Source organism: Lissotriton vulgaris, chromosome 1_1 (genome assembly GCF_964263255.1).
Source record: "Lissotriton vulgaris chromosome 1_1, aLisVul1.2, whole genome shotgun sequence".
NCBI classification, from domain to species: Eukaryota; Metazoa; Chordata; class Amphibia; order Caudata; family Salamandridae; genus Lissotriton; species Lissotriton vulgaris.
The window spans coordinates 210,247,955-210,320,043 of record NC_141685.1 but is presented as its reverse complement, the minus strand read 5'-3'; positions in this window follow the sequence as shown (position 1 = coordinate 210,320,043).

Sequence of the window (72,089 nt, the reverse complement as noted above, 5' to 3'; positions counted from 1 at the left end):
GATGGATGGTCCTCCTGTCTCCGAGGTCTGCAGCAGGCGGATGATGGATGGTTCTCCTGTCTCAGAGGTCTGCAGCAGACGGATGATGGGTGGTTCTCCTGTCTCAGAGGTCTGCAGCAGGCGGTTGATGGGTGGTTCTCCTGTCTCAGAGGTCTGCAGCAGGCGGATGATGGGTGGTCCTCCTGTCTCCGAGGTCTGCAGCAGGCAGATGATGGGTGGTTCTCCTGTCTCAGAGGTCTGCAGCAGGCGGATGATGGGTGGTCCTCCTGTCTCCGAGGTCTGCAGCAGGCGGATGATGGATGGTCCTCCTGTCTCAGAGGTCTGCAGGAGGTGGATGATGGGTGGTCCTCCTGTCTCCGAGGTCTGCAGCAGGCGGATGATGGATGGTCCTCCTGTCTCTGAGGTCTGCAGCAGGCGGATGATGGATGGTTCTCCTGTCTCAGAGGTCTGCAGCAGACGGATGATGGGTGGTTCTCCTGTCTCAGAGGTCTGCAGCAGGCGGATGATGGGTGGTTCTCCTGTCTCAGAGGTCTGCAGCAGGCGGATGATGGGTGGTCCTCCTGTCTCCGAGGTCTGCAGCAGGCGGATGATGGGTGGTCCTCCTGTCTCAGAGGTCTGCAGCAGGCAGATGATGGGTGGTTCTCCTGTCTCCGAGGTCTGCAGCAGGCAGATGATGGGTGGTCCTCCTGTCTCAGAGGTCTGCAGCAAGCGGATGATGGGTGGTTCTCCTGTCTCAGAGGTCTGCAGCAGGTGGAGGATGGGTGTCCTCCTGTCTCAGAGGTCTGCAGCAGGCGGATGATGGGTGGTCCTCCTGTCTCAGAGGTCTGCAGCAGGCAGATGATGGGTGGTTCTCCTGTCTCAGAGGATTGCAGCAGACGGAGGATGGGTGGTCCCCCTGTCTCAGAGGTCTGCAGCAGGCGGATGATGGGTGGTTCTCCTGTCTCAGAGGTCTGCAGCAGGCAGATGATGGGTGGTCCTCCTGTCTCAGAGGTCTGCAGCAGACGGATGATGGGTGGTCCTCCTGTCTCAGAGGTCTGCAGCAGGCGGATGATGGGTGGTACTCCTGTCTCAGAGGTCTGCAGCAGGCGGATGATGGGTGGTCCTCCTGTCTCAGAGGTCTGCAGCAGACGGATGATGGATGGTCCTCCTCTCTCAGAGGTCTGCAGCAGGCGGATGATGGGTGGTCCTCCTGTCTCAGAGTTCTGCAGCAGGCAGATGATGGGTGGTCCTCCTGTCTCAGAGGTCTGCAGCAGGCGGATGATGGGTGGTCCCCCTGTCTCAGAGGTCTGCAGCAGGCGGATGATGGTTGGTCCTCCTGTCTCAGAGGTCTGCAGCAGGTGGATGATGGGTGGTTCTCCTTTCTCAAGAGGTCTGCAGCAGGTGGATGATGGGTGGTCCTCCTGTCTCAGAAGTCTGCAGCAGGCGGATGATGGGTGGTCCTCCTTTCTCAGAGGTCTGCAGCAGGCAGATGATGGGCGGTTCTCCTGTCTCAGAGGTCTGCAGCAGGTGGATGGTGGGTGGACCTCCTGTCTCAGAGGTCTGCAGCAGGCGGATGATGGGTGGTCCTCCTGTCTCAGAGGTCTGCAGCAGACGGATGATGGATGGTCCTCCTCTCTCAGAGGTCTGCAGCAGGCGGATGATGGGTGGTTCTCCTGTCTCAGAGGTCTGCAGCAGGCGGGTGATGGGTGGTCCTCCTGTCTCAGAGGTCTGCAGCAGACGGATGATGGGTGGTTCTCCTGTCTCAGAGGTCTGCAGCAGGTGGATGATGGGTGGTCCTCCTGTCTCAGAAGTCTGCAGCAGGCGGATGATGGGTGGTCCTTCTTTCTCAGAGATCTGCAGCAGGCAGATGATGGGCGGTTCTCCTGTCTCAGAGGTCTGCAGCAGGTGGATGATGGGTGGACCTCCTGCCTCAGAGGTCTGCAGCAGGCGGATGATGGGTGGTCCTCCTGTCTCAGAGGTCTGCAGCAGACGGATGATGGATGGTCCTCCTCTCTCAGAGGTCTGCAGCAGGCGGATGATGGGTGGTTCTCCTGTCTCAGAGCTCTCCCTGGACAGCAGTCCAAGGCCTCACCTTTCTGTGCAGCACAAGCAGAGCTTCCCAATAGTGACAATTGTTCTCGGAGGGTCAAAGTGTACACATCAGGTTTTATGTGAGTAAATTGAACTGTGGGGCCAGTGTGAAAGCTCTCCCACAAGCACCAGCTTCTATAATTATGTGAAGGACAACCCTATAGCACCCTCCTCCCACCCCTCACCCCACCCCTGCTCCTAGTTCTGCTTAATACATCCATATCTATTCCCACATTATGTAAATTAGAAACATCAGCCCTGCTAGTGAACATCTTATATCTGCAGTTATTTGGCACAGGAGGTCCATTAATGTATTAGTTTCATCCTCAATTGTCCAATGGCTGTCCTGCGTTTCTGTTTGTCCGGCGAGGGAGTACGTACTTCACCAGACTCAGTTTTCTTGCCTTATGTACTATCCTGTGTTCTTCATGTCAATTTTATAGTGCCTTGACCTACATCAAGGATCACAACCCTGTACTATCCGAGGCCTAACTAAACCTTCTAGAGTTCGATGGAACATTTTATGACATATTGTGCTTTTGTAAAGGTTTTTATTAAAAATAAAGTATCTTATCACACATTTGCAAAGGCTGCAGTCATTTGGAACAGGATGTCCATCACTGTATCAGTTTTATCCTCCATTGTCCAAGGGCGGTCCTGCGTTTCTGTCCCTCCAGCGAGGGAGTACGTGCTTCAGGACGCTCTGTTTTCTTGTAGGATGTCCTGCTCCAGATTCAAGGACGGGAAGTGATTTCAAAAACTGGAATTGAGTAGGCACAACTGACACTCAACCTGGGATCCTAAAACAGGTGCCCCGGACACAAACAGGAAAAATGCACCCTATTACATAGAATACACTGCCCTGAGGGCAGTCACAAAGTCGTGCCACCCTGGGGACAGCACATTCAAGTGAAAAACTCTGCGGCTGCTTTGAAGCCACTCCATGTTTCACAGTGCAGGCAGAAACCTGCATGCACTTTTAAAAGGGATTAGGGATCCCCTTGCAGGTGGGTGCAGTGAGTGACTGCATCCACCTGAAAGTGGATGTAGGACCCCTTTACCCACTTCCAGAAGGCCGCAATCAGGGGACACACTGACAGGGCGCCACCTTTTAGGTGGTGCACTATCAGTGTACCCCAGACACGCTCTTTGCCTCTGTGCCCGTGGCTATAATATGGCACGGGCCCAGAGGAAAAGGGATTCCCCTATTGCAAATGAGGGATTACCCTCTGGATAAAGTGCTGGTGGTGTATGTGCTGTATGTGCACTAGCACTTACAGTATTGAAGAAGGGGCCGCACAAGCATCTACAACCCCTTCTGTAATAATAACATGCCCTGTGGCAAGTAAAGCAGATGCAAATGCCCATTACACCCCAGGACACTTTGTATAATACGCCCCCTGGTGACCTTTTGGAGTATCTGGAAAACCAACCACAGGAAACAGCCTGATCATGTCAGAGACTGCTTCAGGACTGAGGTCCAGAAGATGCTGGAATTGCAGGTATTGAACCTTCAGATAGCCCCTGGGCTAGTCCAGTAGTCCTTGTACCAAAACCTCATACCAAAGGTGGCAAGAGAGAGATGAGGTTTTGTTTGCACTCCAGAGGCCTCAATGCAGTCACAAGGACTGATGCCCAACCTATTCCAAGAGCAGATGAGCTCATAGATACTTTGGCCTCAGCCACGTATCTTAGTACATTTGACCTGACTGCTGGCTACTGGGAAATCAGACTAGCTGAGGATGCCAAACCAAAGACAGCATTTTCAACCCGTAGTGGGCATTACCAATTTGTAGTGAAGCCCTTTGGTTTGAAGAATGCACCTGCCACATTTCAGAGGTTGTGAACAAAGATTATAGTGCAGTCTATCTAGATGGTATTGCTGTCATTAGCTCCACCTGGGAGGATCACCCAGTCCACCTGAAGAATGTTTTGGAGGCCCTGCAGATAGCAGGTCTCACTATCAAGGTCACTAAGTGCCAGATAGGGCAGGGCCAGGTTGTGTTCCTGGGCCACCTTGTGGGTGGGGGCCAGGTTCAACCACTACAGAGCAAAATCCAGACCATCATGGACTGGGTTGCTCCCCCTTCCCAGACTCAGGTCAGAGCTTTTGTGGGCCTGACTGTGTACTACAGGAGGTTTGTTAAGGAATAAGGGTCCATTGTGACTCCTTTGAATAATCTTACATCCAAAAAGAATGCCTACGAAGGTTCAGTGGACAGTTAGCTGTCAAAAGGCATTTGATGACCTGAAGCAGGCCATGTGCCCTGCACCAAATTGGCAAAGTCCTGATTACTCCAAAACTTTCATTGTGCACGCAGATGCATCTGAGTTAGGGGTAGGGGCTGTGTTATCACAACTTAATGCAGAGGGCCAGGATCAACCAGTAGCTTTTAACAGTAGAAGGTTGAACCCCAGGGAGAAATGTTTGCATCTTTAGAGAGGGAGGCCTTTGCTGTGGTATGGGCCCGGAAGAAGTTGGGGCCATATCTGTTTGCCACTCACTTCATTGTTCAGACAGACCATAAGCCCCTCCTGTGGCTTAAACAGATGAAGATTGAAAACCCCAAACTTTTGAGGTGGTCCATTTCCCTACAGGGGATGGACTTCTCAGTGGAACATAGACCTGGGTGTAACTGTGCCAATGCAGATGGACTCTCCAGATATATCCACTTAGAAAATGAAGACTCAACTCTGCAAGTTTAGTCTCATTTCCCTACGTTTGGGGGGGTTTGTGTAGGAAAGTAGGTTCTGCTTTCATGGTTACCGCCACTTTTTGCTGGTATCATTATGTTTTACTGACTAGTCTGACTCGGATCCGGCTAATTAGGACCCCAGTCTCTGTGCTTTCTCCCTAAATTGGACCATGGTGAGTACTTAGGTAGCCCCCAGATTGGCTACTGGTGTAACCTTGTAAGTCCCTAGTGTATGGCACTAAGATACCCAGGGCATAGGTACACCAGGGGTCCCCCCCCCGGACTGAAGCATGTATTATGCCACCATGGGAGACCAATCAAGTTGTGATTAAAGGCCTGTTTAAGCTGGTGCTGGCACCACTTACAACATATTTTCTTATATCTGAGGTCACTACATTTAAAACCTATAGGTCACTCCTAAGGCAGGCCTTTCATTCCTGACGGCAGGGTGCTCAGTTATCAGTTTGAGGAGGACACTCCTACAATTCCCAGAGTCCATTCTCCAGGCGTTGTGAGTGCATCAGCCATTACAATACATAGAGTGGCCATGCGTCATTACTCAATAGCTAACTCTAAACTGGCTGTAACAAACTCTGGCGTGTTTGGTATAAAAAAAGTTGAAATCCATCTTTGTCCTCACCGCATCCTATGCACCGTGGGCCTGCATCATTGGTGAGCGGCTCGAGAGCCTCTTGCAAATCCTGTGCCTTCAGCCTGTGGGTCCTCTTGAGGGTCTTCTTTAACTCCAGTGGGCTCCCTTGTTTGCTCAGGCCTACTCTGACTTACCTGCTCGTGGTGAGTCCGTGGACCTTGCTGGACCTGACACTGCAACTTTTTTGCCTGCCACCTTTTTAGCTGCTACAAGTCAAAAATTAATTCCCTTTGGGCGAATTGACGTTAATACATAGGTACTTACAGACAAACAGTAAACTTACCAATACCCAAAAGTAACAAGGAAGCAATGAAAAATAATGAAAAACTCAATACACGTGAAAACACTATGGTAAAATTAAATCTTCAGACAATTTATTAACATACATTACATTTGTTAAAAACTGGGAAACACATACAAAACGGAACAAAAATAGATAAAATCAACATTCCAATAAAAAAGGAGCTACAGGAACAAGGACTAAACTCAAATAAAACAATTATTTTGAATTTCCCTTAATTTCTAATTCCAAATTCACTCGTCGATGCTTAAGGAGTGAATTTGGAAATAGTCTCCGTCTCCGTTTAAAAAAAGCTGTTGAATGAAAGGCAATCCTTGTGCTTTCATACCGGCATGATTCCGGCATGCAGACCGGAACTACAACACCCAGCATGCTGTTGTGAAACCCAGGTGGGAGCGGCATGCAGAATGGGAGATTTAAAAAAAGTTCACAATGCGCAGCCACGCACTAACTGCTCAGCCCTATGAGGAAGAGGCATGTTGCCTCGAAACGCGTCAGGGCGCTCTTGAACAATATCTGGTGGAAAAGCTGTTTGCTGCTAATAAAGGTTGTAAACCGAATCCTGGTGGAGTGGCGTCCTCTGTGCACAGGGCAACTTGGAATGATATATATATATATATATATATATATATATATATATATATATATATATATATATATATATATATCCCACCTACTACTAAAAACAAGCATTGGCATAGCCAATAGGTCTCGCCTAGGGGGCCTTGTAAGTGTGTAGCCAGAGCTATTGGCTTTGCCAATGTCTTTAAGCTGTGTCATAGAGCATTGTGGCTGCTGTGCAGCATGACAAAAGTTTATAATAGAAAAGTGTTACGCATTTTTGGTACCTTATATTTAACCAAGAAGACATTATGTAAAACTGAATGACACTATTAAAATAATAATGAATATAAAAATGTCTTCTAGTTGGCAACTTCTTATTGCCTGTTCTAATGCTTGTTTGTTATAGCATTTTCTGTTATGGGAGAGGTTGGGAAATAGTAACTGAATTACAGCACGAGCAGCAGACGGACACTAAGGTAGAATAAGCAGATGCCAGATTCTGAGACTGAGGTGGTGCAGAGGGATGCTGAGGTGGTGCTGAGGTGGTGGTGCGCTGGTGCTGAGGTGATGTTGTGCTGATGCTGAAGTGGTGCTGTGGTAGTATTGAGTGAGAGTTTCTTCCTGAGAACATGGCAGCTTCTTGAGGGCGGGTGGTGTCATGGTGGCTTCCTGAAACAGTCGTCCTTACCTTGGACAGCAGAAGACTTATATCCAGATAACGGGCAAGTATCTATCCCTGAACAAGTTGCAACGCCAAACGTTTGACAGTTTCTGCCATGGATATGGATGTTGACCTGGCGGCTCTTCTTCAGAAACAAATTCTGGAACTGGACCAGTTAAGGACCGGGAATACAGCCCTGCGTTAAGTGATCTACTCTAGTTTTTGCGACTTTCCTGACATCAGTTCTTCTTAAGTTTTCCCGAGGTCCCTCAAGCTGGAAGGATTTTTTGGGTGGCCAGATGGTTTATTTGGCCTTTTGACACAGTCTATTTTCTGCGGACAGATCCAAAGTAAGGGATTTGATTGCTTCTTTGATCGGTGCAGACCTGGCTTAGGCAACTACCCTAGATGTCGCCGAAGATTCTTGCTTGAAAAATGATGCCAATTTTTAAGCAAATTTCAAGAAGATGTTTGAGAGACATGATCGTGAACTTTCTGCACAGGACGCCTTGTGTAAAAAACTTCAGAGAAATTCTGATGTTGGGGACTTCTGTACCTGTTACCTGATGTTGACAAGTGCCAGCAATCAGGGTTTTAAGTGGCCCAGAATTTAAAGGATGAGCTGGTAGACGTTCCATGGCCTTCCTCAGTTCCTGAACTTCTGGATCAAGTTCTCGTAATAGAACACAGGCTAAAACAAGCATTGGCATATCCAATAGGTCTCACCTTTGGGACCTTATAAGTGTTTAGTTGTGCATCACAATATCCTTGGTGCAACATTAACTGTTGCATGGCTAAGCACTTATAAGGTCCTAAATGCTAGGCCTATTGGCTATGCCAATGCTTGTTGAAACTGCCGGTGCTCAGCACTGGTTAGACCTTGGCCACTTAAAACCCTGATTGCTGGCACTTATCAACATGAGGTAACAGATACTGAATGACTGTAAGTGTTCCATTTGAGCACCGATTTTGATTACCCCTTTACAAGAAGTGAACAAGATATTGTAGATAGCCACAAAAATGTTCTAATTTGGACAGCAAGTGTTATTACAATTCTTTGCACTGTGCCTCACTCATTTAAGCTGTATCGTTTATTTCTCGTGATAGCGTTTTCTGTTATCCAGGCCACTATACATAAGATAATTCCTTCTGCGTTATGTCCCATGCACGATTATCAGATATCTATCACTGACATATCACGTCAGCAAGGGCTTTAAGTAGGCCGGATCCTACTGGTGCTCCACCCCAAAAGTTCTAAAAAGCAGGTGCAACGAGGGTCCAAGTTTGCCCTCACCCTCACAGTTCTCAATATGAGAAGCTGACAGTGCCCATCTGAAGGTCTCCCACTGCCTCCCGGTATCAACATAGATAGAAATCAGGCAATGCTCAAAAATGGTAAATGCTCAAAATATCGATTCCAAAATATAGACTAACCTAAATATAGATTCCAAATATAGGATGGGCAAAATATCGAATAGACAGAATATAGACAACAAAAATATCGTTTTGAAGGTAAGTAATGTAATATCGATTTAAAAAATATAGACAGTCAAAATATCGAAGTACATAATATAGTTTATTAAAAATATCGAATTTTTAATAATATCAATTTTTTAAGTGTTTTGTATGTTAGTATATGTGTGAAAAGTGTATAGATTTTTGGAATTTATTTTAAGTAATTAATTTTATGTTATTGAATTTTTGCGTAATTTAATTCTGTAGCGGATTGTGGGTTTATAGGGGAATAGGGTGGGAAGTAATTTAATTATAATTAATTAAATATGTTAATTAATTAATTGGTATTTATTTAGAATACATTGTTAAATAATTTTTAAATGGTAATTATTTAATTCTTAATTGATAATTCATTTTTATTAATTGATTAATTGATAATTATGTGAATTAAATTAATTTATTTTCTGTAGCGGGTTGTGGGTTTATAGGGGAATAGGGTGGGAAGTAATTTAATTATAATTAATTAAATATGTTAATTAATTTATTGGTATTTATTTTGAATAAATTGTTAATTAATTTTTAATTGATAATTAATTCATTCTTAATGGATAATTAATTTGTATTAATTGATTAATTGATAATTATGTGAATTATATTAATTTATTTTCACTAAAGTGGGAATAGTAAAATTTACCCCTATGCTATTGAACGCTTTCCCTACTGTTGCACTCTCTGGAGTGGGAATAGTAATTCTTACCCCTACGCTATCCAACGCTTTCCCTACTGTTGCACTCTCTGGAGTGGGAATAGTAATTTTTACCCCTACACTATCCAACGCTTTCCCTACTGTTGCACTCTCTGGAGTGGGAATAGTAATTTTTACCCCTACGCTATCCAACGCTTTCCCTACTGTTGCCCCCTCTGGAGTTGGAATAGTAATTTTTACCCCTACGCTATCCAACGCTTTCCCTACTGTTGCACTCTCTGGAGTGGGAATAGTAATTTTTACCCCTACGCTATCCTACGGTAATAATATTGTGTTTTTTTATTAATATTATGGAAATATATATATATGTTTTAACAGATATGATTGTATATTTTTTTTATAAGTTAAATTAGTTATTTAATAATTTTAAGGTAATTTAAGTATTTTAAGTATATTTTAGCTATTTATTTTGAATATGTTTTTAATTTTACAATTTTTAAAATAAATTCGATATTTTTACAAAGTATATATATGGGTTCGATATTTTGGTACTTACCTGTTTGTAGATAGGAATTTGATGTTTTGTCTGTCGATATTTTGGAATCTATATTTTGGGTAGTCTTTATTTTGTCGCATTTAGTCAGTGATCCCTCAAAAATACATGCTGATGTAGTGACAGGAGGTTTATTTAACTAGGTACTCATTTCTGTAAATCGGTGAAATAACTGGGGAATAAAAATAAATGCAGAGCGTGCTTCCATAATTATACTCATTCCAATGACATAAAAAATTAGGTTTTTTACAAAGACGCAACATAGTTTCTTCAACTATTAAGAAAATGTCCTACAAAATCTTTTTTTGCTGGTGTAAATGCTGAAACTAACATTGAAGTGGCTAGAGAAAGAAGCACCACAAGCACCAAAATGCCTTTGTCCTAGTAAAGCGAGGGTAGAAGGAGAGAGAAGCAGCGAGGGTGGGATGAGAGGGACACAGAGGGAGTGAGAGGGAGAGAAGCAGCGTGGTTGGAAGGAGAGAGAAGCAGTGCGGGTGGAAGGAGAGAGAAGCATCGCAGGTGGAAGGAGAGAGAAGCAGTGCGGGTGGAAGGAGAGAGAAGAAGCGCGGGTGGAAGGAGAGAGAAGCATCGCAGGTGGAAGGAGAGAAGAATCAGTGTGGGTGGAAGGAGAGAGAAGCAGTGCGGGTGGAATGAGAGAGAAGCATCGCAGGTGGAAGGAGAGAGAAGCAGTGCGGGTGGAAGGAGAGAGAAGCAGCGCGGGTGCAAGGAGAGAGAAGCATTGCGGGTGGAAGGAGAGAGAAGCAGCGCGGGTGCAAGGAGAGAGAAGCATTGCGGGTGGAAGGAGAGAGAAGCAGTGCGGGTGGAAGGAGAGATAAGCAGTGCGGGTGGAAGGAGAGAGAAGCAACCTGGGTGGAGGGAGAGAGAAGCAGAGCGGGTGGAAGGAGAGAGAAGCATCGCAGGTGGAAGGAGAGAGAAGCATCGCAGGTGGAAGGAGAGAAGAAGCAGTGTGGGTAGAAGGAGAGAGAAGCAACGAGGGTGGGATGAGAGGGACACAGAGTTTAGTTTAGTTCAATTTAAAGGAGTTTATAGAGCGCTTGGTAACACCTCCCGGTGTGTCCCCGCGCTGTGGAGAAGGAATGCACCAGCAGAGAAAGACAAATCCAATCACACAGTAAAGAGGCAGGTTTTCAACTTTTTCCTGAACATGATTTCATTACTCTCCAATCTAATATCTGGAGGCAGGAGGTTCCATTGCTTGGCAGCTAAGGTGCGGAATGATCTGCCTCCCATTCTAGCCTTTTTGGGGCAGGTAGTTCTGAGCAGACCCATTCCTTTGGATCTCAGAGATCTGTTAGGTTCATACGCAGACGCCAAATCAGACATTTATGCCGGTGCTCTATGATGAATTATTTTATGGCACCAGAGCATAGCTTTAAAGACAATCCTCATACTGATCGGTAGCCAGTGTAGGACTGCTAGAGAGGGGCGTGAAGGAGCTCGGCGAGGAAGCCTTAGTACCAGGCGAGCTGCCAAATTTTGTAGGACCTGTAGCTTTTTTATGTTTTTCTCTGATGTCCCCATGAGCAGCACGTTTCCGTAGTCAATACGGGACGTTATCAGTGCCTGCGTCATGGTACGCCTGGAACTAATGGGTAACAGGTCAAGGGTCCGGTTGAGGGTTTTCATCACCCCAAAACATTTGCCAACAGTCTTCTTTACGTGGCTGTCAAAAGACAGTTTATTGTCCACCCATATACCTAAATTCTTCGCTTCTCGTGCAGGCGACGGCAGAGGACCCAGGCAGCTGGGCCACCATTCTGTCGTCCATTTGACCTCATTGCCTCCAATAATGAGGACCTCTGTTTTTGTCCCATTAAGTTTCAAACAGTGTTCATTCATCCACATAGCCAGTTTGGACATGCAGGCATTGAAGTTATCAGCTTCCTTAGAGGGGGCTTGGGTCAAAGATATAAGAAGTTGCGTGTCGTCGGCGTAGGAGACAAGCTCCACGCGGAACGACTGCACCACCTCTGCCAGAGGGGCCATGTAGAGATTGAACAGGGTGGGACTCAGGGCAGAGCCCTGAGGAACCCCCTGCTCAAGCAGCACCCTGTCGGAGAGGAAAGTCCCTCTTTGAACTTGGAAGCTCCTGTTAATCAAGAAAGATTTCAGCCACCCCAGTGCCTTGTTGGTAACTCCCGCTTTATTTAGACACTGTAGCAGGATGGAGTGCGCTACAGTGTCAAAAGCGGCACTGAGATCAAGCATGATGAGGGCCATTGTCTTTCCCTCATCTGCTCCCTCACGTAAGGTTTCAGTGGCCCTCAGGAGAGCTGTCTCCGTAGAGAAGCCAGTTCTAAAACCGGACTGAGATTTATGGAAAACATTATGGGTCTCAAGATGTTCCATAAGTTGACTGTTAGCGATTTCCTCAGCTAACTTGGCCACATAAGGTAGCAAGGATATTGGTCGTAGGTTCTCCATTATATCTATGCTGATGTTCGTTTTTTTCTTGATGGGTAATACTATTGCCTGTTTCCATTCCACCGGCAGGCAGAAAGTTGTAAAGGAGGTTTGTAGTAAGTGCCTAAGGTGAGGTTCTAATACAGGAAAGGCTTCAGCTAAAATTTTCGGGGGTGCCGGGTCTCGGGGAGATCCCGATTTAATTTTGTTGCACATTTTGGACAGGATTTCATAAGGGGGAACTGCAAAAGATTTAAGACATACAGGTGTCTTTACAAACTTATCATTTTCAGAGAAGTCCATGGCCGAGTCTATCTGTTTAGAGAAACTTGTATAGATTTTGTTAATTTTTCCTGCAAAATACTGTGCAATGTTATTGCACGTTTCCACAGAATCAGTTTGAGCGGGGGACGTCACATCCACTATGGATATCTCTTTATATATCTGAAACAGTTCCTTGGAGGAATTGCCAGCTTCCATAATACGGGTGTGATAATGTTCTGCTTTGGCCAGACGAACTGATTTATAATATTCTCTCTGTGCTGTTTTATATTGTATTTTGGTGTCTGCACAGAAGTTCTGGCGCCAAACTCTCTCAAGTTTCTTACAGGCCGTTTTCATGGCCTGCAATTCCTGGCCAAACCAAGGAGCAGTTTTCTTAGGCCTCCTGGCATTGGACAGGGTACGGCTGGGGGCTGTGATGTCCAGGGCCTTAGTGACGATATTATTTAAATTATCATTCACTGCCTCACAGTCGACCCCTTTAGGAGGGCCTTCATCATGAACGATTTGATTGAACGAATCTATAGAAAAGTTCTTCCATTTTCTGCGTTTATATCGCAGGGATTGATGATGAAAAAGCTCCGTTCTGTCAAGTTGGACTGTGATGGGAATAATATAATGATCCGACCAGGGTATGGGTATAGGATCATAGGTATGCACTCCCTGCCAGTTTCCAGAGGGAGTGAGAGGGAGAGAAGCAGCGTGGTTGGAAGGAGAGAGAAGCAGTGCGGGTGGAAGGAGAGAGAAGCATCGCAGGTGGAAGGAGAGAGAAGCAGTGCGGGTGGAAGGAGAGAGAAGAAGCGCGGGTGGAAGGAGAGAGAAGCATCGCAGGTGGAAGGAGAGAAGAATCAGTGTGGGTGGAAGGAGAGAGAAGCAGTGCGGGTGGAATGAGAGAGAAGCATCGCAGGTGGAAGGAGAGAGAAGCAGTGCGGGTGGAAGGAGAGAGAAGCAGCGCGGGTGCAAGGAGAGAGAAGCATTGCGGGTGGAAGGAGAGAGAAGCAGTGCAGGTGGAAGGAGAGATAAGCAGTGCGGGTGGAAGGAGAGAGAAGCAACCTGGGTGGAGGGAGAGAGAAGCAGAGCGGGTGGAAGGAGAGAGAAGCAGCGCAGGTGGAAGGAGAGAGAAGCATCGCAGGTGGAAGGAGAGAGAAGCAGCGCTGGTGGAAGGAGAGAGAAGCAGCGCAGGTGGAAGGAGAGAGAAGCAGCGCGGGTGGATGGAGAGAGAAGCAGCACAGGTGGAAGGAGAGAGAAGCATTGAGGGTGGAAGGAGAGAGAAGCAGTGCGAGTGGAAGGGTAGAGACAGTGCGGGTGGAAGGAGAGAGAAACAGTGCGGGTGGAAGGAGAGAGAAGCAGCGTGGGTGGAAGGAGAGAATAGCAACGTGGGTGGAAGGAGAGAGAAGCAGCGCAGGTGGAAGGGGAGGGACACAGAGGTAGCGGGAGGGAGAGAAGAGTGGGCTGGTGGGAGGGGAGGCACTCTGAGGTAGTGGGAGGGAGAGAAGCAGCGCTGATTGAAGCGTCCAGAAGGTGCATTAATAATTCACAGTGCCAGGTGCCCGCTCTGAGCTCATTTTAATAACTCCACCCTCAAAAGGGGAATGCGCGCAGATATAATCTGAGGCTGAGCTGGAGTTAATCTAATAGTACACAGTGATTTATATCTTTCCCATTAATCCAATGGAGAGGGGAAATAAAGCGGAGGGCTGCAGCCGGCGGGTAATCTGAGAGATAGCTCTGCGATGACTGAGCACACTGCACTCACCTGTATAGCATAGAATGCGCATTTGGGGACAAGTGTGAGGGTCGAGGGGAAGCTTTTGAGCACATAGAGCACAACACATACTAACCTGTGGAGCTGTGGTGCGCTGGGAAGGCAAAGAGAAACACCACAAGTCACACAAGGACATGCTCTTCTGAGGGGTGCCAGGAGTCCCAGTTTTGAGGGGGAAGTCCTAGTTTTTCATCATATCTCCCGGTAGATTTAGCTAAATTCAGCCATGTCCCATTTTTGAGAGGGTCGATTGAAGGCAGAGGGAGGGATGTATGACGTTACAATGCATACTTTTACCACGCATACCATTTCAACGCGGTATTTACAACGCATACCGTTACAACGCATAGCGCTTAGAGGTGCTGGATAGTGGTAAGTATAATTTTATATTCCAACTCCAGTCCCCGTGGACACTAGGGAAGGTGTTGGATATAAAATTATACTTATTCCCTATCCTAGAGCGCCCCCCAGCGCAATGCGTTGTAATGGTATGCGTGGTAATGCCTGCGTTGTAATGGTAGTGCGTGGTAAAAACTTCGTTGTAACAGTTGTATACCCAGAGGGAGGCAACCTTTAATGTGCTAATGCATGGTCACAAGCCATTTCACAACTCAATTTAATTAACGCAGAGGAGGCGGGCTGCATGAACCGGTTGATGGGTAACAAATGGCAGAGTAATGAGGCGGCTCTCCTCTCTCCCGTCACCAGACGCACACGCACCGTGTGAATACCTCTTGTTTTTCCTGAATAACGGCTGCAAGCAACCTAGGTCCATTCGGCTGGGAAGGTCAGTGGTGACACAGCATGCCTGGCGAGGGAGGCAGAGCTCTACAGTACAGCGGGACAGGGTTGCCACATTAAACCAAAGAGAAAGCGAAATAGAAAATGTGCACCACAAAGCTGCATATAGGAGATCATTGCTCATCAGGGTGGTGATGGAAGTTACCATGCAGGGCACCAGGAGAAGAAGAAGCAAGCATTGGCCGCGAGCAAAAAGAAAAAGTGTTGCCGTGACCGGGAGTTGTGTGCACGTGCGAGCAAAAATAAAATGTAAAAAACATACGAGTTGTGCGCGCTCCCACAGGGAGAGCGAGAAGAAAGCCAGATGACGCCTCTGCATTGCGCAGGGCCACGAACGTGAAAGTGATCGCGATTGCGATGCACTTAATGACCCGCGACAGAGAAAAGACCGATGGCGGCTGCACGTGTGCACACACGCGTAACCGCCAACTTGAGGCCACCAAAAGCCTGTGGTAGCACTTCCGAAACCCACTTACTAAATGTCTCGCAGAGTAGCGCATGCGCTGGCTCAGGCGAGACCTAAAAAGGAGAATGGAAAAGTGGAAAAGGTTAACCTCTACTCCCCCTCCCCAAGATGTAAGGTGGACTAAACCATTGCTGAGTCTACTGATTCCTCGCCAGGCATGCCTGATGAACTAATTCAACTCGGCTCCATGAGAGGCCTGCTGTCCAGCCCAGAGGAGCGAAGACGCAAGGAAGGCTTGTGTGTATATTGTGCTAGCCCACATTACCTGCTGTAAGACTGTACTGTTTGACCTTCCTGGTCCCAGAGAAATCCAGCTCATGTTTTTATAAGGGTGAAAGGGGTTGGGGAGTCTAAGCTCCCTAAAGTTTTTTGTCCGACCTTTGGGTCTAGTTCACGCTTGTCCTTGTTGAATCTAATTTTTCAAGTCCATCCCAGCCTTATGTCTCTATTCCAGGACTCTTAGATTCCAGTGCCTCCGGGATGTATATGGACTTGAGTTTTGCCCAGAGACTCCAAAGTTGAGTCAGGAAGAAGTCTCCTCTGGATTGTGTACAGACTGTTGACGGCTCTCCATTAAAACATGATTTCATGACATCCATCATTTTTTCTCTTTTAGTATCCTTAGGCAGCCATTAATGGATGGTTGCCTTTTATCTAATCACATGTCCTAACTATGCCACAGCGTTTGGGATGCCCAGGCTGGGATGAGATAATCCCTACATCAAAAGGGGCACCAGAGTCGTTTCACCTTCCTCCCAGATCTGTAGCGATAATTGTTATTCAGACTGAAGCCATTGGGCTCCAATGGTACAACTTTCTGAAAAATGGTCTCATGCTACTATTACTAATCCCTCATCCAACCCTGTGAATAATCAAGAGTTGGCTGTTGTTTTTCCGGGGCCTACATCTGTGTCAGTCCCTCCGCATAGGGATTTGAATTGTGCCATTCTGACTGTACCTGGAGCCATATTTGTTATGGCAGGATATATTCTCTTTCCCAGCACGAGAAGCAGGTGTTGCAGCAATTTTTATGTGGAGCAGGAAGGAGGTGCACCAAAAAGGTTAATGTAAGTACATACTATTTTCTTAAAATGTTTTCTTTTTTTTAAATCACAAAACCAGCCAATGCGTTTCGTTCCCAAACATGAAACTGTGGAACTTCATCAGGGATTTGACAGATAACATGAGTAACCATAAGAAACATAGACTGATTGACGGACATACCTAATAACACAAACAAATTACAACATAAAAATGATACTCCCTACCAACATCCATTATATCATCATTTAACGAAAATATACCTTATAAAGCACATAGGACAAACTATAAAGGCATAACCAATACAAAAATGTACACAATAATATGATAGTTCTTCTCAGTATGACAAACAATACATAAATAGTAATTTTGACATAACGCTGTATACTTAAAAAAGAGACAGAAACTTCTGATACTGAAGCCAGTAGTGCTATTTATAAAGAGTATTTAGGAAAGTCTCAGGCCAGTAAACTGCCCCTTTCAAATGTGACTAGATTTAATTTCAAATAGATACTTTGAGTTACAATACTGTAGCATTTGGATTAGCCATAGAAGACCATTAGTATCCTTCAACGGTCACTCTATCGCATGATGCCAAGATTGACAAAGACAAATCAATATCAAAAAATCATTATGATAAATACGAAAATTAATTTGTAAAAACATGAAAGGAGAGTGACAGGAAGGACAAGTTCACATCTAGTGAGGTGGAGTAGCAGACCATATTGCATAGTGGTTAAATATTCTATTTCATCACGACAAGGTAATAGCAACAAGTTTGGTTTCAAACCCTTACCTTAATAAGGTATGGTTGTATTGCACCAATTAGAATACTTTACAAAGAACGGAATTCACTTTTTCCAATAGTAGTATACTTCAATTATTACGGTTTGGCACCTGAATTCAAAGAATGGTAAATCGAGGTTTTATAGCTATAAATACTGTTAGCTGATACTTTCCACATGTTATTTAATTAATAAACATGTTTATAGCCGAATACCACAACAGCCCTATTTAGACAAAAATCTTTGAAATGGCTTGATTGCTCAGTCAATGTACCCTGCTGGAGCGTCCCTCTCCTTCGTTCCGAAGAGCTAAGTCCTTGTATTGATTATTGTGGATTGAATAAAGTCACCATTGGGCAGAGGAGTTGGCCCAACGGCTAGGGCTGTCATCCTCAAATCTGGGGAACTGGGTTTGAGTCTTGGCAACGACGCTGAACATCCTGTGATTCTGGGCAAATCACTTAATCTTCCCATGCCTAACATAAAACATTTTTTTTATGAATGTGTCCTCATGTAACGCAACTGGTGCTGTGTAAAGCACTGTGATACCCGATTTTGGTCAAGTTCGTGCCATATAAAAAGAAAAAAAAAGAAAAAAAAATCATTGAGGACCATTACCCACTTTTACTCATCAAAGGCATCCTTAAGTCCATTCAGGGGGCAAAAATTCCCCGATAGAGAAAGGTGATGAGTGGAAGAGGACCTACAGATACCTTTTGGATACTATGAATATTGGCCTTATTAATGCTCCAGCAGTTTTTCAGAGATTTATTAATAGTGTATTTTCTGATGTCCTCAATTAGTTTGTTGTGGTGTACTTTGACGATATCCTGATCTTCTCTGCTTCAGCCCAAACTTCTGGTAATGTGTCATGAAGGTTCATTGTGGAATTAAGTTCATACCCTACGTTACCCCTGAATTATATAGGATCTGTTATGTTTGCACTATTTGATTTTATGCACACTAGTTTCCCCATTTTAGTCTTGTTGTGATCTTTTTCCTTCCTCTCCTCAGAACTGTAAAGTGCTCTGATATCCTTCGGGATCAAGTTCGCGCTATATAAAACTTTATAAATAAATACCTAAAATACATCTTGGAGTTAGTCTTTTGTTCCTTCTGGTGGCCAACTGTTCATCAGGATGAAGAGCTATATGCTAAGTCCTGTCCTATCTGTGCATAATCCAGGACCATCCACAATAAGCCTTTTCAGTTTCTCCAATCTTGGCGGTTCCATCAGCCAGCATGTTGGCAAGGAAAAATGAAAAGAAAACTTACCTGACTGAGTCCACGCCGCCGCTGCTCCTGTCCCGTGTTCTCAACAGAAACAGGCATGCTGCAGCTCCCTCCCCTCCTGTAAGACAATCAAAACACTGCAATTTCACCACTATTTCTTCTTATTGCCAGGTGTACAAAGGAAGGACTGGACTTGAGTCTGTAGGTGCAGATTTACAAGCCCCTTGCGGCTCTTTTGCTCCATTGTTGCGTGACTTTTGTGACGCAGCGGCAGAACAAAAGAGGCGCCATGGTGCGGCGTATATTAACAATGTGACGCATATGGGAGATGCATCACGTTGTAAAGCCCTGCGCCATCAGGGGGCGTTCCGGCGCAAGGGAGGGCGTTCCTGCGCAGGAACGCATCTTAAAAGCGGCTGAGGGAAATCTACAAGATTTCAATCAGTCACTTTTAGGACAATGATGCGTGGCTCAAACCCTGCGCCTGCTTGAAGCAGACGTACGGCTAGACGCAGCATTGGGGAGATAGGGCACCCCAGAGCATTGCTGGAGCTGCGCCATCGTTGCGACGCAACTCCAGCAATGCGCCACCTTTGCAGCACAGATAAGTAAGGCTTTGGTGATGTTTTGGGCCCATGGTGCGCCGCATTGTAAATATGGCACACCATGGGTGGTGGTGGCGTGGCGCACAATTACTGGCGCTTCCCTGCTACTTTGCAGGGATGCGCCAGTAATTGAAAATCTGACCCTTAGTGTCTAGCATTACGCAGTTCTTTAAACTACACTCATACATAATTTCTCAGGCCAATGAAATGAACACAAAATCGAAAACAAATAAGCATAGTAGCAACGCTACTGAGAAGGAGAGCAGTGCACCTGAAATGCCCAGAAGATTTTGAAATATAATTAAATTTACCTACAATTGATTTATTTATTCATTTATTTATTTATTTATAAAATTTCTAGAGCGCACAAATACCTTTCGGTGTCTCGGCGCTAGAGTTCGTTAGGATTACAGGGGGCTCTTACAGAAACTTACTGGTTAAAAAGCCAAGTTTTTATGTGCTTACGAAATATAAGTAAGGAAGAGCTAGATCTGATATTAAGGGGGAGCTGATTCCACAATTTAGAGGCAGCAACTGTGAAGCGTTTGTCACCCCATGTTGCTTTCCTCGTGCGTGGAATATCAAGTAACTGAGATGCCGCAGAGCGTAAGGAGCGATTGGGTTTGTGAAAAGTGATGGATTTTTTTAGGAAGTCCGGTCCGGTATTGTGCAATGTTTTATAAACAATGCACAAAGCCTTAAACTTTGTGCGGCTTCTGACAGGCAGCCAATGTAGATGGCGAATAATGGGTGAGATGGACGAAAATTTGGGTGCGCCGGTTAGGATTCTTGCAGCAGCATTTTGCACTAGTTGTAATTTATTCATGACTTGTTCCTGTGCATTTAGCCATAGTCCGTTGCAATAATCAATTTTTGAGAGGACTAGCGTAGACATTAGGGTTTTACCTGAGTTTGGAGGAAGAAACGGGAGAAGCTTCTTTACCATTCTCAAGGTATAAAAGGACGCTGAAACCACTGCATTGGCATGGCTAAGGAAAGTAAGTCTATTATCGAATAGAACTCCAAGGTTCCTAACTTTAGGCACCGGGAGAGGTGGATCTCCCAGCTCAGCTGGCCACCAGACTGGTGACCAAGACGGGGTCAAGTTGCCAAAAAGCATGACCTCCGTCTTGTCGGAGTTTAACTTTAGGCAATTCTGGTCCATCCAGGTGCAAATCGCTCTCATACCTTCCTGGAAATTAGCGGCCACTGCAGCTCCATTCCTGTGAATAGCCAGGACTAATTGAGTGTCATCGGCGTATGATGTTATTCCTATGCCGAATGACTTGATCACCCTCGCTAAGTCCGATACATAGATATTAAAAAGCGTCGGACTTAGCGAGGAGCCCTGAGGAACTCCACAAGGCAGAGTGAAATCAGGCGAATAGTAGCTACCCAATTTCACAGACTGTTCTCTGTCTGAAAAAAAAGATGCCAGAAGAGTCTTAGCTTTGCCTTGGATGCCCATGGCATCGGCACGGTCGATCAAGATGTTATGATCGACCGTGTCGAAGGCAGCCGAGAGATCTAAAAGTATCAAAATTGCTGTGCCGCCTTGATCTAGAATTATTCTAACTTCTTCAGTTGCCTTTATCAGGGCGGTTTCGGTGCCGTGCCCCTTTCTAAACCCAAATTGGGTCTAATCTAGTAAGTTGTTGTTATCAATAAAGCTTGAAAGTTGTAAATTCATTGCTTTCTCAAATACCTTAGAAGGATAAGGAAGCGAGGCAATGGGTCGATAGCTTTTTAACTCTGCTGGGTTTAGTGTTGATTTTTTTAGAAGAGGCTTCACGATGACTTTCTTCCAAACTTTTGGGTAATCTCCTGTCTGGAACATCGTGTTGCAAATGTGGGTAAGCACCGGGGCTACCTGATCAGATGCTAATTTAAGAATGTTTGGAGGGCACGAGTCCATAGGAGATCCTGATTTGACCGCATTCATGATTTCTTCTATAGATGCTTGAGAGAGTGAGGAGAATGATTCCAGGATAGGTCTGGTGGGTATATAAGGAGCAGCTAGGTCTGCTGTAGCATCAGAAGTTTTTGTTGTAAAATTATTAAAGATATCTGTTACTTTTCCTTTAAAAAAATCCGCAATTTCATTACAAAAAGCTTGAGAAGGTTCTATGGAATCAGGAATCACGGGGTTGGATTACAATGTAATCGGCAGCATTATTGCTCTTGGTAAAAAACAAAAATTTGCAATATAATAACACACAGAGCAGGAGAAAACAGAGTAGTGATGAAATAGCTACTACTACTCACCAAGCCCGGGGATCTCGAGGCCGAGCAGGTCAGCCAAGTTGTGTTCCCGGTCCAGGAGATCCGTCCAACGGTGGGTGGCCTGGTTGTAGGTGCGCCGGACCCGAGAGTGTTGATACATGGCCCGGCACACCTTCTCCCACCGCTTCCGGTGCTCCCGGATCCTGTAGCCGCTCGCGATCTTGCCGCCTGCCATGATGGTCCAGGGGAGGCGGCGCTGGACATAAAACACTAGTGCGGCCACCTCCTCCGCGCTAAAGATCTCCCGGGCTGTGACTTGCTCCCCCCTCAACCGCCCGCACGGGAGCCGGGCACGGGGTGCGGGACCCTTCCCCTTCTCAGGCTGCTTCCCTTTACCATGGTCTGGGCAGAAAGGAAGGTAAATAATAAATAAGAAATAGAATAGGGAAGAAGAAAAGAAAAGAGTTTAAAAAAGTAGTTTAAAACTAACCAAAAGTAGCAGAAAACACAAAAATATAGAGCTAGAAAAATAGAGGGATAGATAATAAGTAAAATAGATTAAAAAAAACTTCAAACAAGCGAAGGATGGCAGAGATTGACAGAGGATACAGAAAACATGCCCAGAACCATAGCAATGAATGAGAAACAAGATGGCCACGCCCGTTCGAGACCGCATGGGTAAGTTCGCGTGAGATTTCCCTCGCGATCACACGCGATCACACGCAAACTTGTACTAGCGAGCCGCACACTTTGCGAGATTACACATAGCGCCCGGAAACAGAAATACATCACGCAAACAAGATGGCCGCGCCCATGTACGACCGTGAGGGTAACTTCGTGCCGTTGCGCTGGCTCGCTAAAACGCAAAAAACCTTGCGAACTAACATGCCGCAAAAAAACAAATCGCATATTCGCACGAATTTGCGGCTTCCGAAATCGATCTCGCGCAAATTCGCGCCCCGCGAATCCCGCGAAATTGCAGAAAAACAATTTTTGCAAAACTGAAAGCAATCAGCAGGTGCAAAAGTTCAAACTCATCATTAGTAACCATTCCCTCTAGTGCTTCCCTGAGGGGCCCCTCCAGAGTTCAGTTGCCTACTTGCAACTATTCTATGACCCTGCTCTGACCCTCACAGCTGGCTCAGAGAATAGCTGCAAGTATGCCACAAAGGTCCTGTTAAAAAAATTACACTGCAACAGAAAGCAATTACAGATAAGGAAGCAGGTGCCAGACTGGAAGTAAAAGATGAACTATTGTAAAAACTTTATTGTTTAGTTAATTAAAACCATAACAAAAATGAACATGGAAGACATTTTAACATTACAGTGAAATCAATTAAATTTCTGCATCGTACAGTTTTAAATTGCAAAAGTTAAAATGATGCTGGTAGGAGCTGTGTCCAATTGTTTGTCTTTAAAATAGATAATAAAACTGAGCATCTTATTTTAAAATATCAAGAGCTTTCAGCCGCTTTTCAAAGGCTATCAAGAATTTTATAAATTTGCAATTAATTATTGGGTCGGTTGAGTCTAAGGCACCAATAATTGCAGATCTACAGGTGCGTAGACCTTTGGCCTTAAAAATGTTCTTTAGAAAAAGTGTTCGCTCCTGGGTCAGTGATTTGCAGTGGCATATAATGTGGATTATATCTTCTTTTATAGTGCCACATAGTCGGCAGGTATTTGCTTCTGAGCGTTTCCAGACAGGAAGTTCAAATTCAATGACACATTAATCAACCCCTAATTCATTCATGTCAGTGCAGGGCAGGTGTGCTTCCCCCCATAATCTACAGTGATGAACCAGAGGGTGGCAGTGATGTACCAGAGGGTGGCATGGGTGAGACAGAGGGTGGCAGTGGTGAAACAGAGGGTGCTGTGATGAACCAGACGTAGAAACAACATGGTCACGACCGTTGCGACCCGACAAGTAAGTTCGCGTTTGCGAACTGGTACAAAACCCTTGCGAACTGGCAGAAACCCCAGCGAACACAAAAAGAAGAAAAAATCCGCAAAATTGCGAGAGTTCGCGGATTTTGCGGATTGCGAATTCGTGAATATGCAAATTTGCGAACCGCGAATTCGCAAAATTCACCCATACTTACTCCCAACTTTTGAGTCGCAGGTCCCTAGGGAGGGTGAGGCAAGGCACCCCCAGCCTGTGAGGGGCTGGTCCCTAGGGAGGGTGAGGAAAGGCACTCTCAACCTGTGAGGGGCTGGTCCCTAGGGAGGGTGAGGAAAGGCACTCCCAACCTGTGAGGGGCAGGTCCCTAGGGAGGGTGAGGCAAAGCACTCCCAACCTGTGAGGGGCTGGTCCCTAGGGAGGGTCAGACAAAGCACTCCCAACCTGTGAGGGGCAGGTCCCTAGGGAGGGTGATTCAAGGCACTCCCAACCTTTGAGGGGCAGGTCCCTAGGGAGGGTGATTCAAGGCACTCCCAACTTGTGAGGGGCAGGTCCCTAGGGAGGGTGATTCAAGGCACTCCCAACCTGTGAGGGGCAGGTCCCTAGGGAGGGTGATGCAAGGCACTCCCAACCTGTGAGGAGCAGGTCGCTAGGGAGGGTGATTCAAGGCACTCCCAATCTGTGAGGGGCAGGTCCCTAGGGAGGGTGATGCAAGGCACTCCCAACCTGTGAGGGGCAGGTCCCTAGGGAGGGTGATGCAAGGCACTCCCAACCTGTGAGGAGCAGGTCCCTAGGGAGGGTGATTCAAGGCACTCCCAACCTGTGAGGGGCAGGTCCCTAGGGAGGGTGAGAGACAAAGGACTCCCAACCTTTGAGGGGCAGGTCCCTAGGGAGGGTGATTCAAGGCACTCCCAACCTGTGAGGGGCAGGTCCCTAGGGAGGGTGATGCAAGGCACTCCCAACCTGTGAGGAGCAGGTCCCTAGGGAGGGTGATTCAAGGCACTCCCAACCTGTGAGGGGCAGGTCCCTAGGGAGGGTGATTCAAGGCACTCCCAACCTGTGAGGGGCAGGTCCCTAGGGAGGGTGATTCAAGGCACTCCCAACCTGTGAGGGGCAGGTCCCTAGGGAGGGTGATTCAAGGCACTCCCAACCTGTGAGGGGCAGGTCCCTAGGGAGGGTGATGCAAGGCACTCCCAACCTGTGAGGGGCAGGTCCCTAGTGAGGGTGAGGCAAGGCACTCCCAACCTGTGAGGACCAGGTCCCTAGGGAGGGTGAGAGACAAAGCACTCCCAACCTTTGAGGGGCAGGTCCCTAGGGAGGGTGAGAGGCAAAGCACTCCCAACCTGTGAGGGGCAGGTCCCTATGGAGTGTGAGGCAAGGCACTCCAACCTGTGAGGGGCAGGTCCCTATGGAGTGTGAGGCAAGGCACTCCAACCTGTGAGGGGCTGGGGGCTTCCCTGCATTGGTCACTGAGGAGATGGTAGGCACAGTGTGCCCTGCTCACTGAGAAGGATAAAGGACAGACAAGGCAACCCTGCGCACAGGCACACACAGCCTTCTGGGAGCCGGGGGCTCCTCTCAGGGTCGGACTGTCAAAGTGGGCAGTTGGGGGGTGGGTCGTGTTGTTATCGGGGGCCCTCCCACGTTCAGGCCTTGATGGAGGGAGGGGTGTATTATCCACATCGAAAGTGGAATGAAGGTCAGAACTGCAGAGGGCATGGGGAATCCGACTCGAGTCCCGGCGTTGGCTCAGCGTCTTGTGATTCTGAGCAAATCACGTCATCTCCTAGGCTGTGAAATGAACGTGAGTCTGATCTTGTGAAATGTAACCGGTGCTCGGGAATAGCACTCCAATGCCCTTGAGCCGAGAATGATCACACTGTATAAAACTGGAAAAAACAAAACAACAATAAAAAATGAACTGTCTGTTCCTTTTTTATGATTCTGCAAAGGTCGGAGCATGATACTGAAAGATGATTCTGTATATAAAAACATCCGCATTTTTAACACAGCTGTTTTGCCTTTGTTTAGTTTAACTATCAACGTAGTCTCTGGAATTGTGCGGCAAAGAAGGCCCACATTTTGTGGCAAGTTTGAGTAAATTATGCATCGAGAAAATGTAAATTATGCGGCATAGTGTGGCACATTTTGTGAAAGTATTACTTCTTTATTTTGTCATCTTTAATCTTGGTAACACAGGGCATTGGTTGCACCTCATTAGTAGCCAGTTAACATGCATATATAGAATTAAGCAACAGAAAAGAGGCCGGGAAACCTCTGCAGAGGGTCTTCCACTGCATGTCAACACGTGTTGTTGTGTTTTTTGTCATTTTTGAACCGTTTTAACTAGACACAAAAATGTTTTTTTAGGTCTCGCCTGCCAATGTGCTTGCGCATTGCTGGTGAGAGATATAGAGGCTAAACCAAGCTCTGAAGCCATTGCGGGATTTGATCAAGTGCATGTGGTGCTCGTGCACGCGCTTACCATTTGCTTCCCGAGCCGCCTGCCTGCTTCACACTTCAAAGGAATGCACCCCCCGCCCACGCAATGCCGAGAGCGGGCGATTCCCTCCCACTCACTCACTCCCCTTCTCCCCCGCTCCCTACCCCAGCCGACTTGTTTTTTTTTTTATTGCCGCGCGGCGTCACATTTACAGCCGCATGGCGCCAATGCTTGTTTGTTGCTTGTTGTTAAAATCTGTAGATGATACAGCAGGATTGTGGGGCAAATGTGGCAAATTTATAACTTTGTTGAAATTGCCGCATCCACCCAATTACATAAGTCCAGTGACCCTAACTATAGGTCAGGGATCATTAAGGCAGCTTTAGAACACATTTTAAAGTTCTTCCCCCTATTGGTTACTGTTTAAAGCATGTACTGATAAACGTGAAAATGACCAGATTGGGGTGATTTTGTTAATTTTCATACTGGCCATGACATGAAAATACTTGCAATGCCAGCAACAAACCAACCAGGTGGCAAAGCTAGCTAGTTCGGGCATTGTCCGCCTGGCTGTAAATAAACTAGGGCCCCCTGCTACTGGGTGGGAGTTCCTCTAGGCAGGGATCAAACATAATTGCAAATACCTAGGTCAACACAAAATTGATCACAAACATGACAATAATTTATAACTAAACATAAGGGGACAAGGACAACATATAAACCAGTACAAAAATGAATTTTATTAAAGCGATACAATAAATATTAATAATGACATATCTGCCCTAGGCATTTGCAACTGTCCGTCTGGCTAACATGTAATTAATGTCCCATTTTTCAGAGATGGACACATTAAGTGTTCCAGTGAACACTGAGGAAAAGGTGTCACTGTTCTATTTAATTTCTCTTAGTGCCTCACTCTTTTGGTTTTCTATGTTGTTGAGGCCGCACACTGACTCCTAAATCATTGTGTGCCCTTTGTTGACTGCACAATCCTGCTTCTGTGTTCTTTGTGTGATTTTTGTTATTCAGGGAGGCCCTAGGCTTGTGCTAGTATAACAACATTTTGTTGTGTTAATATTTTCCAGTGACTTCCGACTCAGCCTGCAATGCAGACCTTGGTGGGTGATGTGTGTGGCTTTCCTTCCCCTCTCCAGCAGAAAACAACATTTACATTTCCTGCCTCCCCTCAATATGGCCACACCCCTTCCCCACTATGCTGTCTGCATGAGTGGAGATACAGCAGGCCTGTGGGTTTCTGCCTCACAACTCTGACAACACCCACTCTCTCAGTCAGCCTGTAAGGCGCAATTTCTGGATTGAAGTGGGGGTGAGAATGCATAGATTTCTTTCCTTACCACACCCACGTTAGCCAGGTGAATGACATAGAAGCAGCCTGATAGCAGCTTGCATCAGACAACTTCAAGTTGGAGCCTATGGCGCCCACCACTCGGAGGATCTTATCCAGAAGTCAAAGCAAGAATGTGAGATGTTAGCCTGGCATATGATGTCCTCTAGTTCTAGTGGGCACCTTGCACCCATCTAATCGACCTTTTTTGATGGTGGTTGTAAAGTCAACCTTATAGAAAGCTATCCTAGTGGTAGCATGGACTAGCAGTCATCAGGCTAAGACTTCAGAGAGCGCATTAAGCAAGTTGTTTTACCAATTATAATCTCTTGAGTACCAAATGAAATGACACCACACAAGGTATATATCAAATATATATGTATTTATTCTAAACACAACCCATCTGCACTCTTTATGTGGTCAGAGGTAAAAGTACAATACAATTTACTTCATTAGCATACAATAAGATGCACAGTATATGTTTTGCCCTAGGGGCCTCACAAACCATATACTAAAATAGTGGTATAAGAACCACGTGAGAGTTAGAAAGCAGACCTGGGGCCTGGGGAATCGCTGGGGCTACTCTAAACAACCAAAGGTTAGGAAGCAGGAGGCCCACGGGAGATGCGTGCAGTGTCTAAACATAGCAGCGGGCATTGACTTTCCATGGGAAACGAACAAGTTACAATTATAAAATTTAAGGATACTTCCGGATGGACTACGATGAAACCCTTATAGACTTAGACACAAGGAGGGCCAATACCCTCGAGACTACCAGATTACTCGTGTTACCTCACCCACGAAAGCCGGGTGCATAGGTGTCTTTTGATGTCGGGTTTCGTCATTGATTTCAATGGAAAGCTGCAAATAAGTGCTGCATGCGACTAGAGGAAAAGTGTCCGGGTGGATCCAAGGGAGAATCGAAGATCTAAAGAACCTGAAAGCAGAAGGAAGAGAGTCTGGGTCACTTGCCAGTGACCAGAATGGAACCAGGAAGGAACCAGGCGATGTCGGGTGATTTCAGGTGGAAAGGTGAAGATTGTCTCTTCAGCTACGAGGTCCAGGAGGCGTCGACGACAACCAGGAGCTAGATTCAAGCTGTCTTACAAAGGATCTAGTTGACTGCGGTGTTGGTATCCAAATTGGACCTAACAGGCCTTGGCAAACGCAATCCACGCAAGATGTTGAGATTGGCTTCGGTGCAGACCAGCAAGATCTGTGGTGCTTCTCCTTTGTAGGGAAGCTGGAGCAAGCCTGGAGCAACCAGAAAAGCAAGTTATATTCAAAATGGAGGCTTCAGGGGGCTCACTAGCCAATGGACTGGGAACCGGGAAGACACGTCAAGCTAAAATGCAAGAGCGGGCCCCACGGGACACTTGTGGAGTGTGGGGGCCTGAGCTTCAGTGCAAATGGTGCCCGGGGCTGGGGCTTCTCGTACCCCAATGCACAATTGGGAGATACCTCGGGAGTCAATGCAGTTAGCAAAATGCAGGATGCCTAGGAGTTCTGATCCCATGTCTCTCGTGTCCGCCATGGGTCTCAGCTTTGCTGGAAACGTCGAGCATTGTCAGAGATGTCTGAAAATCTATGTCCTGTGTCACAGATTCTTCGGGATCTGGCGGGAGCCTCAAAAACGCAGACCACTAAAGTTGCTGTTGGTGCCTGTTTGAACAGGATGGTCACTCCTTGATCGCAAGGGAGATGTCTTCCATCTTCCAGTCGAAATGGTACATCGAAGGTCCAGGATTTATGTTTCAAAGTTTCGTCCAGGGTAATCTAAAGTCCTGGGGACACAGCTCCGATACTTATACTAAGTTTAGAGGTTGGACTACCTGTAAGGTCCCTCCTATGGGTGGACCTGGGAAGGGGGTGGTTACACCCCTTTCCCTTTGTCCAGTTTCGCGCCAGAGCTGGGGCAGAGTGCCCCAGCAAACGGTTTGAACTGGGAAATGCATGGAGCACCTAGGGTGCCCCATGCAGTGTCTGGAAAACATTCACTGAATGCAGCCCTCCCTGCCCCAATACACAAAAGCCTGTCTGGGGAGGTGCCAGCACCGCCTTGGACAGGAAACCTATTGTCCAGACCTCCCCTGCCTCAGTTTTGTCCAGCAGCAGGAGGGCAGACTCGTGTCTGTGGCAGCAGCATCCATTTTGTGATGCTGAGGCTCTGTTTAACTTTAACCGGGTTTACCAGTAACTACATGTCTTCTCCCTCTAAACGAGTGGAATGCTACCCCCGCCACCAGGACTGGTGGGGGGGGGGGGGTAGTATTCCAAAGTGTTTGACACCTTACACGACATGTTTTGATAAAGCCAACCCAAAGTTAGCATTAACCGCGGGGATTATAATGCACTTAAGAGTCTATGGTATGCCTATATCATAGAAGAGCTATAAGGAGATGGTTCCGACAGCTGCAGAGGGGCTCAGCTCATGCTAGGGCACCCTCTCACATAAAACCAAGCACCCTACCTCCAGGAATCCAAGGTCTGCCTTAGGAGTAGCTTATAGGTGTATATGTGTCTATATGTATATATAGATATAGGTATACTATATCTAAGTAAGGGACGATTACACCACCTTACCCAGGCTGTGTGAACAGACCTGTGGTGTCAGTTTGGAAGGCAAACCAGGGGTGGCACAATACATGCTGCAGCCCCTGGTAGGCCTAGGGTGCACATATGCCCTTGGTACCTAGGGTACACTGTACAGGGGCTCACAAGGGTGATCCAGTAACCAATCTGGTATGTACCTAAAGTACATGGTATCAATCTAGAGAGAGAAGAGCTAGGCTGTGGTCCTGATTAGCAGGCCCACAGCCACACTAAAGTCAAAAAACCAGAGAATCACTGCAAAAAGTAGGGGTAACCATAGGAAGCAGATCCTACTCTCCTACAAAGAGGTCACAGCGAAGACCTGACGAGCCCAGCTCTAAGGCACACAGAAGACCTGCTCCAACAGGCTGCTGCTTTAGCCTACTTCTTCATTTTTGCAGGCCCCAATCTTTTACTGCCTTTCCGAGGAGGAAGGAATCCATGCGCAGGCCTTTAGTGGCCCAGTCCAACTCCTGAGGTTTAGGCAGAAGGCAGGACCGACCCTCCCATACAGAACTACAGAGTATTCACCCATTCTTTTCTCTTCAGTTACTCTACTAAGCCAGAGGCACCACAGGGCCAAACTCCCTCTCTGCAGCGTAAAAAGTAAACTTACTCTCTTTATTCATTGTTGTTGGACGTTCTGTTCCCCAAAGTCCCTTCATTGTGAATGGGCTAGAGAAGAACCCGTGGGAGTTTAAGACTTGTTCTTTCTGGGCCGTTTTAGGTTCTGTTCCCAGGGATCCTGACCAACCCTTCCCCACTTGACTCTGTGTGAGATTTCTAGTTTAACGATCAATGTCTAGAACAAAGTTGGTTGGGACGGGGTATCTCTCCACCTTGTGCAAGACGTTTAGTCTTAAAGTATATAAACAAAGGTATCCATTTTTTCCAGGTCTATGGTGGCAAAGATGGGGTTAGGGGCAAACTATACATTAAAATAGACACAAAACCCACAGAAGCCATGCACCCCCAGTTCTTTCCATAGGGTCTACATGTGCGCAAATACAGCTCTAACCAGAGCCTACCTTGGCATAACTATTGTAAATGGCCGTGTACCGCCCAAGCAAAATGGCATTTTACTGTTGGGCGACCTCTGTCCCCTAGCAACAAGTCCTATTAGAAGACATTTGTTGCAATGGGCTGCCCTCTTGTGGCTGTCTATAATAATTCAATAAGGCAGATGCTCAGTGTGCCCTTCACACAGCCTTGGCTCTGACTTGGTGATGTCCCCCCCGCCCCCCGGCTGTTAAATGCCCAGAAGCGTATCTTTATATTCTTATGCCACATAAAAGAGATGGGCCAGCAAAGCCTCCACTAGCTGGTACCACTTGACCAATGCCATCAGTTACTATGAAGAACCCCGTGCCATGGTGCCGCTACTGCCAGCAACACCTATTAGAATCCGACTAAAGTAAACCACACACAGGAAGATTTATCTGCCACGACCCTACAACAAACTGTAGAGACACTATGAGCTGACTCTGTGCCACACACTATAGGGGGGGGGGGTAATACTTTATTGTACATGGTTATGTAAAACTTTTACAATATAGAAAAAAAAGTTCAATTAATAAAACATGAGTCAGATTCATACGTATTAAGACAATAATTCTTTCCATAAAAGACATACTGAGATAGCAGCAACAGAGTTAAAATAAGCATGAATTCAGTTTGGATAGCCTGTTTATCATGATAAGATGTGCAGTAAGTTGGTCCTAGTGCCGGCCAAGGGGTCATATAGTAAAGTGCTGGTGCAATACGAACATTTTTGAGAGTGCCCCTTCAATAAAAAAACCTGTTAGTGTTAAAAAAAAAAAGCAAAAGTGATTAATTATAATAACAGTTCGGAGTATCCCTGTTATATGGTCAGTGTTATTCAGTATAAGTCAAAGTCAAAGTGGCCCGCTAGAACTTGCTCTTCAGAGGTACCAGTGGATTGATCCTCTTGACCTTCGCGGTGCTACTAAGTTTTGCGGGTTTCCTTCAACATTTTGAAGCAGGCCTCCGCTGTTTCAAAGGAATTTTACAATTCGGCAGCTCAGTTGGATATCATCGCCTTTGAAACAAGCAAGCACCGCTTGCCTGCAGGTCCGTATCTTACGGATGTTGAAAAGTGGTCTCAAGAAGGAGCGACGTTCTTGAATGAGTTCGCTGTAGATGGCGATCAGATGAACTGTCTTTTCTTTGCCGTTCCCGCAAAGTCGGCATGTTGTTGGTAGTTGCGGCAGTAACCATGGGGGTAAGTGGGCCGCTGATGGCAATAGCCCTATGCGAAATTTCAGGAACTTCTCTTTTATTTTTTTGGTAAAGCCTGTCTGTAGATAAGCTTTGGGTGAGGGCTTGATGTACGATTGAACTGTAAGCCAGCCATGAGCCCGCTTTGACAGGGCGGCTTTGTCCAGCAGCAGTGATTCTTTTCAGACTGTCTTGTTGACCACCTTTTTGAAGCCTGCTGGGGAGCCTGTGAGTTCCCATAATTGCCGTAGGCCAAGATCGTCAATAGCGGCCTCCAAGTACAGCCAAGTACAAGTACAAGTTTCTTTATCTTGAAGTTGCTTCCACAGGAGAGCATTTGGAGTTTTCGGATCTCCCCTGCTTACTTTGTGCCAGCTTTTTATGTAGGTTCCTTTGCGTGCCAGCTCTTCTTTTGGTAGCCCAAATTCTAGTCTCATCTGAGCGGGCGATGTATACCTAGGAAGGCCAAAGATCATACGTAGCGCCTTTGCTACCGTTCCATCTACTAAGGAAGCGTACCTTCCCCTCATAGATTTGCTGCCATAAGTGATGGCTGGGATTAATTTTGCCTGAATCACCTTTATGAGAGGTAGAAAGCTCGGGCCTGAAACCGGGTTTTTTAAAGTTTCTCAGTGCCACCGCAACCGTTAGCCCTCTCCTTTTTATGGCTTCTCATTGCGGCTTGAAGTTGCCTTTGCAGTCTATGATGACCCCCAATATCGATATTCACAGACCGTTTCCAGCTTCCTGGATGCCAAGAGCCAATTCAGTGTTACTTTATTTTTGGGGAGGTTAATGCACATAACTTTAGATTTTTCACGGTTGATGCTAAGCCTGTTAGCAGCAGAGAATCTTGAAGTAATGTCCAGTAGCCGCTGCAGGCCTACAGGGGTCCGACTGATAAGTAACAGGTCGTCTGCGTAAAAGAGATTCGTCAGCTGGGAGCCCCCTAGCTTTGATGTGTGCGAGTTGCATTCATTTAGCAGCGTTGATAGCTCTCCCATCAAAAGATTGAAAAGTATTGGGGCGAGTACACAGCCCTGTTTTACCCCTGAGCTTGTTGGGATCTTCCTTGTTAGGTAATCGCCAGAGCATAACCTAACTTGCACTCATGTCTCGCTGTGCAGAAGGATTAGTTGGTTTAAGAGCAACAGGGGGATGTTCAGCTTATTTAACTTTTCCCACAGAAGGTTTCTGTTGACATGGTCGAATGCTGAGCTGTAGTCAATGTAGCACAGATATAGTGGTTGATTCACTTCAAAGGCGGCATCAATTAATAAAGAAAGAGCTAAAATATTAGTAGTGGTACCCATACCTTTGCAGAAGCCTGTTTGGTTGTATGGAATTGCTGAAACCTCAGCTGCCCATGATGACAGTTCCTCTAGAAGGAGTCCCGCAAAGTATTTTGCCTCGTTGTCGAGCAGGGCCACTAACCAATAACTTTTTGGATCGTTTTGGTCTCCTTTTTTGAAGATAGGCGAAATGATGGCTCCCCTCCACAATGATGGGATTATTGATGTCTGCAGGATTTTTCCGAAAATTGGTTTAAGAACAACGGCCCAATATTTCGGATCTCGCTTGAACAGTATAGAGGGAATCCCATTTGGTCCCAGCGTCCCCTCACATGTTCCCTGTGAGATTCTATTACTGATCAGTGCACACTTAATTACAATTACCTGATGTAGCTGCTGAGGGTCATGGTGTTCACAGCGCAGCATTAATTGACCCTCAGTGGGAATAGATATTCTTTGGGTATTTGTGTCAGTACCGTTGAAATGCGTGCTAAGAAAGATTATCCAGTCATCTTCTGTGACATAAGAGTTAATGCCTTAACTCCGCTCCTTGGACAGATTGTTGATCTTTCGCCTGAATTGAGCGCTGTTGTTAGATTTGGCGTCTTGTAAGAGTTTGGCCCACAGAGACTCTTCTGCTTCTCGCTTAAGTCGCCAGATCAGCCTCCTGCGGTAGCGCTTTAGCAGTCTCAATTCTTCCTTGGCGGAGGGATCTGTCCTTACCCTTCGTAATGCTTGGCCGATGAGAGTCTCTATGTTTTTTAGATGAGCATTGTTTCTAAAATTATAATACCGCGTGTGCTTCGCAGATTTGCCCGCTCCTTCAAACCGGTTTTTCCCCTGTTTCGTTCCCATATTATTGCGTAGTGTTTCTGCAAATTTCTCCCAGCTCTCGATTAGGTCTATTGTTACATTTTGCACTTCGCTGAGTGCTTGCTTAGCGTAGAGCAGGAGGCGCTGAGGGTCATCTGTTCTGCACTTTCTCCACCGATCATTTGCTGTATAGACTAGTTTATGCCCATTGGTGCATACTGGGTTTAGAATTGTGAAGGCCTCTAGTGTCACTTCTTGGGGTAAGTGGTCACTAAAGTCTAGTGAGCCGATGTGGAAATCACTTGCCAATTGAAACAGGTTACTGGAGAGGAAGGTAAAGTCAATTGTTGAACTGGTCATTGTACTGTGGAATGTTGCTGCTTGGGGGCGGTCCCCTGGAAATCTGATATATAGTGCTCGGAGACCTCGTTCTTCTAGTGTCGCTAGGAGTCCCTGCGCTGTTTTTGTACTTCTTCCTCCAGAAGAGTTATCCTGAGGGTTTGGTTCCCATGCAAATGGGTCCTCATCTGTAGTGATTTCTGTGGCTGGGTTGTTGAGCATGTTCTGATTAAAATCGCCACTAATGATCAGACTGTTTGTTTTCTCTGTGGTTAGTAGTTTTATGAGCTCTTCTTTCAGTTGTTGGGCTCCTTGCTTCTTACCTCGGGGTGTAAGTAAAGGTTTATCAGAATTATCTCCTCGTTTTTGACCTGTTCCCGAATGGAGAATCGTAGTGCTTGCTTTACGTTCGGGGTCTAATTTGTGTGCTAGTGGCACTACTGTAAACATGCTTCTTCATGAACTATATATAGCGAGGCCTCCCTTTTTGTGGCCAAATCTTGCGCTCTGTGTAGGAGAGATCAAATTCAGGGTATAGCCTGGGAGAGGTGGAGGAGAGTCTGCCCATGTTTATTACAATGCAATGAGGTCGAATCTTTGCATGTAAAGGTTTAGTTCCGTGTCCGTGAGCTTATCCCCAAGAGCATTGATATTCCAGGAGCAGAATTTGAAAGTTTTAGAGGATTTCCCAGTATTGGACTAATTTTGTCAATGTTTATCCGACTTGTTGTTTAAGGTCCTGGACGACCAACTCCAGTCTAAATTGCCTCTTTCATGACATGTTACTTTCTAATGCCTTGCTCTTTTCGTTCTAGGTTGTCAGGGGTGTTGCTGCGGGCCCCTCGCAGTACGGAGAGTGACTGAGGATCCTGGTTGGCCCGGTTTTGTGCATTCCGTTGTTGGAAATCAGATGCCAACACACCGAAGGTTTTGGAGTGCTTTAAATCTTATGTGAATACGTTTACTTAAACTTGAACCTGTGTGGGCCATAAACCAAGAACAAAGGAGTAAAGAATCGTACAGCATTAAGGTATTCATAAACAGTCAACTACGTCTAGTCTGGTACGGACACCTGCACCACACTTCGGACTTGCAGAATATCAGAGGGTGGTCTGGTTCACAAACCAGGCACGTTCACAGAAAGAATATTCTGAGGGGGTGGAGAGCGAGGACAGACACCGTAACAAAGAGGCAAAGAGGGAGCCAAGAAAGGCCGAAATCTGCCACCAGCCTGCACCGTAAAGATGTGCGCAGCTCACGGAGATCATATGCCCGGAAGTTAGTCCCTCTTAGTATGTGAATATTGATAAATGTGTGCTAGTACCCTTTACTCCAGTAGGTGTTTTATGTGCAATAAAACAATACAATACAAAGATATACGTATTTTAATGGTGCGTGTTTGGTGTACACATAGGAAATGGTGACACATGCTCCGGGCATAACACTTGAGATGGTGAGGTAGACCACAATAACATGATTATTTGTTGTTTGTATGATGACGTCACTTCCGGCCAGACATAGAATATCTCCGCTACATTCATGATGGCTTGATAAGCTCTTTGTTGCCAGACTTAAATAGCGTTTTCCATGGAATTGCAAACAAGGCCCAGGGGATGCTGTCAATAAGGGCTCACTGGACAGAAGTCAGTATTTGCTTCGATGGTCCAAGAGTTCAGGAGACACTAAGCTACTGGGGGTATGTTAGTCGGACTGCCTTGTGGGGAACGGAGCAAAGGTGTGTCTTGGCTGATCCATCAAAGATGCATATGTGCAACAAATGTCATTAAAAAATATGACTATTTTAAAATGAAATAATTTATTTTTCAACATTTCTGAGTGTCTCAGTTACCACACCTGGGGTGTTATCGTGCATGGTGCAGCCCATTCTAACATAAGCTCTAAGACTTCCTTTTGCCCATTGTTTAAGGTGTTTTGGTGCGATTGCATCTGTAGAAGGATGCCAAGACCTCAACTCCCAGAGGGCATTAGGATGTCATGGGTGGGAAGAATGAAGTTTAGCTGGTTTGGAGTGAGGTGGCAACGCTATACCTGTAAGATGAGGAACAGTTCTGGCACAGCCACACACATCACATTGAGTGCCTTCCACTGCTCCAAGCTCAGGGTGCAACTGTGTCCCTGGTAGCTCTCGTACCCACACAGGTACTTCTGCACACCCTCAGAATATTTCTTGCAGGCATGCTCTGGAATAGTCCTCCTTATGCTTCCTCTACAGCTGTCTGTAACTGCACATTAGGGGTGCTAAGTATGTACCCATTGCTGTGCCAGCTCTCTCATCCCTTCCTTGCAGCCCCTGCTCACTGCTGGAGCTTTGCATTGGTGCCATGCTCCTCAGAATTTCACAACTCCCTACCACCATGTCAGGCACCGCCCCATCTACAGTGACTTGTGGTTCCCCACTATAGCAACCCAGTAAAATAAAATAAGGACCTAAGCTCTGCTGCAGGGGGCTGAGTGTCCTTCAGCCAGAGCACACCGAACCAGGTTTCGCCTCCACTGTAGCTCCGCAGGGTGAAAAGGAACTTTTGGATGAGGTGGCTGTGCGCTGTGTTTAGCCTCCTTATAGCTGCACTATATAACTCTGGTACATTCAGTGAGCGGCTGGTTCCTGTGGCAAGGATTGGGGTACCTAGCTGAAAGGGCCGGGAATGAATGAATGAATGTATGATCCTTTTCATTCAAAATGCTGGGTTGAAAAGTTTCAAAAGAGGTATATTGTAGTGCGGATGCATGTCAAATAAAATGAATAAAGTTGAGAGGCTACCACAAGTGTCACAAAAGTGAAGATGAAAGCTGGTGTGGGCCATGTGTAGTTTGAGACCCCTCCCCTGTGCACACATTTTCTGGAATTGGTCTAAAACATACTTAGAAAGAAAACCCTGTAAAATCCCATTTAACAGAAACTCATCACTACGGCATTGCCTCACTTCACTGCCTTCGTCTATCATCACAGTCCTGCTCTTCCTCCGCCTCACTGCCATCCTCCTCCTCCTCACTGCATTCCTCTCACCTCAGTCCTCACCACGTTTTCTTCTTTTCCTCACGGTCTCTCTCGCTCCTTCTCTGCGCTACACTCCCCTCTCACTGCTGTGCTCACACAGGGCTCTGTCATTGTGCCCCCTTTGTCCCCTGACTGCCTTCATCTCTCCTTTATTTATCTACTCCTCCTCCCCCACTGCCCACCCCTCTTCTGCCCTTCCACCCAATATGTTTCTGCCCTGCTCGTGTTCTCGCCTTCTCTTCCATTCACCTTTCCTCCTTTGCAACGCTCTCCTCTACATTCCTTGCTCACCTGGCTCTGTCTTTGCTCTGCTCTCTCTGCCCATCCATCTCCTCTGTTCCCCTATTCTACCTTCCGCTTCTCCAGCCCCTCAATGTGACACAGTGAGTCCTGGCAGTGGGGGACAGTGCAAAAGCTGCATTGTGTGAGTAGTGGGTGTGGACCAAGGCTGGTCCCAGCAGACTGAAGGATACCATGTTGAATTCGTCGAGATATTAAAAGCTTCAGATTAGTGCCACTCCCCCGTCGGCCATGTTTGATGGACACACCGAAGGGCGGAGTCTTGTCATGTTACAAGTCTGGTCACCACTGGGTGAGGATAGTTGGATAGGCACGGGGGGTTGAATTTAGTGGTGTCCTGCATGTGTGTGCTCCTTGCTTTACCCCCTCGAGTCATCAGTGCCAGAGGCCCCACCTCAGAGGGATGATGCGTACTTTCATAGGCAAGGTGGCTTGCTTAGTTAAACGCTCGCTGCTGACATATGTAGGTGGCATGCAGGTAACAAGGTAACATCTTTTCAATGTCCATATATTGGGTACCTTTGTATTAGATAATTGAAATGTTATTAAAATGGCAAAGTTTTGGTTTTCTTTGTAATATTTAAAAAAGTTAGGATTGCCTCACTTTGCAATTTGGAGAGGCCGAGAAACTGGGTGGTGTTGGTGAGTATATGTTACCGGAAATGTTATTTTATGAGATTTCAGCGCAGTTGTGGGGTTGGGCTTAGTTTAAATTGAGATGGGCTGCAGGGGGGATTTAGGATTAAGGTAGAGGGTAGTCGCAAAGAAAACTGATTCCAGGAAGGGGGGGGCGCAGTCTTTACCAACCCCACCCACCATTGCTGTCGGATGGTGTAAAGCAGTTGTGGGGCGCACCGGCCTTAAACTGTGCTGGTTCCGCTCAGTGTGGACTGATATCCTGGAAATGGGGAGAGGATGTGGTCCGTCGGCTAGACTGCCGACCTTGGAGATGGAAACCAAGGTTCGAGCCTCAGGTCGACTCCACATCCTGTGATTCTGGGCAAATCACTAGGGGTCAGATGTAGGTAACTTCCATTTACTGATTCCTTAATAGCGATTTTTACCGAATCGCTATTAAGGACTCAGTAAATGGAATGTAGGTAGGAATCGCTAAAATATTAGCAATTCCTTAATATTCCTTAATAACGAATCAGTAAATTACGATTCGTTACTAAGGAATACCTAGCCATTCATTCCTATGGGCCAGAAGGCCGATAGGAATGAATGGAGAAAAAAAATTCACTATTAACCCCTTAGCTGCGGCAGCTATTCCGCCGCAGCGCTAGGTGGTGGGGGGGCCGCGCGGCGCTCCCGTACTCGTGACGGAACCGCTCCGTCACGAGCCTCGGGTGGGCTGTGCTTGTGACGGAGCGGTTCCATCATGGCCCCGCCCGCTCAATAGAACGCGCCGCGCTGGTGCGGCGAGCGGGCCGTGACGGAACCGCTCCGTCACCAGCACAGCCACCCGAGGCTCGTGATGGAGCGGTTCCGTCACGAGCACGGAACGGGTTAACGATTCAGTATTACCGAATCGTTAAGTGTGGGAGGTGTTTCAAGGGTGTCAAATATGCATGTGTGCGCATGTGGCACACATACATGTGTGCCACATGGCACATTAAGAAAAGCAAAAAAGTGCTTTTTGTAAGGAAATTGCTACTTACCACCAATCTTGAAGTTGGTGGTAAATAGCGATTCCTTAAGGCTGCAGTGCACTGTTTTCAGTGCTACATACATTGCATTTAAGGAATCTGTATTTCCGATTCCTTAAATGCAAGAGCAAAATAAGGAATCGGTAAATATTTACTGATTCCTTATTATGCAAGTAGGTTGAAAACCACCTACATTACTCATGGCAAAATACCGGTCGGTAACGCTGAAATTTACCGAATTTCGGCGTTACCAACCGGTATTTAGCCACCTACATTTGGCCCCTAATCTCCCCGCGCCTACCAAAAAAATTAATGTGATCTTGTGTAACGTAACTGGTGCTCATGTAAAGCGCTCCAATACATTTGGGTCGAGTTCACGCTATATAAATCTGCCACAAAAAAAAAATGCACATAGCGATTCCTTAAGGCTGCGGTGCACTGTTTTCAGTGCTACATACATTGCATTTAAGGAATCAGTATTTCCGATTCCTTAAATGCAAGAGAAAATTAAGGAATAGGTAAATATTTACTGATTCCTTATTATGCAAGTAGTTTGAAAACCACCCACATTGCTCATGGCAAAATACCGGTCGGTAACGCTGAAATTTACTGAATTTCGGCGTTACCGACCGGTATTTAGCCACCTACTTCTGGCCCCTGATCTCCCCGAGCCTACCAAAAAAATTAATGTGTCCTTGTGTAACGTAACTGGTGCTCATGTAAAGTGCTCCAATACATTTGGGTCGAGTTCACGCTATATAAATCTGCCACAAAATAAAAAAATGCCCATTTTATCTCTTGCTTCAAAAAGGACCTGAAACTCCTTCTCCTTAAACAATACTTTACCGACCCGGTCAACCAACCTAGGCACCAATAACCTCATGGACCCCCCCCTCACTCTGACCCTCAAGGATGGTGTTATCTGACGGTTTAAACCACCTGCGTCTTTCTGCCCTCACTATACACATAATTATTATGTCTTTGCTTATATCTTTATGCCTCCGACCTCATGTCATGCGTTGGTATGCAATTTTCTTTTGCTTTGTGTTTGTGAAGCGCTCTGATACCCACGGGTCTAGCTAGCGCTATATACAACTTTATAAATAAAATAAAAAATAAATAAATGGCACAGGCTAGTAAGCAATGCCACGTGGAAGGGGCGCTGCTTTCAAAATGCACAAAGGATCCTTGTGCCACTCTGCAAGAAACCACCGCGTCATATAAAATCGTCGATAATAATAAAGCAATATACAATTGCACAACTGTGTACGGCGCGCCTCTGGTGTAAAAACAGGAAAAGGTGACGCACGCTCCGGGCGTGACAGGTCAGGTGCTGGGGGGCCGTGGAAATAGGATCGTCGTTTGTTGGTTGCATGAAGACGTCATTTCCGGCCTGGCGGTGAAAGTACCCGCTGCGTTCATTACGGCTTGATAAGCTCTTTTATTGCCAGACTTAAAGGGAATTTCCTATGTGAGAGCAAACGATGGTCCAAGGGGCAGGAGACACTAAACTACAGGTGGGGGGAGGAGGGGCGAATGGGGAGGGGGATGAGGGGGGGGAGGAGGGAGCCGGGCAGCCTTTGGTACAACTGAGCCGGGGGCTGGCTCGGCTCTCCGAGCCAAAGCAAGAGCCGAGGCATCAAAAGATGTAAGTAGGCAACAAAAGTAATGAGGAGATACGGAAAAGACCAATCAAATTCTTGCATATTTTCTTTGTATGTCAAGATGCCTCTCGGTTATTTGACTGATATATGGTACTTATTCACTGTTTTGTACTTTTGAGAACAAAAAATATGGAATATAGAAATGTGAACAAAAAAAGGAAATTCTGTATTTGTCAGCATTTGAGTGCCTCAACTGTGTACTGCAATTATTTCAGTGACTTGAGTGACATTTATTGAAAGCAATATTTTTTAAACTTGAAACTATCAAAATACCCCAAGCCCTGTCTACACGGCCATCAGTGGCCCAAAATATGTTCGTCTTTCATGTATGTACATAACTGTCTTTTATTAAATGTAAAGCAGGATCATTTTCAATTAACCATATATTTGTGGGTGTTTTTGGAGAGTGTAGATTGTCTACTGAATTACTTTAACGTGTTCTCAAACTCGATGGTTAATGAAAATCATGCATAGTGAAGTAAAGCGATGGGCCGTGGATCACACAGTTTGGTCTAGTGTGAACGCCGAGATTTAAATCCGTGATAGCTTGCTCTGCAGTTCAGGACTGTAGAGTTACATCTTGGTCTCTTTTGTTTAACAGCAAAACACACAAGGTGATGGACGGAACGTTGCACAATGGCAAAACATTCACGCCCAGTTACAGATCTGGGTTTAATCCATCGTTATTTTGCTCACCAAGCCACCCCAGTTCAGACATGGCCATATTCAAATCAGTCTTGACCCTGTGCTTCATGGGAACTGTCCAGCCCGAACTGCCAAGCCATGTCTTCCCTAGACCGGAATCAAGCATCCTAGGACCGGTTTCTTGTGTGTTTTAGTCTTTAGTCTTTTGTTTAACACCAGAGCTCAGTTGTGTTCAGTTATTCAAGTATTGTTATTTACCCCGTTTGCTGCTGCCGTCGGCCGTTGGACGTCGCTCGAGGAACCTCCCTGGTGCTGCGCACGTCCAACGGCCGACGCAGCTGCACCAGTTTCTTCGAACGTTCAGCACTGGCGCTGAACGTTCGAAGCAGGAAACGGGTTAATCAGTTTTAGAGTATGGAGTTCAGTAAATACACTTATCACACCTTACATCAAACTGACACAAAGCACACACCCACACACATACATGCACGTACATAGTCAGGGGATTTCAAGGTGTGATTTTCTGTTTTGAATGTTTTCACAGGCACTGAGGATCAGTCACAGTGACAGAACCTGTCAGTCTGAAGCGGCGCTGCACTCGTAAGCGACTCCTTGACGAGTTATAACCAAAGGGCAAGCTCAGTTGGGGCTCCGCCCCTCCCTTTTAGCTAATTATTTAATTCCAGTCATTGAAGTGTTGAGCATCTCCTTAAATTATTCTTTTTCTCAAGACAGCCAAGAGCCAGCAGAAACATTTGCATAACAAGTATTGGCAAGGCCAATAGTTCTTGCCTTTGGGACCATCTGGCTTTGCCAATATATTTTAACCATGCTGCAGTAGAGCTTGGGTACTCACAAACATTTCCCCGGGGCCACAAAGTATTGTCTGTGGCTTCGCAAGGGCCGGACTGGTGCCAGCAGGGGAGGGTCGGGTGTTGAAAGGTGGGTGTAGGGGGACTCAACGCAGAATCATGCTAAAGATAAGTTGTCTATAAAACATTCTTTGCTTCGTTACTTTTAGTTTAGTTAATCTAAAGTACGCCCGTTTCACAGCTTCCTGCATGTTGCTGCTCTGTCCAGTGAACAACAGCCCAGAGCTGCTGTTCACCAGAGGGCTTGCAATTTACGGTCAGGAGGGCCACATGCGGCCCCCGGGACGTATTTTGAGTATCCCTGCTGTAGAGCTTCAGAATGGCTGAATAAGAAAAAAACAAAGCAAAGTGCGTCATTTGGCAGGCAAGAGCACTGAACATGCATGCACTTACAAAATGAGGCAGCAGCTTTTTTTGTTTTATTTGTTGATTAACAATCCTATGCGGATTAGCAAATGAAAGGAAAAAGTGCAAAAGTGTTTTTAGTTTTTTGGGGGGGGTGGAGAAGGTTGGTGAAAGCAACACAGGTGGAAGCAGGATGAGGGCTGTTGGAGCCGGAAACAAAAAAGTGAGGGTGAGCAAATGAGGGAGAGCAACATGAAGGGCAGGGAAGAAAAGCAAACGGGCTAGAGAGAGCAACGTGAAGCTGGGACTGCGGGAGAAAAACATGGATGAGAGCGCGGTGCAGACGAGGAGCACTCGAGGGTGAGCGCATCATGGAGGAGGGGCTGGAGAACCACACGTGCGAGAGAGAGCGTAAAAGAGAAGCAAAGAAGAGATGGAGCTGGGAAACACATGCACTAATGGAGTTCTTAAACAAAACGAAAAAAGTGGCGCTTGAAAAGCGAGCAGTAGAAGGACAAAGTAATGAGTCCATGCTCCAGGGGAGGGACAAAGTCAAGAAGAGGAAGAAAATCCCCAACACGCTGACAAATAAGAGAGCAAATTAGAGTGACAATAAGCCAAATATTGATAATCAATGGGCGAGCTTTAGGACCCCTGTAAGATAACAATATGTCATGCAACAGACAGCGCATGCACCCTCTGCTAGGCAAGACCTAAAAATAGCATCTCCTCCTGTCCCTTACTCTGCTGGCTAGCCAGGCTTGACAAACAGAATGATTTTAGGAGAGGTCTAACACTTCAATGACAACAGTTAATAAAACAAATAGGTCTTGTAGCCCCCACACAGAGTTTGCTCCGGAGGTTGCAGCGTTTCAAGGAAATGGGTGATGTGCAGCTTGGCGTGTTCTGTCTGAATCTATTTATTCTTCAGTTGCCAGAACAAAATTCAAGGAGATTTCGTCAACGGCACCCCCCCACTCAAAATCTAGCGAGTAATCGCTGCTGTCCCCCACAGTTCCTATGCCTATGCGATGGACCCCATTGGGGCAGCTTCTTCCTGTCTTTCATAGATTCCCCACCCACCAGACTGATGTCTTCTGGTTAAACGGACTCATGTTTTTTTGTAGTCAGAGTTCTCGCTTAGTCACTACTCCTGTGTTTCTGTAGTTGATTTGCTGACAGGGCCAGACTGGCCGTAGCGGGCACCGGGCATTTCCCTGGTGGGCAGCCAGGGTTGGGGGCTGGGTTTGGGCGCCGGGGGGCCGATTTTGTTACAGGGCCATTTTTTCAGCATAGCTTCAATATCAGCCGCCATAATGAAATCGGCCAAAACTGGCCCTGGCAAACAGCTTGGTTGCACCCCCAACCCCGGGGGGGCCTGCAGAGCACTTTGCCAGGGCTGGTTTTGGTTCCCAGTCGGGCCCTGTTTGCTGAGCTTCTCGATAACGCTGTGCAGTCAGACATGGCCTCTTGGGGCTGTGACTGCATCACACCTGCACATAACCGTCAATGGTTTTTATACGTGTCGAACATTCTAGGTTTACAATGTATTGTTCTTTAACCCCTTGACCGTGGCCGGAATTCTGCGGCTGTGCAGCAGATTCCGATCACGGGCTTGGTCATGACGGCTCCCGGCCGTCATCAGCACACGCCCATCGTGACGCATGACGGACGGGAGCCGTCATCAGCACGCAAGGGGTTAAAGGGCTGCATGTTGTGGCAGCAAAAAGAGGTTATTACATAATGGTAGCCTCAGATCTTGTTATGAAATCCATTTACGCACAATATTCCGAGGGTGAACAGACGTACTGGATTTCCCCAAATAGTCCGAGTTTTCTGAGGACTGTCCTAAAGTTTTTCTCACTTTTAAATACATATCCTGGTTTTTGGGGCAAAGGCCAAGTCATCCTGCACAGCAGAAATGAAAGATATCTTATGGTTTCCACGGCACGCATTGAAAGAGGAAAATGCCTGTAGTGATTGTTTTTGTGCAGGAAGGTGCCTCTTCCTGCACAAAAACAATCTCCCCATGACGCAGGCATCCTTGCACCATGGTGCAAGGGTGCCTGCGCCAGCGCACGGCACCTGTTAGTGCGCCAGCGCCGGGGAGAGCACAGGAATGCGACATATCATTGTAAATAGTAATAATAATAATAACTTTATTGCGTGATTAATAAAAATCTTTGCAATGACTCTTTAGAAAAAAACATTGGAGTAAATACATGATCAACAGTTAAAAACAATAAAGAAAGAGAATTAAAAATGTGGACAAAAGACCCGTGCAAACTGTTGCAATACATTGTGATTGTAAGAAAGAGTAGTTCAAGGTTTGCTGAGTCTTTGTTAGTCAAAAAAGAGTTTTCTTAACCCCTTCGATGCTGATGACGAGCTCAGCTTGTCATCAGCCACGGGTGGCGTGTGCTGATGACGAGCTGAGCTCGTCATGTATCGCGGTAATAAGAAAAATGCAGCACAGCACAAAAATCACCGCAGCAGCGATGCGGTTAAGATGCAAAAGCAGGTCTTTTTGAGTCAAGTTCAATCGCTGGGTTCTGGATTTTGGATCGTGTTAACTGTTTTCATGAAGCACACTAGTCTGCAGGCTAATTGGATATCATCTCCCTTGAAGCTGATCAACAGGGCTTGTCTGCGGGTTCGCACATCGTTTTGGTTCCAGAGCTGCGTTAGTTGGCCCCTTCGGGCTCTGTCTAGAGCTTTGCAGCTGCATAACAGATGCAGAACGTCTTCCATTGGGTTGTCGCAAAGCCTGCAATTGGTGTTCAATTCCTGGCATTTCCATGGGGGTAGATGTACTTTTGACGGAATTACCCCCATCCTCAGCCGCAGGAAATCTTCCTTCACCTTCCTTGAGAAGCTGGTACTGAGGTATGGCTGAGGTAGGGGGTTCGTGTAGCCTTGAATCACGAACCACCCATGTGATCTCCTGGTTAGTGCTGCTTTGTCTTCTTCCATGGAAAGAGTTTTCACTGTCTTGTTGACAAGGCGCTTGAAGCACTTGTGTGAGCAGCTCGAGTGCCAGAGGTCTTTTAATGCAAGAGATTTTATAGCTGCCTGAAGGTAGGCCGTGGCGGGGGATCCCTTGTTTGTCTCCTGCTCTTTCCAAAGGTGGGCGATCAAGGAGTCTGGTTCAGCGTTCTTTATTTTGTGCCAGCATTTAGCATATGCGCCTTTACGTGCAATTTGCTGCTTCTGTAGTCCAAACTTCAGTCTTAACTGTGCTGGGGAGGTGTAGGGGGGTGTAAGAAGAGTATTCGGAGTGTTTTACTGACCACATTGTCTAGAATGACCTTGTCTCTCCCTCTCATACATTCACTGCCATATGTTATTGATGGTAAAGGTTTTGCACTAAATACGTCCAGCAAGGGGATTAAGTTTGGGCCCGCTATTTTGATATTTTTTAAAGCGATGGCCAGTGAAATCCCTCTGTTTTTTATTGTTGTAGCCTGTCGCTGGAATGAGCCGTTGGAATCAAAAATTATCCCCAAATATTTATATTCTTTAACTGTGTCCATTTTGAGGTCATGCAGAGACCATTGAAATGTTTACTTTTTTGATTTGTGATTAAAAACCATCACCTTCAATTTTTCCATGTTGATGGACAGGCCGTTTTTGTCGGAGAATGTGCTTGTTGAGTTGATAAGATGTTGCAGGCCTACTGGGGTGTGACTGATTAATATCAGATTGTCTGCATATAGTAAGTTCGACAGTGTAAGACCCCCTAATTTTGGGGTGTGATGGTTGCAGTTGTCCAAATATGTAGAAAGGTCAGACATAAAAAGGTTGATCAGGGTCGGTGCGAGAACGCACCCCTGTTTCAGTCCTTTTGTGGTCGGGATTTCTTTTGATAGACAATTGCCGGCTCCCAGTTTTATTCGGATCCAGGTGTCTGAATGTAATAAGATCAATACATTGAGCAATTTGGAGTCCACCTCCCACTTTGAAAGTTTTGACCACAGTTTCCCTCTGTCAATGCTATCAAAAGCGGCTGAGAAGTCGATGTAGCACGCATATAGTGGTTTTTTATGTTTAATGGCAGCGTCTATCAGCAGGGAGAGGGATAGAATGTTTGTCGAGGTTCCTAGATTTTTAGGTCTCGCCTGTCGATGCGCATGCGCATCGAGCTTGCGAGACTATGGGGGCTTAACCACTCTTTAACTAACTTGCAAGGAATCGTGGCGATTCCTTGCAGTGCCCGTGACTTTTAAGCTCAATGCGCATGCGCATTGAGCTTAAAAGCGCGTGCACAATAGCCCCCAGCCGCCTGCCTTGCCCACTCTCTCTCACAGCCTCCCCCAGCTCCGCCCCCTCACTTCTTGATTGCACGGCCGCTAGGCCGTGCCTCCCCTACTCTCCTCCCCCCTCCTCCTACTACTCTCCTCCCCCTCCTCCTCCTACTCTCCTCCCCTGCCTGCCGTCTCGCACCTCTCCCCGCTCCGCCCCCTCCCCTGACCCAGGGAGAAAGACACTAGCGCGAGATGAGCGAACCCTAAGACACACGCCTGCTACGGCCATCTTGTTATGATTGAAGCAACTGTATTTTAAGAGGTACTCGCTGGAGTTGTTGCACGCTCTTCCTAACCTCACCGTCTACAGAATGCACAGAATAGGGTCAACAAAACAAACTGCTAATTGCAAAAGGGGGGGTGGGTCTCGTGGATACATTGTTAAAATGGTTCGACACGGTATTTTCAATCAACATCATAAAATTATCAAAAATAATAATAAGAGACAAATAAATCAAGATTAATTGGTTGTTTTGCCGCTTTATTTAAACACACGGCCGCTAGGCCGTGCCTCCCCTACTCTCCTCCCCCCTCCTCCTCCTACTCTCCTCCCCCTCCTCCTCCTACTCTCCTCCCCTGCCTGCCGTGTCGCACCTCTCCCCGCTCCGCCCCCTCCCCTGACCCAGGGAGAAAGACACCAGCACGAGATGAGCGAACCCTAAGACACGCGCCTGCTACGGCCATCTTGTTATGATTGAAGCAACTGTATTTTAAGAGGTACTCGCTGGAGTTGTTGCACGCTCTTCCTAACCTCACCGTCTACAGAATGCACAGAATAGGGTCAACAAAACAAACTGCTAATTGCAAAAGGGGGGGTGGGTCTCGTGGATACATTGTTATAATTGTTCGACACGGTATTTTCAATCAACATCATAAAATTATCTAAAATAATAATAAGAGACAAATAAATCAAGATTAATTGGTTGTTTTGCCGCTTTATTTAAACACCTGCTCTCGGTTCTCCACAAAGAGCTTCTGCCGAGAACTTGCCTTTCTTCGTGGAATTGTAAACAACCGAAACGCGGTTGAGTTTGGCAAATCAGTGTAGGCAGTCCATTTTTTCAGCCTATCAAGTTTCAGCCCTGGGCGACACTTGGCTCACGTGCAATAAAGAGTGAAACGCTCGTGGGCGTGAGCCGGAAATCTCCAAAAGGGACACCAAAATAGGCTATGAGCATTGTTTTCTTTTAAATGCCGAAGGATTGTTATGGTGCTTGTACCATTGGTTTCAAATAAAGAGCGTAAAGTCCCAGCTCTTCACTGACACACTGTGTGCTCTTGGATTAATTCGTCAAATCTCTGACACACCTCAACCAAACAGAAATAACTATTTAGTATTAGGATATTTCCCTTTAAAAGAGATTTACTACTTTGGAAATCCAAGCTATTAAAGTGATAACAGAAAACACTAGAGCTTGTAAGATGAGTCACTTCTAGTCTAATTATTGCTCTTCATATCTGCCAGAGGACCCTTGCACGAGCAATTCCATGCACATGCCTGCCTCCTATGCGGTACTGCCGGGAGCTAACTGTCCTGCAAATCAAGGGGACACACTGTGCCATCGTGCAAGGTATTAAAAACACAGCAAATAAGCCTTTATTTCCAAAGAAATTCCATTCGGGATGACATTAAAGGTTGCGTAAACATCCTAGAAAAAAATGATAGTCCCACAGGTGCACTGCCTTTAAAGCCGAAATACTGCCATACACATAAACCAAACCTGAATTAACTTAATTCAAATTGTTATTTTTATTACACCATGTGATTCCAAGCCACTTGAGAGCGCCACTATAAACTGATTATTTAATTGTTGATAAGAACTGCCGAAATATAATTCATTCGTAATTCTAAATTCAATCCCCATTCCCCAATGCATTTCGGATGAAAATCCACCATCAGGGGGTTTGCTTTATTTTTTTAATCCAAATTGCAATAAACATGCTGAAAACTAAGAATAAGAAACGTATGCATGTAAAAATACAATTGCGCGTTTGCCAACAGTTAACACGCTTTCAATGCCACCACAACCACCACCCCATCCACCACCACATCCACCATCACCTCCACATCCACCATGACATCCACCGCCACATCCACCACCACATTCACCACATCCACCACCATCACATCCACCACCGTCACATCCACCACCACCACCACATCCACCACCACTTCCACCACCACCGCATCCACCACCACCACTACATTCACCAACACAACCACCACCCCATCCACCACCACCACCGCATCCACCACCACCACCGCATCCACCACCACCGCATCCACCACCACATCCACCATCACCACCACATCCTCCACCACATTCACCATCACCTCCACCACCACCACCACATCCACCATGACATCCACCACCACCACATCCACCACCACCGCATCCACCACCACCACTACATCCACCACCACATCCAATACAACCACCACCCCATCCACCACCACCACTACATCCACCACCACATCCAATACAACCACCACCCCATCCACCACTACCACCACCACCGCATCCACCACCACCTCCACATCCACCGCATCCACCACCACATCCACCACCACATCCACCATCACCTCCACATCCACCATGACATCCACCACCACCGCATCCACCACCAACGCATCCACCACCACCACACCCACCACCACTACATCCACCACCACATCCACTACCACCACCCCCCATCCACCACTACCACCACCACTTCCACCACCATCGCATCCACCACCACCACATCCACCGCATCCACCACCACATCCACCACCGCATCCACATCCACCACTTCCACCGCATCCACCACCACCACTTCCACCACATCCACCACCACATCCACCATCACCACCACCACCACCACCACCACCACATCCACCACCACATCCACCACCACATCCACCACCACCATATCCCCCAGATCCACCACCACCACATCTATATGTGTGTGGCTCTGTGTGTGTTTAGGTGCAAATGCAATGTTCTTGGATTTTCGTCACAATAAAATACACTGAACATAATCTTCACAAAAGTTAATTACAAACATTTAAGCTATTGCCATTATAAATTACAATAACTTTTATTTAAGTATTAATTGTTTACAAAATTAAAAGCCATTGTTATTTGTAATATCAATACATCTAAGTCACGTAAATACAACACACATTGCATTACAAATGCTATAGGTGTCACATTTGCGAAAGTTAAAACTATTGACATTGTAACTGACAAAGCTATTAATTTAGCTACTTTCAAAACCAACACATAAATAAAAAAAGTGTCATTTACAATACCAATAGCTCAAACTTTCCTAATGCGAGACCTATTGCATTTCCAATGCTTGTTTTTAAATCCAGTCTGGTTGATAGGGATTAATTTTTTATTTGATGCCCAGGAGGTTAGTACTTCCAAGAGTAGCCCAGAAAAATATTTTGCATCAATGTCTATAAGGGCTATGAGTCTGTAGTTCTTGGCCTCATTCCTGTTGCCTTTTTTATAGATAGGAGCTATTATTGAACCCCTCCAGGAGGACGGAAATTGTTCGGCCTTCCATGTTTCTACAAAGAGCAGGAGGAGTTGTTCAGCCCAGTAGGTTGGATCTTGTTTGTAGACAATGAGAGGGATTCCATTTGGACCTGGGGCTCCCTCCTTCCGTCCTTTCGCAATTCGTCCCTTCAGTTGTTCAATTGAACTTGGGAAGTCGGTGTCCACAGCTAGGGGCTTTGTGGCCGTCGCGATCGGCATACAGAGTTCCGGATTTTGATGGCCTATGCTTGGTATTGAATCATTAAAGTGATTGAGCAAATAGTTTACCCAGGATGCCTCTGTAATGTGGGAGTTTACTCCAGGGGCATTCGGGTTATCTATTTTATTAATGGTATTCCAAACTTTTGCACTGTTATTATTTTTTTAGTCATAGAGAAGTTTTGACCAAGTTTTTCGGCGGCTTCTTATTTGATTCGCCACAGGATTTTATTCTTTTTGCACTTTAGTGATCTCAATTTAGACACTGAGTCATCGTCGCTCCCGTCTTTCCGCAGCTCGCGAAGTGTTCTGTTGATGGCTGTTTATACTGCCCTTAAATTAGGCGTTAGAGAGGAGTAAGGGTAATTTTGTGGATTGCATGTCGGGCTAGGCGATGTTTTATTTTTGCAAATCCGTGCGTCGGTTTCTTTGGCGACGTTAAGTTTGGTGTTCTTTAGGCCAAAGGATTTCAAGAAGGACTCCCAGGCAAGTATTTTGTTATCGTTCAACTCAGCGGCACTTTCCCAGCACAACTTTGCTTCTTGCATTAATCGAACTGGGTCGCTAGTGTTGCACTTAATTCTATTACTTTTTGCTGAGGTCGTTAGCTTTGGGGCATTTGCTGGGAAAGTTGGCGCAGTCCCTTGTGCCCTCAGTGTCAGTTCTTGCGGTAGTTGGTCGCTGCAGTCAAATGTTCCGATTTTGAAATCTTGCACTAATACGAACAGAGAAAAAGACAAGAAGGTGTAGTCGATCGCTGATGATGTGATCGAGTTGTGGAAGGTTGCTGCTTGTGGACGATCCCCCGGCGATCGCCCATTTACCGAAATCAGACCCAGATTAGTGAGGTCTTCTGTAAAACTTTTTGATAAGTTTGTTTGCCCCAGGGGCACACTTCCAGAGGTGGGATCCCCCTGACATGCAGATGATCTTCCATTGGATAGTTCTTCCCTGATGATTTCGAGAGGAACATATTAAAATCTCCTGTCACAATTAGGTTCGGATTGTCTACTTCCGTTATTAGTGTGTTCAATTCTGTCACCAGGGCAGGGGCGCCGTTTTTTTTTCCCCTTTGGGTGCAGATAGGTATTGACCAGGATAAGTGCTTGCCTATTGGAACCCGGTGTTGATATTTCCAGCTGGACTGCAATGATCCCGTTTTCAGATCCTGAAATGTTTTTATTTAACAGTTCTTTTACGTGATTAATTGTTTGAATCGAGGTGTATATCGTTAAACCACCTTTCTCATGACCGAATTTTGAGGTTTTCCTTGCTTGGAGGTGGAATGTTTTAAAGCGCTGAAGATGGAGCGGTTCTGCTGACCAGGTTTCTTGTAACAGGATTAAATCATACTGCTGAAAATATAGCAATAGATCCTTGTTGGTAATTTTTGCTCTTATCATTGTAAATAGGTTGCATTCCTGTGCTCTTGAAAGTGCTGCAGCGTGGCGCAGCCAAAGGGCTCGCGTTGTTGCGCTGCGGCACTTCCTTGTCAATCTGCCCCTAGCATGGAAGGTGCACGTTTCCTCTTGAAGTCCAAGAGGGCAAGAATTGTTGAGCGCTGCAGCTAATCAAATCGGCTGAGGCCAGCTTTTATTTGGGGGGGGGTATGAAGGTGAGGGCAGGTTAAACTTCTCCGGGGGAGGGGGGGGGGAGATTAGAATTGTCAAAGGGTTCGTACGCACGGTGGGGGGAGTGGAAACCATCTCTGGGGTAAGGGGCCCGGAGTCAGAGCTGTAGGCCTCCCCTCCGATCAGCCTAGCTCGGGAGGCTGAGACAGACCCTCACAGCCCGAGGGGGGGTGATGCAGGCAGACTGGGCGCAGAGGGGCTTCCCTCGCCCCCGGCCTGCCCGAGGGATGCTGCGCCCTGCACAGAGGCATGTGATGCAGCCTGCCCGGCCAGGCCGCATTGCTGGAATAGTTCATTTGTGGGCGAGGAGGGGGGAACAGCTCGTGCAGCATTCCACGGAAACACAGTGAGCACTTGTCAAGTTTACGCAGCACAACTGACGTCACGTGACCTCTGACCCAGACGACATTTCTGGAATTGTGATGATGAGGTTCCGATACCGGGTGCCTAGAGGCAGCACACGCTGCTCAGTGCAGCATATAGGCAATATACAGATGTATTTTCTTTCTTTGACAAAAGAACTGTTCCTGCCGCCTTGAGTCTCGGCCTCTCCCGTGGGTGCCCTCACAAGTTTTGTGACCCGTGTAACGGGGGCGTGACACAGCCCCCTCTCCTCATTATCTATGGCGGGCGGGGTGGGGGGGGGGGGGGGGGGCTTCAGGGGGGCTATTCAGCCAAAGGCCAATGATTATCTCTAACATACAGCAGGGGAGGGTCCCCTCGTCCCATTCTGCTGAAGAGGGTGGGGGTCATTTTTTATTACGATTTGTAGGTGGAACTTGTGTGGCCAGAAATCCCCTGATTCAGACCCACCTTCTCCGAGTGAGATGATCACATAGTTCTTCCCGCAGGTGAACTGGTAATTAGGAGATTTTTCACTGGGGTGGACCACCAATAAGTTGGTGAATGCCTACAACACAGGGCTGGCCTTTAGCATGGGCGAGCCGGCCCAAGACCCAGGGCGCCAACATTCTAAGGGGCGCACGGAGCTGTGGCATTAAAGTACTACCCCCCTCCACCCACCCCCTCCCCACATTGCCTCAGCCTTGTCCCTGTTACACGTTTCTGTCTGATTTGCTTTCCTTGCCCTCCAGTCACCCTCTGACCCAGCATCCTCCGCGCGAGGCCACTCAGCGAATGATGATATGGGTGATCTAGCGGGGGTGAGGTTTGGGAGGTGGGGATGTTTGTGTTCAGGGGCCAGTCCCTGCTCGTCCAGTTACCCCCACCCCTGCTGCATCATTTCATTGACTGCCATCAGCAAGGGCGCCAAGGGTCTCTCCGCCCAGGGCGCTGTCTTAGCAAAGGCCGGATGTTTGCGGGTGTTGTTTGGTTTTATGTATTTATTTGTGGCTGTTCACAATTTTGTACAGATCTGTTACCTCGCAGGAACATTACGTTACTTATGTGATAAGAAGGCGTAGGTCTCTTTACATGAAGGGAAATCGTGGCACCCCTCGGTAATGCGGGGGGGGGGGGAGGGGTGTAAGAGAAAGGGCTTCTTCTTCAGAGAGAAGATTTCGCTTTTACCCTAAAAACAAAAAAGAAAACAAAAATTGCTTTTCATTTCCAGCGCGTTGAGCCCACGTGTGCGCTGCACAAGAGGTTGGTGCACGAGCTGCAGTGCACGTGGAAACCTTCCACTGGTGGATCTCCGTGTCGGGTCCCCGGGATCCCTTGGAAGGAGTCCTGTAGGGCGCCCCAAGCACCCTTTGTGAGCCAGGCCACGTCGCATGCCAATGTTTGAGGACATCTGAGCGCCCGGGGCTCTCTCTAGACACACCCTGGAGGCGCCGAGAGGCTTCTTTGGAGTGTGGAGGAGCTAACACTCTTATTATGGGAATGAAATGCAGCCTGGCTGGTTCTCCTGCCAGGAGTGCGCGTGCCCCCCGGATGTGAGTAGCGAGTCATGCGGAAGTGCTAAAGAGAGCAGTGCCCTCCTTGCACACGCCACAGGTGTCTCTTCTGCAGCCCCTGTTGTAAGGGCACTCAACAGATTCACACCACAAGTGCAGGCCCATACACCGCCCCTCACTTGCTTTCTGAATCCCAGCGCCTCCTCTCCCTCGGGGGTTGCTCTGCGGCATTGCTACATTTCCGTAATAATGACAGGTATGTGACACCTCAGGTGTTTTATGGATATCACGCTCGTGAATGGTGAAGTTTTGGGATTTTTGGGATGCCAAGGTGTGAAGCGACACCCTCACAACCCCCTCCCCGGGACCAAGGTTAATTCTTTGTGGAGGCTGAACCCCTGCCGGGCCGGACCACTGACTGCTGTATGGGCTGACCAACGACGTCCCCGCAGGGGACCCTCATAAGAGGGCGACCCCTTTAGTGCCATCCTGTGGCACAGTGGGCAGCCTAGGGTCCGGAGACCCCTTTGGGGACCCGCTCGTCTCTTCCGGCCGAGGTGGGGGAGGGGAGAGGTATAAGTCCCTCCCCCACCCACCTGGCGGCCTCTTTGTCCCTCACCCTGATGCCGTTTCCCTCCCCACTGCTTACCCAGCATCCTCAGTGTGGGGGGGAAGGATTTTCTAATCTTTTTATTTGTGTTGCAGGCGGTGTTACAGGGCGATCCAGAGGCGGAAAGGTACCCGGGAGTACCCTCTTCAGGAGCATAATGAGTGCTGAGGCCTAATAACCCCAGGAAGTCTGTGCGGTGGACCCTGGGGGGCGACGGCGCCCCATCTGCCCTACGGGCGGTTGAAAACCTGTACAACCGGGGGTTGTTTGAACGCTCTGCCCCTCATAGGGGGGGGTGTGAGTAAGGGGGTGGACCGACGGTTCACCAGAAGTGGGAGGGGCTATCCCCTCACCACAACCGCCAAGCACCGATTGGCTAAGGCCACGATTCAAGTTGGCCCATCAGGTGGTAGTCCGCGAGGGGCGGCTTGCCTTTGGATCGCCTGTAAGATAACCCACCATGTTGTCATAGTTGGTATGCTAATAAACCTGCAGAAATTTTCTCCACCAAAAAGTTGTCTTGTCTGCTTATTTATATTACCTGTATGTCTCTGCGTGAGGGTTGGTGAGTGTGACCGATATTAGCACTATGTTTAGACACCAGGTAGGCCTCTGGCCCTGCGAACCAGCTGCTGCTCCCTTTCACCACTAACGCAGCACAGAAGCCTGGCACTGATAGAACCGCGGGTCTGTTCCCACACAGCATGTACCACCAGGGCGTTGCACCAGCGTTTGTTAAAACACTTTCCAGGACAAGAAGACGAGGTTCAAATGTTAGGATAAGAATGCGGGCGGTGGGCGTCACTGAAAGGCCCTAGAAGTCTGAAGCTCCCGGGGTGGGGGCAGGGAGGGCTGGGACAGCCCGGCGAGGCCCCGGTGAGTGGGCAAAGGGCTGGCAGCCTTCTGTGCACGCTCCATACACCATGGACCTGGGGGGGAGCTCATGGCACAGTGCCCAGGAACTGGCCTACAGCAGGGTTTATGTAAATCCACATGCCGTGTCCCACAGATTGGGGCACAATGGCCCCAGTGTTGCTGCCACGACCTCTCCCCTCAAATACTTAGTATTTTACTGTTTTCCTGCATTAGCTTTACTGTGTCTGAAAGCGCTGCAATGTGACTTGTTGGCACTATATTTAATTCCTATTTTTATGTTTTCCGTTTTTTATACGATATTCATCGTATTGACACACCTTTAATGCATGTAGTCTGTCACTACACAGTTTCTAGGTCTCGCTGAGCCAGCGCATGCGCTGCCCTGCGAGACATTTAGTGTGTGGCTCCAGAAAATACTACAACACGCATTTGCTTGTGACGGCCTAGAGCTTGCTGTTACGCGCACAAGTGTGTGCGCCTCGCTCCACCTCTCCACCTCTCCAATGCTCGCTTTGCCTCTACTTCTTCCTCTTTTCTTAAGGCTGTAACGCAATGAGGCTCGAAAATACTTTTGAGGGAGCCAGGGGGCAACATGTGTGAGCGTGGTTGCTTTTGTGGACGATCGGTCACAGGCAGAGAAGGAAAAGGACTCTGTCTCTTCCTTACTGCCCAGAGAAGACACTCTTCTTTTCTTTGCTGGCAGCTGACCCCCCCCCCTTCCTATTATTTCCTCTCTTTCTCTCTTGCTCCTCACTTACTGAAAACCGTTACTTGAAGAAACGGTTCACAATTTCTCTTTACTTCTTTCATTTAGTTGCTTCCCTGTGAAATTGTTCCAAAAAAGAAAAACACTCTTGCGGGAAATGCCCTTTTTCTGACATTTTTCTATTCCAAAGTGCAGCCTCGGGATGGAGAGAAATAAAATGTTTTAAATATGAAAAATAAATACATAACTAAATAAAGCAAGACAGATTGGTTTTATTCACATCCAAACACATCAGCCTCATTTTACAGAGTTTGCAGTGAAGCGCTACTTTTCTTTTCTCGTCTTTCTTTGAATAGCATTGTTGTCCCCAGGTGGGGAATTGCACCATTCCTGGATGTATTGTAATACCTGGTTGACAGGTGGATTGGAAAACAAAATGTGTACCTCTGTGGTTATGGATGTGGTCTTTTTAAACCATACTGTTTACGTTTATTAAGGATATAAGCAATGGACATTGAAACGGTTCCCTTCAAGACCCTGAAGTCATGTCCTTAACTTTTCAGGTAAAACCATTTGCTGATTTCTGAATAGTGAGTGAGAGATCGTTAAGGTAACCATGTTGTTTCTGCTTACATTTCACATGCTTTACTTAATCTTGCACTCCCAATTAGTGTTTTCTTTTACTTTTTTTTTTCAGGCAGCATATTACTCTTTTCAAGTGCATAATTTGAATGAAGTCGCTTCCTGGTGTTTATAGCGGGGCACAATTGGTTTGTAGCTGATGGTAGTGTGAGTTTTTCTTAGTGGGGCAGTATGGTGTTCAGTGGGGGAGAGGATGTGGCACTATGGCCAGAGCTGTCGAATTTGGAACCGAGGAGCCGGGTTCGGCCTTAATGACCAGTCCCCCAGACGACTCTCCTGAGGGAGCACATTCCCATGCTAGACCTTAGAAAGCCCCACTCACCTTAGAAGCCCAGGTGTCTTAGCACTAGCAGGTGGACCTTTGCAGTGGCAAGTGTGGGTTAACCTTGAAGGCCTGTCCACCACAATCCATACTGAAGTTCACCTCCAGCCTTGCGGGCACATGAAACTTGAGCAGGTTAGGGCGGTGCGAACGATGTGACCACACTGGGTATCAAAATTCGGGAGGGTGCGTAGTGTTTGCAAGTATATTATGTTTTTAAAAAAACTTGCTGTCTCCTTCCTGGCCTCCAGCAACTTTCAGCAACAATAAAAATGTCATAATAACTTGGGTGATTAATGTTCTTCCTAGAGAGAGATCGGAGTTTTATCTAGTGGAAAAGTGGCACAGAGGGTTAATGTGCCTGCTGCAAAGAACATATATCATGCAGATCACAAAGTGCACATAATGTTAACTAGGTTAGTAGGTTACTGCTTGTGTCAGAGAGATCCTTTTGTTACTTGCAGTTTATAAGTTAAAATCCTAACATAGAACAGTGAGCTATTAAACTACACTGCCTACTAGTATGGTTGTCATGTGGCTTCTACACCTTGTACACCTTTGTCTTATGTAACATTTCCTATACAGTGATTTACACATGTATAAATGATTGTCTCTGTGTAGTGCCCGAGGCGTAGGTGATCTCTGGGGGCACCAACAAACATTGGTGCACAGGGCACCACCAGCACTAAAGCCGCCCCTGCCATCGAGCAATCCGTACTGAAGCCAATTTTGTCACTTTTCGTAGATCCTTGAAAACCTGGCTGTTTGACCAGTAAGCCACGGCCTGTCTCACTCTAGTCATCATGTTCTTCTGCACTACTTTTTTCTTCAGCGCCGGGAAACCCTGTTGGGTAGCTGTAGCGCTTAACAAGTTAAATAAATAAATAAATAAAATAAATAAACGAGGCCAGTCTGCCTCCCCCTTTGGTACCTCCAGTGGCCTTGTTTCAGCAGTAGTAGCTGCAACTCACCACAGATCGGCAATGCAGGATTTGCACACACACCAAACTAAGTTTGCAAACTTCACACTCTCTGCTTCATGCACAAGCACTTTTAACATGTGCTCCCTGCTCTGGAGCCACTGGAATTATGTGGCAATGGGGGACAAAATGATGCCGCAGTGTTGACTAAATTATGCAAAAAAAAAAGGCTGCAGCGTAATGCAATATATTTTCTTATACTTTATTATTTAGACATTTTTACACATGTTAAGTCTCTGCAAAGAATCTGCCTCATTAGTATCAGTATAACTTACAAATGCAGCAGTGAGAAAGGTGATCAGTCAACCTTTGCAAATGGCCGTCCACTTTGCAGCAACTCAAGTCACGTTTTTTAGTAACTTTTTATCAGTTTGAGCTACAAAACTGCAAGATTATGCAGTGGATGATGTATTATGTGACAAATGTGGCAGAGCCATAATTATATAGAAAACATTTGCAAACTAGGATATTTTGCCATTCATGTTTGAACTGCTCTTGTGGAAGAAGGGAGGAGAAGTGCTAATGAGAGAAACTGCATGGCTTGGAGACAAATTGCTTGTGATTCCAACACCGCAGCCCGAACCCTGCATAGATGGATCTCGGACAGCACCAACACCATAGCCCCCCTCAAGAAAAACAACAATACCTGTGCCAAGAAAGCCAGATGGTTTAACACCGACTCCGAGAGTCCAGGCGCACATGCCGCCGCCTCGAAAAGGCCTGGAGAAACACCAAATCCACAGAAGCCCACAACAACTTCAGAGCCGCCACCAACACTCACCATCAACTCATCAGAGAAACGAGGAAAAAAGCGATTGAAGACAGAATCTCCACCCACGCACACAACAGCAAGGAACTCTTCAGCATCATCAAGGAGTTCGCCCAACCCACCAGCGAGTCTACCAACATCCCTCCCTCACAAGACCTCTGTGACAAACTCAGCATCTTTTTCCACCACAAAATCAAGAGCATCTACGACAACTTCGACGAAGACAACCAACACACTGAACCCTCACCAACCACCCCGACACCCGGAAACCAGCGATTGATGACTGGACAGCCCTCACCACCGAAGACACACTGAAAACAATGAAGTCAATCCACTCGGGGCCCCCACGGACCCCTGCCCCCACCACATCTTCAACAGAGCCGCCAACACCATCGCACCCATGCTCCGCCAAACCATCAACCGCTCCCTGGAGACCGCCTCGTTCCCCGACGACTGGAAACACGCCGAGGTCAACCCCCTCCTAAAGAAACCCTCAGCGGACCCCACCGACCTCAAAAAATACAGACCCATCTCCCTGCTCCCGTTCCCAGCGAAAGTCATCGAGAAAGCCATCAACAGCCAACTCGTCACATTCATTGAAGAACACAACATCCTCGACTCCTCCCAATCCGGCTTCAGAAAAAACCACAGTACGGAAACCGCCCTCCTCGCCGCAACAGACGACATCCGCACCTTACTGGACAAAGGAGAAACAGTAGCCCTCATCCTCCTCGACCTATCAGCGGCGTTCGACACAGTCTGCCACCGCACCCTAATACGCAGACTCTACGATGCAGGAATCCAGGACAAGGCACTCCACTGGCTCTGCTCCTTCCTCTCCGGCAGGACGCAGCGGGTCAGACTCCCCCCTTTCGTCTCTGACCCCACACCTACCACCTGCGGAGTCCCCCAGGGCTCCTCCCTCAGCCCGACGCTCTTCAACGTCTACATTCCTCCACTTGCCCCCATCATCAGAACCTACGGACTCAACATCGTGTCATATGCAGACGACACCCAGCTCATCCTCTCCCTATCTAACGAGCCCAACACCGCCAGACGCAACTTTCGAGAAGGCATGGAAGCCGTCGCCAAATGGATGAAAAACAGCTGCCTACAACTAAACACCAACAAAACAGAAGTAGTCATCATGGGCCCAAACCCCGACGCCTGGAGCGACACCTGTGGCCCGCTGCCCTCGGAAACCCGCCAACCCCCACAGACCACGCACACAACCTGGGAATCATCCTGGACTCCGAGCTCAAAATGGACCGCCAGATCAACTCTGTCTCATCTTCCTGCTTCCACACCCTCCGCCTCCTTCGTAAGACCTTCAAATGGATCCCCCTCGAACACCGAAAGACAGTCACTCATGCCCTGGTCACCAGCAGACTCGACTACGGCAACGCACTCTACACCAGAATAAACAAAAACCTCATCCTCAAGCTACAGAACATCCAGAACGCCGCCGCAAGACTGGTCCTCAACCTGCCAAAACACTGCCACATCTCCCAGCACCTGCGTACACTCCACTGGCTCCCCGTCGAGGCGAGAATCACCTTTAAGATGCTCACCCACGCACACAAGGCCCTCCACGGCACCGGACCAGCATACCTGAACAGCCGACTCAAATTCCACGCACCCCAAAGGACCCTACGATCAGCCCAGCTTTCCTACGCCGTGGTCCCCCGCACCAGAAAGACCAGATCGGAAGGCCGCTCCTTCTCCTTCCTCGCGGCCAAAGCATGGAACGCCCTTCCGCTCCACCTCGGACAGACAACATCGCTCCCCATCTTCGCAAGAAACCTCAAAACCTGGCTCTTCGACAGACCCCCTCCTTGATGGAATGGAACCTGCACCCCCCACCACCCCCACCCCTAGCGCCTTGAGACCATTACGGGTGAGTAGTTGCGCTTTAACAAACTCCTGACTTTTAAGCGTATTTTGGGACATTGTGTGATTGGCAATATATTCCACTTTCTGAATGTATTTAAATGCCAATAACTTCTATTAAACCTTAAATAAGCAAGTGGGTCCATTGGTTGAATTAAATAAGACAGTAAGCTGTAACTGGTCGGTGAAATTCCAAACAAATACTAAAAATTAGGATGTTTGGCACATTCTGGCTACACCTCTGACTCCGCCCACTGATTCAATCCTTGGGTTATCCCCGCCCTCCAAGTCTCCGCCCACAGTTCCGCTACTTTTTTTCCCCCACTTCGACCACTGGGTACAATCATGGACTTGAAACAGTGCAGCAAGGAGATGTATATCTTCTCTGTGTGGTAAGGAATTGTAAACTCCGGAAGTTTAACTCTTCATCACCCAGTGATTACGCTCTCTTGCGTGCATTCCGTCTCTCTCTCTCTCTCTCTCTCTCTCCTTCCTTCACTGCCTCTCTCCCTCACTCTATTCCTCTCCTCTTTCTCATGTTCTCATCCTTTCTTTATCTAGCACTTTCTCTCTCCATCTCTGTATCCTCTCACCGTGTCTCTTTTTTGCTGTTTGTGCCATTGTTTGTCTAAAGCACACACACTCTTCTTTCTCTGTTTATCTGTTTCCTCCGCCCACCCCGAAACTCTTGCCTTTTCTTCCCTATCAAGTACTGTTTGAACGACGCAAGAAAAATATGATATCTTTATTTAAGGTGTTAAGAATATCGTAACGTTTACATTCAGAAAGTCAGATTAGAAATATTTTTTCCTTCAAGGGCAATAAAAAGTTTTATTTCAATCTCTATCCCTAGAAAACATTATAATTTCTAATATTGAAAAGTCTTTTCTCCTAATGGAAATTAAATGTTTATGTTTCTGATCAAAACATGTATTTTCAACACACACTTTTTAATCGATGTGTGTAATTTTTAGCTCCATTTAGCTTCAGAGCTGTGTGGGTGCAATACAGATTCCATATGCTTTTCTCATCCGTTTCTGGCAGCCTGCTGTAAATCATGTAGACAACTTGTCCCCAAATGGAGCTAATCACACGGGACACCGACCCTTATTCCTTACAAACTTGCCACAGGCAGTCTCAAAGCTCTCCCTGCAATGCACCTTGACCGGTCTTGATCTTCTGCTCGCTCGGTAAAAAGACAACGATTCGAACAGCTAAACATGTCAAGGCTGGCTCGGGAACTACGGGCATGTGTTTGCCAAGGACAACTGTCTGGCTTCTCAGGAGAGGAGCAGTAACTCATTTGCCTGGCCAGTTTTGCATGATTTTCTTGTCTGATTGGCACTTCTTAGTGCCGCCTGTTGGGTACTGCTTTGAGACAATTTCTTAAGATTAGGTGTCTGGGGAAGAAGTATCCCCTATATCCGATAACTCTTTTTATGGTGTATAATCTATCTTCTGCAGATTCTTCACCCCTCTCCCTTCTCTCCTTTTGAGGTTGGGCCAGTACTAGAAAGGTTCCATTGTGGGTTTGGGTTGATATTAACATCTGTCTAGTTTCCCCCTCCTTAGGCTTTGGTTGGCCGCCAGGAAAAACAAGCATTGGCATAGCCAATAGGTCGCGCCTTTGGGACCTTATAAGTGTTTAGCCACGCTACAGTTTATGTTGATGCACCAAGGATATTGTGCTGCATAACTAAATACTTATAAGGTCCAAAAAGTGAGACCTATTGGCAATGCCAATGCTTGCTAAACCAAGAAAGCTGGCACTAGGCTCCCCCTTTGCCCCCTCCTGTAGCTTTATTATCCGATCGTGATGGCCTGCTGCGAGGGGCTCAAGCCTGCGTCCCCCGCCTAAGACTTGTTAATTGTGCTGCTCAAAAGCATCATAATCTCCCTGAAGGCTCAGTCCCCTCCTGAGGCCTTGAATGGGGGAGATGTACCATGCTGTGTTTGTTTGCTGCCCATGACAAAGGACCGGCCTGACTGTGGCTTGCTGAGAGTCACAGCCAAGCTGCAGCAGCCTTTCGGGTTGTGCACCAGCAGGTAAGTCGGCCCAAGTATGTGGACCTGCTTTTCCACTTCTGAATAGCCTTGGGTGGGCCTGGGTCTTCCTTGGGCGGGCCTGGTCCGCCTGGCTCACCCTCTAGAACCGGGCCTGCCTCTATTTTCTTTGTTAGTCCATCGTCTGTTCTTGTGCCCCATTTGTCCAACCACACTACGTTCCGTTGCGTAAAATACCTTGGCCCTTTGGTACCTTGTTTTAGCCGATGAATTCAACATGTTGGTTTTATCTAAAGCGTGCAAGTACTACTCAGTACAGCATGGTATATACACTTAATAAAAATACAATACTTTTAAAACCAAAAACAGAACACAAAGCATTGGCAAATCTAATAAATCTGGCTCTGGAAAGCTGGTGCTAAAGTTTATTTTTTATTTTGTTACTGTGCGCACATGCCCCTAGAATAACAAGCACAAGTTTGCTGACTAAAAATGGTGACCATATGCTTAAAAAATAAATAACCGTGCAAACACAAGGAGATGGTGGACGGAGCGCTGAAAATTTTCAGACACTCACCCCAGTCACAGATCTGAGTTGAATCCTTCATCGTTCTTGAGCTCACTTCGCCGCCTCAGTTCAGACCCAGCTAAATGCAAATCAGTCTTGGCCCTGTGCCTCATGGGAACAGTCCAGCTCGAACTGCCAAGCCATGTCTTTCCTGGATCGGAAACAAGCATCCTGGGACCGGTTTCGGGCTAACAGCCCTCTTCATGCAATTGAAGGGGGTTCCCCAGGGCGGATAGATGATGTAGGCAGGAAGGGAGGGGAGGAAACAATAGAACAGTTAGAAAAGAACACCCTGCCAAGGATGATAATTCGTGGTCCTATATAGGATCCAATTCTGGTTAGAGGAGAGCAATATCAAATGAATATCAGAACCCAAGACAACAGATGGAGAGCAGTCAATTCATCTTTTTATAGAAAGTATTTATATATTTTTTTATTATTTGTTTTGATGCAATTTGTCATATTTAGGAAATAATCAAAAGATAACAGGTTCTAGAATTAATAAAACCATCAATAATGTTCATCATTTCATGAGGGGAAGAATTTTCTTCAAAGAATTAGGTGTTCCACCCACTCCAGGGAATTTCAAGGGGCTCAACAGACACTCACATCTTACAGGGGTCATTCATACTCTTACATGTTCAATCACTTCACACAGGTAAATCTCGTTTTGTCTGCAACAAAAAAGTTGGAGTTATGGTTGCATGGACGGGGGAGCAACTTGGGGAGGGCAAGTAGGTGGAATACTGTTGCCGTTCTTGGAAGTAGCGCCAACGCGCGTTTCGGTGTGAGGCACCTTCGTCAGGGCTGGCAGAGATGGAGGGGGAGGGGAACACACTGGCTGTCGCTAGCAGGGGCCAAAAGGTCTAGATTATAATGTCCTTCTGGAGGGTCTGGGTGTCTGCGTATGTCCGTGGTTCAGGGCATGGAATGATCACACTGGTAGTGTAGCGGGCGTAGGGGCAATGTCAGACACTCGATGTCGGTCGGGAATGGAGTTCCGATCAGGGTGCTTCCTATGATGAGGTGGTGCTGGAAGTTATTGGGAGCTGGATGCCGCGTCTGGGTAGGAGGGAAAAGGGAGACTGGAGACTGAAAATTCTTCCCTTCATGAAATGATGAACATTATTGATGGTTTTATTAATTCTAGAACCTGTTATCTTTTGATTATTTCCTAAATATGACAAATTGCATCAAAACAAATAATAAAAAAATATATATATTTTCTATAAAAAGATGAATTGACTGCTGTCCATCTGTTGTCTTGGGTTTTGATATTCATTTGATATTGATCCACTCTAACCAGAATTGGATCCTATATAGGACCACGAATTATCATCCTTGGCAGGGTGTTCTTTTCTAACTGTTCTAACAGCCCTCTTCAGCCAGGCTAGCTTGAATCCAGTAGCAAAGCGAGCAAGAGACCCACTACTGGGCATACCAGGCCTACTTAGGGAGAACAAAGCAAACACAAGATGATGGACGGAGCGCTGAAACTTTTCAGACACTCACCGAGTCGCAGATCTGGATGGAATCCATCATCGTTCTTTAGCTCACTTCGCCAGTTCAGACCCAGCTATAGGCGTGGCTATAACCATGGCATACAATTGTAATTGACCAAGTGCATGGGCTTTGAACGGATATAGAAACCGCGTGTCTTATAATGCACACCACAGAAATGGGGTTCTTATTGGTGTGAAGAAAAGGTAATATTGGCTTTGGATTACTTTAACCTGAAGACATGATTTAAACATGCAAGGATGGGTCTAAAAATCAAACAAATTCTATGGAATGGAAAGAAAAAGCACTGGCAAAGTTTACCCGCCGTGGCGCTGAAGAGCCCTTATTAGATGGATTCATACATTTGAGACAAAAAGCCTTCCCAGTGAGAGGCTGTAACTGAAGTGGGTGGACTCATTGTCCCTGCTGTAAACTGTGGTTGGCAGAAACAAAATGTGAGTGATAGTTAAACAGACCAATAGATGAAGAGGACGGATCGAAAGCCTATTTGTATGTATATTCGTGATTTGTTATATTACAAAAGGCTGTCTCTAGACCAGGTCTAGAAAGTACTGGAAAGGAAACCCCTCCTTCAGCTAAAACGCGTTACAGTTCAATTCAGAATATACATTTATTTTATTTTTCTAAACTCTCACTACATTTATACTAAATATGGTCCATTGTTACTTTATGTTTAAAAAACAATTGAAGAAATTCCCCTTTGGCCCTTTCTTGAAGGAATGCTTTTTCCACAGCCCCAGATACCAGGAATTTGCAGTTAATGTTTGATTAGTGATCAGGGTAGATATATAACCCAGTAACCTCTCCGTGCTGGTCTTTCTGTGAGAGTTGAATCTGATTGGCGCGCATTCCTCAGGCGTCCTGTGCACACCGTGTGGTGTGCCTGTACTAGCAGGTGCAGGGAGGTGGGCCGCCAGTACCACACTCACAGGGGAGAGAGAACTCCCCTCGCCCCCACCCCGACCTGGGGGAGCCGGGCATTTACGTATGCTAATGGCAGGAGTAAATCCCTTCCATGTAGGGCAGAGAAGCAGGTGATACCAAGGGGTCTCTCCACAGGGGACATTTATTTTTCTGTGTGTAATAAAAAAGCTCCAAACGTTTGCAACTCATTCTGCACAGATATCTCTTCTTACCGGACCATTTACATTTGAAAACATTCTGGCAGAACCTGGAGAACTATTGTGAATTCCACAAAGTGGACCAGTCTGCGCGCGGCCAGGGTGGGAATCAGGCCCTGAGGTTTTAAAGGGATCTGGCGAAGGGCTGGGGGCGTGTCAGCGTTCTTAATAGTACATGGGTGTAATATGTTATGGTTTTATAATTAAAGGGTTTACAGACATGGTATTAAACCCCTCTCCTCAGCAGATGATCTGTCTCATCATTTATTTTACAAACTAAGCTGATAAAAATGAGATGGTTTAGGGCAGGATTGACACTGTTCACCAGGGGTGTCCAAGGGGCACATTAGGATGGCGGGCGGAATTTGTCCGCACGCTATCCCAACGCAAAAAGGGACAGCCCGCCATAAGGGCGGGGTCCCGTGGGGGACATTAGGATGCGCCCGCCACAGTGGCGGGCACATCCAGCATTCCTGTCATTGTGGCGGTCGGTGCAGTCAGCACCGCCCGCCACAATGCCAGGAAGGCATGCTGTGCACTTCAATGCACAACATGGCAGGCACCGCGCGGTGCCTGCCATGTTGTGCATGGTACTGCTGGGGGGTACCATAGGTACCCCTCATGTGCACTCCCCCTACCCCAGAATCCCTGGGGGCCTGCTATGGGCCCCCAATGTTAAAAACCACCTGCCTTTCCGTGGATGCAACGCCGCCACGGAAAGGCACATCCCCACCCTCATAGTAATATGGATGGCGGTGTCTACCAGACACCGCCACCATATAAACAGCTTTTCTGCCCGTAGGCAATCGGGCGGATTGCCTACCGGCGGACAGTCTTCCTGTTCGCCGGGGTATCTCCCGCCATGGTAATGTGGCGGAGGGAAATTGGAGGTGGCCGGTGGTTTTTGGCGGGCGGATCGCCACCTCCATACGGGCGATGGCGATCCGCCCGTTATCATAATGGGCCCCCAAGTTATGTCCAGGAGAGCCAGATCTAAACCAAGACTTTTGGGATCGCTACAAAAAATAAAAGCGTCTATACAATGATTCTGAATGGGAATTATAACTAAGGGTCCCAGTTTTCAGTTTTTACCGATTCTTACAGATAAATACGGACAGAAAATATTGTGTTTCCTGTTTGTATATATTTTTAAAAGTGAAAAAATGCTGAAATTGTGCTTTTTGTGAAAGACTTTCCATGCTGTCTTCCATGAATTCCAGGCAAAACCCGGGCAGATGGACAGCACAGGGAGTTACAAAACAGGATTAGATTTCCTTAAATACGGGCATATGTTAACATATATTTGTAGTATAACGCTATGCCCCTATGGGTGTAGTCTTCTGTTATATGTGGCTGCTTAATTTGCTAAAACGCGATAGGCATTCGCGGATGAGTGCACGTTTAAGAGTTAAATAAATGTGGAAATATACCATTTTGCAACTCCGTTTATTCTCAAAACACAAAATAAATATGGATAAATCACAATAAGATGGCCTATAAAATAAATATGGATAAATCCAGATAGAAATGATAAAAAATGCCATAAAATCGGGAGCCCTAATTATAACCCTTTTGAGTGGACATTGTAAAAATCTGGAGTGATCTTGTTAGGTTTCTTAGAGTACCTCAATATAGGCTTGAGTAGTCACCTAACCCCTCACCTACATTTTCCGTACCATTGCACAACATAACAGGTTTTGGTATTGACCTTTTACCTAGCTAAGCACTGCATACATGTTGTGTGGTTTTCCCCAAAAACTAGCCTCACAATTATGCATGAGGATTCTCAGAATTACAACAGGGATACCATTTCCTGCATAATAACTAGGTATAAGGGTCATCCCTTTCATCCTCCTCGACTGACATGACACAGCAAGGTAGAACCCCTTTTGGGTATATAAACACCATATCTTTGCCGGGGTAGGCAGAGGAGAAAGACTTCCATGCTGACACACTGACACAAGACTTCGAGGTTCCTGCAGGCAGACACTCCAGCACGCAGTAGTCTGACATCCCTTGCGGGGTGTCCGCTCGAGACCAAGACGGGATCCTTCATTCTCTAGCCCCAGGTAATAGGGTTGGCCTCATACTAGTGGGATTCTTGGCTCTGCACCTACATACATGCTAGATACACTTAGCCACATCTAGTTACTGTTGCATTGAAAGGAGTACACATTATCACTGTTATGTATTTATATGCTTGCATATATTCATTGTCAGCACTAAGGTAGGAATCTACCATCCTTTTACTCTGTTGGTGCTTATAATCATTTACAGCTGTTTCTGCCGTATGGTTGTTTCAGCACACCTATTTTACACTTGAATGGCACTGGCTCAATAAATACTTATTGAAAACGTCCCCACCATTTATTCTGTGTATCTTTCCGAGACAAAGTGAGCATGAGTGACTGAGCAAAAAGTGCTGTACTGTTTCCACGATCCCTGATGGGACAGAGTTCTAATGTTCGATAGTTGGCGGGAACGATTCCCTCCTTGGTAACAGGAGTTTACAGTGGCACTGTGAGCTAGCTGGTATACAGGTGAACATACCCGGTGGGGGTGCCTGGAACCAGTCTGGACACCAATCCCACAGTCTATGTTGACAAAGATACCCCACAAACCCACCCCAAAGGAGGACATAACTACAGAATGCACAACACAACATATCAGAACAAACCAACAAGCAAGGAAAATGTATAGTATATTCTATCCTCAGGCAGGGAAAGAAGAAATCAAACCTCCCAGCCTGGACACACAAAAAAATCCACCTATATCAATGGGTGGCGCCGTCACCGCAGAAGAGACAGCAATTAGTAGACAAGTGGAAATAGCAGAAAGTAGCAAGCCCAAAGGAGGAAGGAAACGGGAGCATTCGACGGGTGGAACCAAGGCCGCTCCAGCCTTGAGCCCCAGTAGCATCGCAAGACATTGCTCCCACAACCAACGAAGTTCCGCCCCACCGGACCAAGACCTAATCCGGGCTGCAAGTGTCAAATCAATTAACGGGGCAAAAAAACACCACACAGGGGAGCCCTTGTCCCGCATGCAGCGATGAGGATGAAACGGAAACATAGTTACGTATATACAACTGGCCCCGGCACGTGCATCCAGACCCTTTTATAGGCAGGCGCCACGTCATTTGTGTCATCTGTGCTGGATTGGTGTGAGGTGATTATGACAGCCAGCCCTTGGGAAGTGGCTGGCACACCAGTACCTTGGCAAACACTAGAACGCATCCAGCAGAACTCTACAAAGCCGCCCTGTTTGCAGGAAGCGCAGAATGGCTTAAGCCAGGATTCTCCAAGCTCAGTCCTGGAGGGCCGGATCCGTGCCAGATTTTTAAGATAACTATATTTATCTAAATGAGGATATGCTAAAAATCTGGTATGGATCCGGCTTTCCAGGACCGACATAGGAGAACCCTGGTTTAAGCCCTGCAACACAGTCAGTAGGCAGACGGCATCATCAAAGTATACAGCGGTCCCTAGTACAGATGTATCACTGAAGCAGGTTCTACCAAGGCTTTTCGGTGCTCTGTAGATGGCTGCCAGTGATCGGGTTGTAGGGGTGTCCTCAAGACAATGAACTTGCAAATATAAAATGGCGGAAGGTAGACGCTGAAGAAGGAATGCTGGAATACTGCAGAAGAACTCCAAGTAATTTGTTGATGGTCCCTCAAACAAATAAAATGACTGAGTTTCTAGACGCTCCCTTAGATGCAGCCAGGCAGTAGGAAGGAAACTCATTAACAGCCACAGGCATCAAAGGAAATTGCATTTGCAAACGGTGCGGATCGCAAAATTCGGCCGTTGGCGAATGCAATTCCCATTTTTGGGATGCATTAACATATTTGTTATTTTCGAAATTTAAGAAATCGCAAAATTGCGATTGCATTTAAGGAATCTCAAATTGAGATTCCTTAAATGCAATGCATCAAACTTTAAAAATTTGTGAATTCGCAAATAAGGGGAGCAAATTACCATGAAGTTGACCTTCATGGTAATTTGCGAAAGTGCATTTTTCAAAGTTCCATTTTACACACACACATGTCCTTGGGGCATGTGAGTGTGCAAAATGTACTCCTAGAAGATTTCAGGGGTGCAACAGGGTGTCCTTAGGACACCCCTGCACCCTTGAAATTGCATTCTTAATTTGGGAATTTTTAATGGTGAATTGCAAATTAAGAATGTCTTTCCATTCATTCCTATGGGCCTCTAGGCCCATAGGAATGGATGGGGAAGTATTCCTTAATTGCGATTCTCAATTAGAGAATCGCAATTAAGGAATTTTAAGAAATCACTATTTTTATAGCGATTTCTTGATGCATTGCAGTTTGCAATTTCTTAATTGCGATTCCTTATTTTTCGCAATTAAGAAATCGCAAAATGCAATATTGATGCATGTGCCTGTAAGTCCTGAGCTATGAAGATTTTGAGCTCAACACTTTTGGTCTCTTTAGGCTTTTATAAACTGGAATGGTGGATTTGCAATATTGCAAAGAAGGAGCTAAAATGGAAAATGTTTTATTCCAGTTAATAATATGATGCATATATCAAAGTTTTACCAGACTTGCAAATTGGAAAGTAACTCTGTTAAGAGCACGTGGGAAAGAATGAAGGTTTATCCCCTTTGCTGAAACAACAAAAGTCCATAGCTTGGGGCATGTGGTCAGGGACTGACCCACAGGTGTGACTTGAGCCTAAATACACAGTAACACATTACATACGCAGTTCATCATGTACAAAGGAAGCAGGGGGTGAGGGGTAATCCAGAATCCTAGGGTCCTCTGCACAAACTGCTTTCAAGGTTCATTCATGACCGAAAAAAGGCACAGAAGTGAGCTGCTAAGATGACTTATGTATGCTACTCTTTAGTGGGGGGATTTAAAGAGTGTCCCCTTCTTCAAAAGATGACGTATGCAGAGTCTATTGGAGGTGGCATAATGCAGCTGCAGAGTAATTTCCAAGTCAAACTTGAAGTCCAATAAAAAGATGGCCATCCCAATGCTTAGCTCTCTTCAATTGACCGTCCTAAAAAAACAACAAGAGGCCTCCATCGGCTTCGCGCCACCAGGGGCTAGTTAGTTTGTTCATGTACCAACTTTCGAGTCCCATTTGCATATGCACTGAGGTTGCTTGTAAATCTTGTTTGAGCCAACATGTATGTGGCCAGACATCAAGTCATAGGCATGAAATAGTATTGAATAAAGGTGGTTTTGTGTCTGGAGGGAGGAAGTCTGGGTTAGAACCCAACCACCCTTGAAGCCACCAAGATCTAATCCCAATAGAAGTTGAGCTAGGACGGAAGCAAGCTCTGGTTAATCATTGTTATGGAGAGTGTCGTCACTCTTGTGCCACCTCGCAGAGTGAGACGGCATCTGAATGTGTAACCAGAAGTTATTGATTCCCCAACGTGAAGTCTCCGCGATGGGATTCTCCAGCTACACTATCGAATTTCAAGTTAAAGTCCACAAAGCATCAATAAATTAATGTCCTCAGGGACTGGTAAACAAGGTGCCCCAGCACTGCACATTGACCAGAAGTGGAACGGCCCACTCTAAATGCTAAGGGGCCAAAAGAGCAACCGAACCCCTATCTGTTGACTCAGCAATTCAGGCACCAAACCTTGGCAAACACTCTCCAAAGTGATCGAGTAGAGGAAAGAGGGACCCCGGGGCGAGCCAGCTCCTCCGATTGAGCGGAGGAGCGTCGCCCCACAACCCCCAGAGCTGAAAAATAAAACTGTAATAAAGGTAATTTATTTCCGTTTTATTTTTCAGTAACCGACCAGTCCTGATCTGAGTG